The 71,821-nt window shown below is 36.6% G+C and overlaps 6 protein-coding genes and 3 pseudogenes across 6 annotated transcripts; 5 read left to right on the forward strand and 4 right to left on the reverse strand.

Moving 5' to 3' along the window:
* Positions 1 to 2,534: 2,534 nt before the first annotated feature.
* LOC132184570 (transcription factor MYB123) lies at positions 2,535 to 3,735 on the reverse strand. The gene is made up of 3 exons (XM_059598250.2): positions 3,603 to 3,735; positions 3,375 to 3,504; positions 2,535 to 3,286 (listed from the first exon to the last, which is right to left on the reverse strand). Exons 1-3 carry the CDS (start codon positions 3,733 to 3,735, stop codon positions 2,638 to 2,640), a joined length of 912 nt encoding a protein of 303 aa, XP_059454233.2. The 3' UTR covers positions 2,535 to 2,637.
* Positions 3,736 to 8,459: 4,724 nt separating this feature from the next.
* On the reverse strand, positions 8,460 to 9,663 carry LOC132184667 (transcription factor MYB123-like). Its single transcript, XM_059598386.2, has 3 exons — positions 9,531 to 9,663; positions 9,303 to 9,432; positions 8,460 to 9,211 (listed from the first exon to the last, which is right to left on the reverse strand). The coding sequence occupies exons 1-3, from the start codon at positions 9,661 to 9,663 to the stop codon at positions 8,563 to 8,565; spliced, it is 912 nt and encodes a 303-aa protein (XP_059454369.2). The 3' UTR covers positions 8,460 to 8,562.
* Positions 9,664 to 22,490: 12,827 nt separating this feature from the next.
* On the reverse strand, positions 22,491 to 23,971 carry LOC148584658 (uncharacterized). Its single transcript, XM_088518561.1, has 6 exons — positions 23,785 to 23,971; positions 23,474 to 23,682; positions 23,088 to 23,318; positions 22,910 to 23,002; positions 22,725 to 22,826; positions 22,491 to 22,628 (listed from the first exon to the last, which is right to left on the reverse strand). The coding sequence occupies exons 1-6, from the start codon at positions 23,969 to 23,971 to the stop codon at positions 22,491 to 22,493; spliced, it is 960 nt and encodes a 319-aa protein (XP_088374687.1).
* Positions 23,972 to 32,475: 8,504 nt separating this feature from the next.
* On the forward strand, positions 32,476 to 34,187 carry LOC148584659 ((S)-8-oxocitronellyl enol synthase CYC2-like). The gene is made up of 2 exons (XM_088518015.1): positions 32,476 to 32,740; positions 32,839 to 34,187. Exons 1-2 carry the CDS (start codon positions 32,702 to 32,704, stop codon positions 33,970 to 33,972), a joined length of 1,173 nt encoding a protein of 390 aa, XP_088374141.1. The 5' UTR covers positions 32,476 to 32,701; the 3' UTR covers positions 33,973 to 34,187.
* Positions 34,188 to 36,404: 2,217 nt separating this feature from the next.
* Positions 36,405 to 48,012, reverse strand: LOC132185107 (3-oxo-Delta(4,5)-steroid 5-beta-reductase-like; annotated as a pseudogene).
* On the forward strand, positions 44,046 to 45,812 carry LOC148584660 (uncharacterized). The gene is made up of 2 exons (XM_088518115.1): positions 44,046 to 44,154; positions 44,820 to 45,812. The coding sequence occupies exon 2, from the start codon at positions 44,823 to 44,825 to the stop codon at positions 45,810 to 45,812; it is 990 nt and encodes a 329-aa protein (XP_088374241.1). The 5' UTR covers positions 44,046 to 44,154; positions 44,820 to 44,822.
* An 8,559-nt stretch (positions 48,013 to 56,571) lies between the features above and the next one.
* LOC132185112 (3-oxo-Delta(4,5)-steroid 5-beta-reductase-like) lies at positions 56,572 to 57,988 on the forward strand. Its single transcript, XM_088518014.1, has 2 exons — positions 56,572 to 56,683; positions 56,770 to 57,988. The coding sequence occupies exons 1-2, from the start codon at positions 56,645 to 56,647 to the stop codon at positions 57,904 to 57,906; spliced, it is 1,176 nt and encodes a 391-aa protein (XP_088374140.1). The 5' UTR covers positions 56,572 to 56,644; the 3' UTR covers positions 57,907 to 57,988.
* Positions 57,989 to 58,453: 465 nt separating this feature from the next.
* On the forward strand, positions 58,454 to 59,805 carry LOC148584661 ((S)-8-oxocitronellyl enol synthase CYC2 pseudogene; annotated as a pseudogene).
* Positions 59,806 to 66,486: 6,681 nt separating this feature from the next.
* On the forward strand, positions 66,487 to 70,763 carry LOC132185111 ((S)-8-oxocitronellyl enol synthase CYC2 pseudogene; annotated as a pseudogene).
* Positions 70,764 to 71,821: the final 1,058 nt, after the last annotated feature.

A 71,821-nucleotide genomic window follows, 5' to 3' on the forward strand; every position in this document is an offset into this window, starting at 1 on the left:
ATTCAAAAATTGAACTAATTTTATTTGGTTTTCAACCAATTCTATGATTTGTGGAACACTTCCTGTTTCATACGAAATAGTGCTGTCTTTGACTCTCTGTTAGGTTGCTCAACCTATTGAAAAGTTGTCACCTATTTTCACTCAATTTAAATAGGTTGTGTCTTTAAGTGGTAGTTTAATCGACTGTGGATTATACTTAATGAAGCGAAGGTCACTAGTTCGAATCCCTTTTCCCCTTTCCTTGTGTGGACATGTCAAAAAAAATAAATTTAAATATGTTGCTTCACTCAAAAAAAAAAAAAAGGCTAAAGAATATTCCAATTTTCTGGAATAGCTATAACCTTAGAATTAAAGGTGTGTTAAATTATTAAATTTATTTATTTCCATCACTTTAAGCTTTTAAAATAAGTGTTAATTTAACAAAAATAAATAATGCAAGCAGCGATGAAACTAAAATTTTAAGAAAGGGTGATATATATATATTTGATAAAAATTAATTTTAGGGGTTTCATTTAATAATAATAAAAGAAAAACTTACATTTTAGAATAATTTTTTAAAAATTTTTATAATATTTTTAAAATTTTGGAGGGGCTCAAAGCCTCCAACGTTAGGAATGGTTCTGCCTCTCAATGCAAAGCTGTTTATTACTTTTGGGTTTCTAAGATAATGTTCACATCCTAAAACAATTTTTTTTAGGAGAATTTTATATATACATACGTACGACCCATTAATTAGACTTGGTGCCTTGTCAAAGCACATGTAAATTTGTTTTTGTTTTCTAATTTTTTATTTTTTAGGACTAAATAACTAATGCCTCTTGACTATAAGATAGCATCTTTGGTCAGTCCACCCACGCCCCAAGGACTAAAACAAGCTTTATTTGTATAAATATTATGGCTATGGAGTTAATTATTTTTTAGAAATATTAGGGGAACTAACTATTTTACTAATATATGTGTGTTAATATGATGTGAAACTTATTTATTAGAGATGATCAAAACAATTAATAAAAAAAAATACTACAAATACTAATAAATAAGTTCTACATCATATTAATACTCATTAATTTGGTTAGTAAAAGAATTAATACCACTAATATTTTTTAGTCGATTCCTCTTCGATGTGTTTCCGTAAAATAAGCACTGATGCAAGCAGTAGTAGGAGGAGTAAGTAAATAGTTATTTCAATCAAGTTACACATGAAGTGACCTTTGATTTGCTAATTAATCGTGAATTTGATGATTAATTTGGTAGTCTAATGTGTCCATCTAACGGTCAATATCAAGGGAAGATATTGCATTACCTACCACAATATTTTCTCAACTACAGAAAGCTTAAGATTTTTTTTGTTAGTAGAAGATGGCCATATCAGCCTGTTCTACTTCTACCTACAATTCAAAGCCAAAATAATAACAATAATAATAATTTGCTCGTATGGCTACTAGTGGACAAACTTTCAATGCTCAAATAAGTCCTCACCAGCTTAAGAAAAAACAGAAAAAAAATTTTAAATCTTCACCGCACAATTTGCACACGCAAGAGGAACTTTGAGGTCCCACGACGACATCATCGGACAAAACAAATTGCAATGAAATTCTATTGATCATAAATTTTGAGTGGTCCTAATTTTGTACCTTTTCTTGGAAAAACAAAACAGCAATAATTCATGGTGGGGCCCATAATCAGGTTGCTATCAAATTGGTAACAAAAGCTTTGAACTTGGCCAAGTTTTTTTTTCTCCGTTTTAAAGATGAAAATTGTCTCGACTTTTACATCGATCTACCATGTAAATTGTAGCAACCAATCTTTCTGAAACAATTTATCCCAAAAATAACAATCTGTTTAATGCTGTTGAATGTTGCTGAAAAAGTTACGAGTTTCTTTGAGATTATGTTTGAGGAGCGTAAAAATATTTTTAACACTCAAAAAATTTGTTTGAAAAAAAAATTACTCGTTTAATAAAAAAATTAAAAGTCTTTTTAAAGGTTTAAAAGCCTAAAAATGATCAAAATGCACTTTTAATAAAAGCTTAAAAATGAAACTTTTGCTTAAAATCTCTTTTTGACTTAAAAGCTCTATTTCTCAAACCCAATTACAAACCTGCACTAAGTCTGAAACCCTAACAAACAATATTTAAGAGAATTTATCTATGATCTTCAAGAGGTAGCTCAATCGGTTAGGACCACACTTAATGAAGTAGAGGTCACTAGTTCGAATCCCCCTCCCCCTCTTGTGCGGACATGTCAAAAAAAAAAAAAAAAAAGAATTTATCTATGCGGTTTTTACCATTTAAATATTTCTTACGTAGTCTTGAGCAGAAAGATGCTATTATAGTCGTACTTTAATAAAATAGTCATTCTGATAATCATTTCTTCCATTTTTAATTAAAAAAATTACGCGTATAGTTGTTGTGAGGACATTATGACTGCGTAAAGAGACCAAAGCAGAATTTCTTTCTGAAGTGTAATATGTTTTGTGAGGAATTAAAATAGTAATTCAGAACACAACAATCTAAAAATAGTAAAATGCAGGCTTGTTATTTATTTATATGTACAAGTTGTCGCCATCTTCTTAATTCTACAAGTTCCTAGCATTACTTTAATTATGATATTGATAATATTATTTTTTCCTTGTGTGTCACGGCCACTCCTGAGAATCAAGTAAAAATGCCAAAGATTCTAGATCCAAATTGGCACGCTCCTCGAGACAGTAATTTGTTGTCCAATCCTTGAACATTGCCTCGTCAAAATGTGGGGACTGGTCAGGACCCATACACAGACTGTTGTTGAAGTTATGCTCCCCCTCTGCATATTCATGGCTGCAGGCTTGAAACTCGTTGCAGCTCAAACTGAAGAAATCGGCGTCTCCAGCACAAGTCTCGTGAAGCTCTTCAGCTCCACGGTGAACTTCTAAATTACCCTTATCTTGATCACTTTGAATCGCTTGAGGCTCGGCTGGGTCTATGGCGGTTGATGAGTTGAAAGAATGATGTTCGTTTGGAGATGTCAGCGCCGGGATCAGCACGTTGGTGCATCTAATGGCCTTGGTTCGGAATACGTGGGGCGGAGTTGCTGCAGCCTGCGAAGGCTTCGGCGCCGGCGGCTCACCTTTCTTAGGTTCAACTGTCATCTTTTTGTTTCGTGATCTGCTCAGGGAACTTTTTTGGGCAGGTAGTGAAGGTGAGTGAATTTTTTGAGCCTTGGCTTTCTTTGCTAGGGTGGTGTTCCAGTAGTTCTTGATTTCATTGTCTGTTCGCCCAGGTATCCTTCCAGCTATTAGAGACCATCTACGTATATGTGATGGAGAAATTAGTTGCTATAAAAAATGGCAGAACCAGAGAACAGAGTGGGAGGGAAAGGATTACAGAAGAGCACCTGTTGCCAAGAAGATTATGGAGTCTGACAATGAGTTCTTCTTCATCATTTGATATGTTACCTCTCTTAATATCCGGCCTTAAATAATTCAACCATCTAAGTCTACAGCTCTTACCACATCTCTTCAGACCTGCATTAATTTTCTTGATTGGTTTCACCAGAACAGAGAGAACAGAGCAAGAGACATTCAAAACAAAGGTTTAAGAAAATGACAACAAAAAAAGGTACCAGCTCTCTTGGGGAGGTTTCTCCATTTGCCTTCTCCATGGGCTCTAATGTAAGCAGCAAGTATTTTATCTTCCAAGGCAGTCCATGCTCCGCGGTTGAGTCCTTCTTTGGAGCAGCATGGACTCCTCCCCATCTCTCTCTTTTTTTCTCATGTGAAGGACGCCCCATGGCGCCCCTTTATAGCGCACCAAGTCAAGGTGAACGCCACTGAAGTCGGACAGGTGGCTGTAATAAATCAACCTTTTCTGTTTCGCAAGTCATTGAGGTGGCAGCTAAAGTCCAACAACAATAGTTATGACGTGCGGTAGGGTTTGGTTTCTATGACTTAAAGCACACAAACCATATAGACCTGTAAACGGGCACTGTTGGCGTGTTGGAGGCATGCATGGAACCACTCTACCAGCATCTCCGACAGTGAATTTAGTAGATTCTTTAATCCAACATTAACCGGGATACGGGACACATGTTACTGTTATGGTAGTCGTTAAATGCACTAATTTTAAGTCATGACTATTTTTTCCAACACAGATTAGATTATTTTCGATTCAAATGAATTATAGAATATTCAATTAGTTATATTTTATAGGTATTTTTGTCTTTTCACTTTTTGGTGGAACAAAAATATCATTTTAATATAACTAACCAGATATTCTCCGGTTCAAATGAATTGAAGAGGATATCAAGTCTTTCAACACTCCCCATGCCCATCTCTAGGGGTAGGCAGATTAACCAGTTACCGATTACTGGTCGTGTACCGGTTTCGACCGAACCGATATACCGATATCCTTATCGCTTAAATTTTTTATACCGGTATGCTTATCGGTTCGGTTAGAAATTTCATATCGGTTAACTGTTTAACCGATATAAACCGTTAAATAGGGATGCCAAAACGATGTAGTTTTGAGATTATATATATACCTATGTAACCTTATCTTAATTTGGGTTTGGGTAGGTTTTATTTTTTATTTTTTAGTGATGGCATTGGATGAAATTTCTTTGCCTTTGGTGAAAGCATTTTTCATTAACTAGTTTTGTTAGTCTAATTAGCATTGATTATGTTAATTAGTCCATTTGCTTTGGAAAAATATATTTTATAATATAAAAAAAAGTTGTGGTGGATCAATATAAAAAAGCTTCAATTTTTATCCCAAAAAACAAATATTTGGGTCCCAACAAAAAATATTGGGCCCTAAAACAACTTATTTTTAATAAATTATTTTAGCCCAACAAAAAGTATTTGGGCCCTCAAAAGTAAAAAAAAAAAAACTCATTTTTGGCCCAACAAAATAAATCAATATAAAGCTCACGGTTAAATCGGTTAATCGGTTTAACCGAACCGTTTAACCGTGTACCGTTATAACCGATAATTTCGGTTAAAATTTTTATTGGTTCGGTATCGGTTAATAAACCGTTTAACCGAAAATTATCGGTTAATAACCGATAAGAACCAAAATTGGACCGTTTTGACCGATACTTGGGCCTACCCATCTCTACCTCTCTTCCACCATTACTTCTCTACACTACCACTGCCACAATTCTCTGCTCACACTCTAATCTTATGCCAAAAGAGTATGTCATGTTGCTACCTAAGAAAACGATAACCACACTTATACTATTCCTCATAAGACTCTTCATGGTTATAGCCAGAAATTATCTAAAGTCGCTTATATAGTCAGTTTCACCCGATACACAACCAATGTCTTTGTTTGTTAACAACATGGAACAACACGGTATTGTTCATGGATTTTAAATAATAATAATAATAAAAGAAAGAATAATGATTGGTATAAAAAAGAAAGTGAAAAAGTAGTATTAAAAAGTGAAAAAAAAAATTTTGTTTTGTAGTGATTTTTTTTTATTTAAATAATAATAAAAAATAAATGATGTGATATAAAAAGTGAATGAACTAATATAAAAAGTGAGAATGTTTTGATTTTGATTTTTTTAGAAAAATGAGATAAATAGTATTGAGGGGAGTGGTGATGTTTGGTGGTGTTTAACAAACACCACCTTGAATCTTGATACATGCCCGCCTTTATAATCTCATAATTCAATGTTGAACTTACATTTATAATTTAGAGTGTCACAATTTCCCTCGCTCGAAATAACTTTTCAAAATTACAAATTGAGTTTCATGGAATCATTTATATATATAACCCAATCTCACTTGGTATACAACAAATATAGGACTTCACAGATACATGCCATTGTAATTGACCTATCTGATTTAGAAGTTAACTTTCACATTAATCTAGGATATTATAGTCTATAGATCCTTGTTAGTATATTGCTTAATTGGCCTTTTGTCACTACAAAAAAAAAAAAACGATTTTTAGCAACCGCAATTTTTGTGACAACCCGGAAGTCGTTGCTAATAATCACTTATCAGTGACAATACTTTTTTTTTTTTTTTTTTTTTTTTATTGTTGTTGATATGTTGTCCCTAATATTAAGACAAAAATCCTTTTTGCGTGTAGAAAGTTGCGGAAAAAAAATTCGCGATGGAATTTGGTTTATTTGCAACGACAAGAGTCGTCACATATAACAAATGATGACGATGGATGTATGTCAATTGTCTCTCTGCCTCCTTAGCAGCTCTAGTTCTTTATTGGCCAATCTTCTATGTTTGACATTTTTACACAATTTTTTTTTTTGACATGTCCACATAAGGGGAGGGGGACGAAATATTCGAACTAATAACTTCCGCTTCATGAGGTGTGGTCTACAGCCGATTGAGTTACCCTTTGGAGACTTAGATTTTTTTACACCTAATGTTAAACTTCAAGCAATTGAAGGTTGTGGTTTAGAAAACCAAACTCCAAGAGAGATAGCATGCAACGGAAGCTTTTGCCAAAGGCTCTCTTATCACACAACAAAAAAGTTAAGCAACGTTACAAACTTCTTTTTTCATTCAAATCATCCAAACTCCTCAATAAATAGGATCCACATCCACCCATCGAAAGCCATTACAAACATCCAATTCAAAATCAGGTGTCAAATTTAAAAATTTTGTATTTCATAAAGCCCCCATCATTTCATAAACCATACGCCTATAAATGCAAATATACCTCTCCATTTTTTTGGTTTCATGCACAGCCTACAATATAAAGTACTCCATGCTGCATGCCACGGCGAAACAGGGCCTAAGCAGTGCGTTTATGGTAGAATAGGATCATCTCCAGTTAATAGCCAAGATCTCTTTATCTCATTAATAAAAAAAAAAAAAAATGTATATATTATATATATTTTAAAAATAATTAAAAATTAAAAATAATAATAAAAAATTAAAGGGTGGCTGGCCATCCGAGTTGGGGCTAGGGGCTACCCCCAAGAGCCAAATCTTTTTTTTATTTTTTTATTTAGCCAGTGGCGGGGCCACCCCCAAGGGTCATGGGGTGGCTTCTAGTTTGGGGTGGCCGAAGCCACTCTAGCCACCACTTAATTTTTTTTTATTTTAATTATTTTTAAAATATATATAATATTTTATTATTATTATTATTATTATTATTTTTTATTAATGAGACATAGGTCTCATTTATAGCCTCAATATCTCTATAGAGAGATCCTAACCATTAACTGGAGAGGATCCGAATACATTTATGGTAGCTTCAACCACATTTAGCATTCGCATGGCCACCCGAGGATGCCACCCTCCCTCTTTTGCCTTCGCTCTCTTGGAAGCATAGTATAAATTTTTTGATCCTTTGATATTAGAAATTAAAACATTTAAACAATAGTCACCAAAATTTACCTTTTAACCATAAAATGTCATAGATTCCTCTTATTTCCAAAGTAAAATTTTTAATCTCATGGAGTAAATATTTGGGGTGTTACAAAAGCCCTTGCTTAGGTTGCTTTGAGGCAGTTTTATTCTCCATCCAAGGTTCCTTCTATTTACCTACCTTGGGAGGATGTGATAAAGTGTTGGGAGTCAATTGGTCAAGGACTCTAGGACCCATCTCTTGGGACTTTACAAACATCATTATGTCCATTCAATGAAAAGTGAAGGAGGCCATGAGCCTTGTGTCACACGACCCAATTGCCCAAGGAGAAAGGAAAGGGAGTGGTTCCTGATCTGCTTGGGGACTCTAATTCTGATGGCCAAGCCCGATGTCCCCCAAAAATGCCATCAGGCGTTGGCTCTTTGGCTAGATGGGGAGAGCTATTCGGGAATCTGTAAGGCCAATTAGGAGGCTCTTTCCCGACAACTACTTGGCAAAGAGGAGCGATGAATTTAACATGACAAATATTGGGTATTAGAACTTAATACCCAATATTTGTACCTTTTCTTGGAAAAACAACATAGCAATAATTCTTGGTGGAGCGCATGATCAGGTGGCTATCAAATTGGTAACAGAAGCTTTGAACTTGGCCAAGTTTTTTTACTCCTTTTTAAAGATGAAAATTATCTCGACTTTTACATCGATCAACCATGTAAATTGTAGCCACCATCTTTCTGAAACAATTTATCCGAAAAATAACAATCTGTTTAATGCTGTTGGATGTTGCTGTAAAAGTTACTAGAGTCTGAAACCCAACAAATGATATTTAAGAGAAAATTATCTCTTTCTAAAATTTGAAAAAGTCTATGCGGTTTTTACTGTTTAAATTTTTCTTATATAGTCTTGAGTGGGTAAATGCTATTATAGTCGTACTTAAATAAAATAATCATTCTGATAATCATTTTTTCCTTTTTAATTGATAAAAAAAAAAAATTTATGGGTATAGTTGTTGTGAGGACATTATGACTGCGTAAAGAGACCAAAGCAGAATTTCTTTCTGAAGTGTAATATGTTTTATGAGGAATTAAAATAGTAACTCAGAACACAACAATCTAAAAATAGTAAAATGCAGGGTTGTTATTTATTTATATGTACAAGTTGTCGCCATCTTCTTAATTCTACAAGTTCCTAGCATTACTTTAATTATAATATTGATAATATTATTTTTTCCTTGTGTGTCACGGCCACTCCTGAGAATCAAGCAAAAATGCCAAAGATTCTAGATCCAAATTGGCACGTTCCTCGAGACAGTAATTTGATGTCCAATCCTTGAACATTGCCTCGTCAAAATATGGGGACTGGTCAGGACCCATACACATACTGTTGTTGAAGTTATGCTCCCCCTCTGCATATTCATGGCTGCAGGCTTGAAACTCGTTGCAGCTCAAACTGAAGAAATCGGAGTCTCCAGCACAAGTCTCGTGAAGCTCTTCAGTTCCACGGTGAACTTCTAAATTACCCTTATCTTGATCACTTTGAATCGCTTGAGGCTCTGCTGGGTCTATGGCTGTTGATGAGTTGAAAGAATGATGTTCGTTTGGCGATGTCAGCGCCGGGATCAGCACCTTGGTGCATCTAATGGCCTTGGTTCGGAATACGTGGGGCGGAGTTGCTGCAGCCTGCGAAGGCTTCGGTGCCAGCGGCTCACCTTTCTTAGGTTCAACTGTCATCTTTTTGTTTCGAGATCTGCTCAGGGAACTTTGTTGGGCAGGTGGTGAAGATGAGTGAATTTTTTGAGCCTTGGCTTTCTTTGCTAGGGTGGTGTTCCAGTAGTTCTTGATTTCATTGTCTGTTCGCCCAGGTATCCTTCCAGCTATTAGAGACCATCTACATATATGTGATGGAGAAATTAGTTGCTATAAAAAAATGGCAGAACCAGAGAACAGAGTCGGAGGAAAAGGAGGGTAGAGTAGAGCACCTGTTGCCAAGAAGATTATGGAGTCTGACAATGAGTTCTTCTTCATCATTTGATATGTTACCTCTCTTAATATCCGGCCTTAAATAATTCAACCATCTAAGTCTACAGCTCTTACCACATCTCTTCAGACCTGCATTAATTTTCTTGATTGGTTTCACCAAAACAGAGAGAACAGAGCAAGAGACATTCAAAACAAAGGTTTAAGAAAATGACAACAAAAAAAGGTACCAGCTCTCTTGGGGAGGTTTCTCCATTTGCCTTCTCCATGGGCTCTAATGTAAGCAGCAAGTATTTTATCTTCCAAGGCAGTCCATGCTCCGCGGTTGAGTCCTTCTTTGGCGCAGCATGGACTCCTCCCCATCTCTCTCTTTTTTTCTCATGTGAAGGAGGCCTCATGGTCCCTTTATAGCCCACCAAGTCAAGGTGAACGCCACTGAAGTCGGACAGGTGGCTGTAATAAACCAACCTTTTCTGTTTCGCAAGTCATTGAGGTGGCCACTAAAGTCCGAGTAGAGATATTCGGCATCCAAGGACCATCCTAGCATCTACCAAAGTTTAACGTGACCAATTTTTTTTTTTTTTTTTTTAAATAATGTCAGATATTTTACTTTTTTTTTTTCTTTTTTTTTAAATTGAACAAGAGAGATATTAAAAAAAATTTAAATTTAAGGTATTAGCACTAAATTTGAAATATCAGCACCAAATTTAAGGTATTAACATCAAATTTAGGATGATCAAATCCTTTTTAAGTGATACAATTCTTAAAGTGTTAACCTTCCACAAATAGATTTTAGTTTTTAACTTAAAAATAAATTTTGAAGTATTAAAAATTAAATATTAACTCAAAAAAATTTAACTAAAAAAATGACAAAATTTATTTTTATTATTTCTTTTTAATATATGTACAACGCTAGACAGCCTTTTGACAGCCGCATAGTAGACTCCTAAAGTCCAACAACAATAATTATGATGTGCGGTAGGGTTTGATTTCTATGACTTAAAGCACACAAACCATATAGACCTGTAAACGGGGCACTGTTGGCGTGTTGGAGTATGCATGGAACCACTCTACCAGGAGATATGCTCTTCTTCATTCTACCCAGCATCTCCGACAGTAAATTTAGTAGATTCTTTAATCCATCATAAACCGGGATAAGGGACACATGTCACTGCCACATCATATTGTAGTAGTTAATTGCACTAATTTTAAGTCATGACAACTATTTCTAACACAGTATCTATGGCGTCTCGAATTTTTAAATTATAGATATTTATTTGGTGATATATTATTTATATTAGGTAATGATATTTATTCTTGAGGAATTAATTAGATCATATGAATATTATAAAATAAATATTAATTTGAGATCTGATTTGATATAAGAGATTATATTTTGATTGGATGATTTAAAAGATATGATAATTGAAGATTGATTAATATATTTTGGAGTATGATTATTATACTTGGTGATTGATGTAATGAGATTTTATGAAGTGATAAATTCGTGGAGTTATTAATGGAAGTTGTGATTTTATTATATTTGTTTTTTTATAAATGGGAATGAAATTCAACCCACTTCCTATTTTTTCCCTCTTTTAACCTTACTTCCTATTTTTTCTCTCTTTTAGCCTTCCTCCTCTCACACACGTAGGTCTCCCTTCCCACTTTAAATATTTTTTATCTTTATTTTCCTTTATAACCACATAAAGAGATTGAGATGAAATCAGAGAAAGGAGATTGAGCGAGAAGATGAGAAAAAGAGTTTGGGTGGGAGAGAGAGAGAGACAGTGATTGAAAAATTTATGGGTAATGATCAATTATACTAGAATGAGTTTCGACAAGTAATTACCCTTGATGATTCATTCATGTAACCCACTGATCTTACTTACTGAGTAAGATATTGATATCCAATAATATGGATTCTTGTGGTTTTATTACTTGTTTGGCCTTTTGATATATATGATTCAACAATGATTTATATAATCGGGACAAATTGACTCATCACTTCACAGTTTTTATAGTACTTGCAGGAATGAAAAGTTAAGGTAATTATACAGTTGTGATTAGAGATTCATACTTGAGATATACAGAGATTCCAAATTGGAGGAATTTGCCTAGAGTTTAGACAATCGGATAGATTTGTATAAAGGCCTTATTCGGCATATTTATGGGTATTTTGTATAGAGAAAAATATTTTAACGGTATTATTTTCTATTGATAATTACAGTTTTTTCACTGTCTGATATTATTTCAGCGTAACACTCGATTTATTTACAAGATAAAAGAACAAAAATATCGGGATGTTACATCATCTCCGGTTCAAATGAATTAGAGAGTATTTAATTAGTTATATTTGATAGGTATTTTTGTCTTTTCACTTTTTGGTGGAACAAAAATATCATTTTAATATAATTAATCAGATATTTTCTGGTTCAAATGAATTGGAGAGGATCCTAATTCTTCCAACACTTCCATGCAGCCATGTCTACCTCTCTTCCACCATTACTTCTCTACACTACCACTACCACAATTCTCTGCTCACACTCTAATCTTATGCCAAAAGAGTATGTCATGTCACTACCTAAGAAAATGCTAACCAAATTTATACTATACCTAAAAAGACTCTTCATTCATGGTTATAGCAAGAAATTATCTAAAGTCGCGTATATAGGCAGTTTCACCCGATACACAACCAATGGCCTTGTTTGTTAAACAACATGGAACAACACAACATTGTTCATGGATTTTAAATAATAATAATAATAAAAAAGAATAATGATTGGTATAGAAAGAAAGTGAAAAAGTAGTATTTTAAAGTGAAAAAATTTTGTTTTGTAATGATTTTTTTTATTTGAATAATAGTAAAAAGTAAATGATGTGATATAAAAAGTAAATAGAATGATATAAAAAGTGAGAATGTTTTGATTTTGATTTTTTTTATAAAAAAAATGAGATGAATAGTGTTTAGGAAAGTGGTGATGTAAACACGGCCTTGAATCTTGATACATGCCTGCCTTTATAATCTCATAATTTAATGTGGAACTTATATTAATAATTTAGAGTGTCACAATTTCTCTCACTCGAAATAACTTTTCAAAATTACAAATTGAGCTTCATGGAATCATTTATATAACCCAATCTCACTTTGTATATAACAAATATAGGACTTCACACATACATGCCATTGTAATTGACCTATATGATTTAGAAGTTAACTTTCACATTAATCTAGGGTATTATAGTCTACACATCCTTGTTAGTATATTCTTTAATTGACCTTTTGTCACTACTGGAAAAACAATTTTTAGCAACCGCAATTTTTGTGACGACCCAAAAGTCGTTGCTAATAATCACTTATCAGTGACAATAGTTTTTTTTATGGTCATTGCTGATGTCACATAAAAATTTCATATTGTCGTTGATATGTTGTCCCTAATATTAAGATGAAAATCCTTTTTGCGTGTGGAAAGCTGCGGAAAAAAAATTCACGATGGGATTTGGCTTATTTGCAACGGCAAGAGTCGTCACATATATATAACAAATGATGACGATGGATGTATGTCACTTGTCTCTCTGCCTCCTCAGCAGCTCTAGTTCTTTATTGGCCAATCTTCTATGTTTGACTTTTTTACACTTGTTTTTTTTTTTTTTTTTTGGACATGTTCACACAAGGAGAGGGGGATGAAAAATTCGAACTAATAACTTCCGTTTCATAAGGCATGATCCACAACCGATTAAACTACTCCTTGGAAAACTTGACTTTTTTACACCTACTGTTAAACTTCAAGCAATTGAAGATTGTGGTTTAGAAAACCAAACTCCAAGAGAGATAGCATGCAACAGAAGCTTTTGTCAAAGGCTCTCTTAGCACACAACAAAAAAGTTAAGCAACGTTACAAACTTCTTTTTCATTCAAATCATCCAAACTGCTCAATAAATAGCATCCACACTACAAAAAAATAGATGTTTTTTGACGTGGCAAACAGTAACTTATGTTTGCCACGTCAAAAACTTTTGATGTGTCTAAGCAGACACGTCAAAAAAAATATTGTTGACGTGTCTTATTTTAACACGTCAAAAACTTTTGACGTGTTAGTTTAACACGTCAAAAACTTTTGACGTGTCAATTCCACACGTCAAAAACTTTTTTTAATAAAAAAAAAATGTAACATTAATTTTGATATAAACAAATATGCATTAAAAAACAATTAATGTTAATTGGCATAAAAAATTTATTTTTATTGTCATTAGTATAAATTATAATTCTTATTGTGATATATATATATCACATGCATGCCAATTAATATATAAATATATGCATGCATAAGATAATATATATATTTATTATAAGTTTTTGACGTGCCAAAAACTTTTGACGTGTCATGCATGGCACGTCAAAATGTTTTGACGTGTCAAGCATGACACGTCAAAAAAATATTAATTTTAATTATATATATATGTCAAAACTAATTTTAATTTTGATATAAATAAAATATGTATTAAAAAACAATTAATGTTAATTGGCATAAAAAATTAATTTTGATTGGATAGAAAAATTATAGTTTATCATATTAGTATAAATTACTTGGTATATATATATCATGCATGCATAAATTGATCAGTCTAGTAATATTAATATGATAGCTAGTCATATTAATTTTGTAAAAATATATAAACCATACTTGATACATTTATTTTATAAGATCCGCAAACCTCATATGAACTCGACAAACACAACATATGTGGTCGGTTAGTTGATACATCTAATTATCTATACATCTAGAATATTAATTTATTTATTCTCTAATTAATTTTAATTGGATAGAGTAAATATAATTTTAATAAAATTTTAATAAATAAAATTTATAATAATTTAAATAAGATTATATAATATATATATATATATATATATATATATATATATTATAAGTTTTTGACGTGCCACACATGGCACGTCAAAAACTTTTGACGTGTCATGCATGGCACGTCAAAATGTTTTGACGTGTCAAGCATGACACGTCAAAAAAATATTAATTTTAATTATATATATATATATGTCAAAACTAATTTTAATTTTGATATAAAAAAATATGTATTAAAAAACAATTAATGTTAATTGGCATAAAAAATTAATTTTGATTGGATAGGAAATTATAGTTTATCATATTAGTATAAATTACTTGGTATATATATATATATATATATATATATATATATATATATATATCATGCATGCATAAATTGATCAGTCTAGTAATGTTAATATGATAGCTAGTCATATTAATTTTGTAAAAATATATAAAACATACTTGATACATTTATTTTATAAGATCCGCAAACCTCATATGAACTCGACAAATACAACATATGTGGTCGGTTAGTTGATACATCTAATTATCTATACATCTAGAATATTAATTTATTTATTCTCTAATTAATTTTAATTGGATAGAGTAAATATATGATAGAGTAAATATAATTTTAATAAAATTTAAATAAATAAAATTTATAATAATTTAAATAAGATTATATATATATATATATATATATATATATATATATATATATATATTATAAGTTTTTGACGTGCCATAATATATTATAAATTCATTATATTATATAATTAAAAATATAATATAATGAATCATATTATTTTTGTTTTATTATAATTATATACGAAATTATATATATATATATATATTAAATCAGAAATATACATATATAAATAAAATATATTTTTTATTAGTCTTTTGCATGTCACGTCAAAAGGCTAATAAAAGTTATTATTTTAAATTCTTTTAATTATATATATCACACATATAAACGATATAGAGATTGAGTTTTTGACGTGCTGGGTTTTGGCACGTTAGAAATTTCTGACGTGCCAAAACCCAGCACGTCAAAAATTATTACTGTTTCAATTTTTTTTTTTTTTTTTTTTTTTTTTTTTTTTTTTTTTTTAAATCTGGTTTATTTTTGACGTGTAACTTTTAGCACGTCAAAAATTTTTGACGTGCTAAATGTTAACACGTCACTAAAAAAAAAAGCGGGATTTTTAACTTTTTTCCCTCTTTTTCCTATCTTCTTTCCCTCTTTTTTTCCCTTTATAATTCTTTTATATCTTTGTTCATTTTTCTCTCATTTCCAGACTCAACTCTCTCTCTCTCTCTCTCTCTCTCTCCTCTCTCAATCTCCCTAGCTTCTCTCTGCAGCCGGCCAGCTCCCTCTAGAGGGAAGAAGAAAAAGAAGAAAAATAAAAGGAGAAGAGAAGTAGATCTGCAAAAAAAAAAAAAAAAAAAAAAAAGGAAAAGAGAAGAAGAAGAATAGAAGATAAGAAGATTTTTTGGGTTTGGGTTTTTGATTTTTCAGGTTAATTTTTTTATTTGGTTTTTGATTTTTGAAGATTTTTTGGTTTTGAGTTTTTGAAAATGAAGGAAAGAAGAGAGAGTAAGAAAATGGAGAAAAGAAGAGAGGGAGAGAGCTAGGGGGGGGGGGGGGGCAGTAACGAAAATGGAAAATGGAGAAAAGAAGAAAGAAGAGAGAGAGTAAGAAAATGGAGAAAAGAAGAGAGGGAGAGAGCTGGGGGAGGGGGGGACAGTAACGAAAATGGAAAATGAAGAAAAGAAGAAAGAAGAGAGAGAGAGTAAGAAAATGGAGAAAAGAAGAGAGGGAGAGAGCTGGGGGGGGGGGGGGGGGGTAACGAAAATAAGAAAATGGAGAAAAGAAGAGAGGGAGAGAGCTGGGGGGGGGGGGGGGGGGGGTAACGAAAATGGGTGGGGGGGGGGGGGAGAGGGGGGGGGAGAGAGCTGACCATATAATTTTAATTGAAAAATAATTTAAATTAATAAATTTTTTAATTAAAAAAAAAAATTTAATTCAAATATTTTTTTAATGGCCAAAATTTTTGACGTGGTAGTGTTGCCACGTCAAAAAAATTTTGACGTGCTAAAATTCAGCACGTCAAAAAATTTTTGACGTGCTAAAATTCAGCACGTCAAAAATATTTTTGACGTGGCAAAATTGACACGTCAAAAATGTTTTTGACGTGGCAACACTACCACGTCAAAAATATTTTTTTTGACGTGTTACTCCCGACACGTCAAAAGTTTTTGACGTGTCACTGTAGACACGCCAAAAACCCCAGTTTTTTGACACCTACCCTTTTAACGGTCAATAAACGTCAAAAACGACGCGTCAAAAGAGGTTTTTGACGTGTCAATACCATTGACACGTCAAAAACCCCTAGTCAAAAACTAGCCCCATTTTTGTAGTGCCATATCCACACATAGAAAGCCATTACAAACATCCAATTCAAAATCAGGTGTCAAATTTAAATTTTTTGGATTTCATAAAGCCCCCATCATTTCATAAACCATACGCCTATAAATGCAAATATACCTCTCCATTTTTTTTGGTTTCATTCACAGCCTTCAATATCAAGTCCACCATGCGGCATGCCACCGCGAAACAAGGCCTAAGCAGTGTGTTTATGGTAAAATATGATCATCTCCAATTAATGGCTAGGATCTCTTTATCCTATTAATAAAATAATAATAATAAATGGGACATCTATCCCATTAATATAAAAAAAATTATATATTTTAAAAATAATTAAAAAAACAAAATAATAAAAAATAAGGGGTGGTTGGCCACCCCATTGGGGGTGGCTGGCCACCCGAGTTGGTGCTGGGGGTGGCTTCGGCCACCCCTCATGGCCCTTGGCCACGCCCATGGGGGTGGCTTCGGCCACCTCAGACCGGCGGTCTGGGGTGGCCGCAACAACCCTAGCCACCCCTTAACTTTTTATTATTTTTTTGTAATTTTTTATTATTTTTTTATTATATATATATATATATATATATATATATATATATATATATAATATTGTATTAATTTTTTTTTTTTTTTTTATTAATGGGACAGATGTCCCATTTATAGTCTCAAGATCTCTATAGAGAGATTTTGCCCATTAATTGAATATTCTCCAGTTCAAAATGGATTAAAGAGGATTCGGATATGTTTATGGTAGCTTCAACCAGGCCATCCCACACATTCAGCATTCGCACGGCCACCCGAGGATGCCACCCTCTCTCTTTTGCCTTCGCTCACTTAGAAGCATAGTATAAATTTTTTGATCCTTTGATATTAGAAATTAAAATATTTAAACAATAGTCACCAAAATTTACCTTTTAACCATAAAATGTCATAGATTCCTCTTATTTCCAAAGTAAAATTTTTAATCACATGGAGAAAATATTTGGGGTGTTACAAAAGCCCTTGCTTAGGTTGCTTTGAGGCAGTTTTATTCTCCATCCAAGGTTCCTTCTATTTACTTACCTTGGGAGGATGTGATAAAGTGTTGGGAGTCAATTGGTTAAGGACTCTAGGACCTATCTCATGGGACTTTACAAACATCATTATGTCCATTCAATGGAAAGTGAAGGAGGCCATGAGCCTTGTGTCACACGACCCAATTGCCCAAGGAGAAAGGAAAGGGAGTGGTTCCTGATCTGCTTGAGGACTCTAATTCTGATGGCCAAGCCCGATGTCCCCCAAAAATGCCATCAGGCGTTGGCTCTTTGGCTAGATGGGGAGAACTGCTCGGGAATCTGTAAGGCCAATTAGGAGGCTCTTTCCCGACAACTACTTGGCAAAGAGGAGCGATGAATTTAACATGATAAATAGGTATTAGAACTTATAATTTAGGAAAGAGATATGAGAATAAGGAAGATAGAATTAGAGAATTAAGGTGGTTCAGTTTATAGCCTATGTCCATACATCCCGCTACATTTTTTCTTTAATTTCTTTGATTGTATACAATACTCTATTTATATAGAAAGAGTATGAACGTTACAATTATTTTCTACTTTTACATTAATAATTATAAATTTAATTTATCATTTGTAACTCTTATTTCTTGAATTCTTGCAATTCTTAATTCTTGAGTTTTTTGTCTTTTGAGTTATTATAACTCTTGTCTCAATATTAGGGGACTTCCTTCAAAAGAACAATTGAACATGTTCCTCCTTGAGAGATAATGTTCTTTTGAAAGAGGATGAGTTGCCTCCATTTGCCTCTCACCTAACAAGACTAACTTTCTATTTGTGTAAACATTTCAGTATCTCTTTAGCATCCTTAGTCTGGTGACCATATACGCTCCAATTTATTTCATTTTTTTGCAACGCCTGCATTACTTGGAGAGCATCACTTTCTAATTTCACCATTTGCAACCCCAATTCTAGGGGTGTCAATGTGGGCGGTTAGAAACAGCCCGCTAATCACTAACCGCTAACCGCCTTTTTCTATAATATATTTTTATAATTATAATTATAATAATATTTATACATATAACATAATCACTTAATCATTAAATCATAATTTTTTTTTAGATAATTAAATCACAATTTGAGTATTAATATATTATTACTATAATTTATATGATTATATCACATGATCAATTGGTCATTAAATCATTTGATTATATAATAACAAATTATACATATATAATATGACATAACTCATAAGTATATCAATTCATACTAATACAACAATTAAGTATATAGAGACTTAGTTCCAATGTATGTTATAAACTTATAAGTGTATATATGTTATAAATTATAATTATACAGATATGCATATGAATAATATAAATGTATAAGATCAATACTTAATCATATGATTCAATGACAATTCAAATATTTTATTCAAGTTAATCATATTATTAATGTACAATAATAATGTGATTCATATAATATCAAATTAAGTAATTGGCATTAGATTCAATAATGTGTTACTTATAATCACAATTCACTACAAAAAAATAATTTTTTTATGACAAGAGATTTCTGACGTTTTCTAGTGTCTGACACGTCAGAAAATTTTTCTGACGGGTCGTTTCTGACGCGTGTCGATTGTCAGAAACATATATGTCGGAAAAAAAAATTTCCTGACGTGTGAGTGGGTAAAACGTCAGAATTTTCTGACGTTTTACCCATTCACACGTCAGAATACTTTTTCTGACGTGGCAGGAATGCCACGTCATAATTTTTCTGACGTGGCAGAAATACAACGTCAGAAAATTCTGATGGGTGAAGTTCCACAACGTCAAAAAATTTCATGACGTTGCAGTTTGCATACGTCAGAAAAGTTTTGACGTTGCATCACAGCAACATTAGAAAACGTCTGACGTGGCAGAAGTGCCACGTCAGAAATTTTCTAACGTGGTAGAATATGCCACATCAGAAAACTTCTGACGTTGGAGTTCGACCACGTCATAAATTTTCTGACGTGGCATTTATGCCTCGTCAGGAAATTAGGTATATATATATATATATATATTTTTTTCCAAATTTGCCTGATTTCCAAATTTCCAGATTTCCTGGTTTCTTTCTTGTTTCCTGAATTGAATTGGCAACATGAAACAATTTCTTTCCTGAATTCAATTTATACAAATTGAATTGAATAAATTGCCAATTCAATTTATTCCTGAATTGAATTGGCAATTCACTGTTTGGTTTACAATTTGTACACCATTTAATTTGTACAAAAAAAACCATTTTTTTCATGTCATCTTTCCTAAGGATGTACTAGGGACAAAAACAAATGGCACGATAAAACCATGCTAACATAAGTTTAACAATACGAAAGGATGTATGTCCAAAAATTTAGTTACATATAATAGAATTCGACATTCAGATCTATCAACAAAAGAAATAAATAGAGACAAGCATGGAATAACTGGTAGGTCATTGAGTTAATTCAACAATTATATTATGATATATGTCAAACCAAAATCGAAAACAAAATCAAACCAAACTAATATGTCTTATGTCCAACCATACTTGGCAATATGCAAAGGCCATAATATACTGGCAACAACATCCATGAGCTCCTCATACCGCTATTTCCAAAGGTTTCCCAGATAGCTTGATGTATACTGGCAACAACATCCACAAGCTTCTTCACAATCTGCTGTAAGAAATAAATTCAAAAAAAGATGTTACTCTACAAAGAGAAAGAAATACTCTACTCTATCCTGTGGAAGACAATACTGAATAAACTATAAACTTTCCTCCATGGCCTACCAAACATATTTTTAATAAATCAGATTCAAGAATGTATTACTTCTTAAACTTGACATGCTAAATAGCCATATATATTTTTCTTATATTCCAATCCACCTATATAATTTTTGACCATTTATAAAGCAAGGGTACGAATACCACAACCTAAAACTTCTTCAAAAAAGTATGAATTGAACAAGCAAGGTAGAGGTATTTAATAAATATCGTAATGTCAAAATGTTGGTAAAATTGTTTGAAATTTTTATCGTTCAGGCATCCTTGTTGTGTTTGACATGGATGTTGGTAAAACATCCTTGTTGGTAAAACATACCCTTCCTATGTTGTACAATTCTCTTAATTTCTACAACTATTTTCCTCAACCATTGTGCAAATAATAAGGGTCATATCCTATTGTCCAAGGTGCATCATATGTATGTCCAGAAATATTTGACAAGTATCAGATACAATTAATACACTTTCACCAAGTACTCATATGTGATACAGATATGACTTATGTGTAGAAATATCCATTATACATAACAAATTTTTAGCATGAAATAACTTCCAACTAATAAAACTGGAAGTGTACATGATGTGTCACCACAGAAAACAAACAAGAGCAACCTTTAAATAAAAGAAAGCAAACTACAAGTGCATCTTCCAGGGAGTTTCTACCTCGTTCGTTGTGTCTGACAACAGTGAGGAACTCATAATTTAGACAACACATACAAATCATTAAAGTAAACAATAACGTTCGATAAGAATCATAAAATACAGGCAATACATACGTAAGCGGTTGAGAAACCCGAAAACCCTTAGTCTAACCAAAACTAGCAGTTTACCATGAACTAAATTGAAGCATAAAGTACCTTCAAGAACATAAAAGTAAATTGATAATTGATATTTTCAACCGGTACCCAAATATCATAATTTGTCCTCTTCATATAGTTACATAGTTACAAGAGACCCAACCTATATATTAAACCTCAAACGAAGTATTGACTAAACATCAATTTAATGCAACTTACTATTTATCATATAGACATAATTATATGGATCACAAACATGCAGTCAATACGTCAATCATATACAACCAAACAATAACTATTGTTTGAAATATAGTTTTGTTTGACACAACTAAACAATAACAAAATATATAATATGTTTACCAACTACGAACTCACATACAAGGCTCAATCTAGGTCGATAGCCTCCTCATTCGACAACTTATCCACAATACCTGGAGATGATAAAACAATCAATCAAGAAGCAATAAGTGTCTTTCTTATCATGATCCTAGGCGAAACACAAAAAAATGGACCATAACAACTTTAACATATATGCTAACCAAAATGACATTATTATAATAGAACAAAAAATGCACTAACTACACTTATAAATCATCATCAATGCAATATCTATATATATATCTTCCGACTGGAAAATAAGATCCTTCTAAAATTAGACACAAACACAATGCTAACGTTTAGTAGTAGAAATAATAACAAACATTATCGAGGTCGCTATCAACACTAACAACATAAAAAACAATACTAATTCCAATCTAATGTATCACCAAATCAATGAAGAACAAAACATTTTGCAACGTCATAAAATCCATACATACATATATATACTCAAGAAAACCCAAAGCAAAAAAAAACAAATTGCATTACCTGGTTCACTCCCCACCAATGATTTCACTACCAAACGGGCTGGGGATTCTTTTTCTGTTACATCTTTAACTCGAGTCGTATCAGATGAGGACCTCGACTGCAACATGTGCTCAAGTTGACGAAAACGTGCCTCGTACAAAGTGGTCATACTAGCACGGGTCTCAGCTAGCCGCACAGAAACCTGCTGATCAACCTCCACTCGCTGTACATCTAACAGCGCAACTATCTCCGCCCTGTGCCTCTCCCGTTCAGCTTGCTGCGCCGCTGCCTGCTCTCGTTGTGTCTCTAGCAGCGCATCCATCTCCTACTTATGCTTCTCCCGCTCAGCTTGTAGAGCAGTTTCTATCATTTCTGGGACACCAGAGCTCCCGGAAGGTTGTGAGCGTGGCGCGACTGGTCTATAGTAGGAGTGTATGCTACCGCGCACATGTAGTAGACCTGCTCCAACCTAGCGAACCCGACCTGCGTACTCCGGCTTATTGCCCATCCCCTGTGCGTACGCATCGTCGGGCACCCACCGTACGGTGCCCTCGGTGACAGATTGTGTAGCAGCCGGGTCAGTGGGAAGCAACTCCTTCATCCTCTCCTGTATGGCACACATTAACAGAAGCAATTAGAAATATTAAATTAAATTACAAAAAAATATACATTAACCAAAACATGTCGGTTATTAGTAGCGTACACATCTTTCCTTGACCAAGTCATTTGGATATCTGCCAGTCTTCTTCACGTGTGTGTTGATGTAAGACTGCGCTCGTGTTGGCGGAATCCCGGTATTTATGAACTGCATACACAAATAAAACGTAAAAAATTAAAACATAAACACAATCAACATAAATTATATATATAACTGATCAAAAAACATACTTCTTCATGTGTAGCCCTGGCATAGCTCTTTGATTCGGTGTAGTAAGGCTCCTTGTTCTTCGACCGGATTCCCTTCATATATGCAGCATATTCCTACACAATTAACATTGTTAATATTTTAGGCTAACATATTCATTTTAATAAAACTAAACAAAACTCACTAAAATGTGTGACTTACTTGATTCTCTTTCGTACACAATTTCTCCAATAATATATTCACGTCCTCTATATTGTACGTGGATAATTGTCCTCCTTCCCTAGCCTTCACTGTCGCCGGAGTATCGTCCAACGTGATATGAAGACTCTGCTTCAAGTCATACCTCCAAGTCGTATGCTTGTTTCGCTTATCAAGGAAAGCATCCTGTTTTATGGCCGCGATATCGCAGTCAGGTGGGATATAGAAGTGCTTCTGCATATATTCACACATATATATGCATTAACAATATTGTCCATTTATTTGAGATAAATATATGAATATATAAATCATTATCATAAATACAATAATATTTAATTATAACATACCATCAATGCATGCCAAATATCTTACTTCTTACGCTCCGATACCTTCTTCCACTTGTCGCTAATCCGTACATAAGTACTGCTCCTAACGAACACTCCGGTCATCCGTCTAAATTTGGAAGCACTTTGTCCCACAGGCTGCCACGCAGGGTTATACTCGCACACGATCCTTTGGCTATCGGGGATCTCCCACAGCTTGTGGCATGACTTGACACTCAATATATGGTAGTGGGTGATGCCATTTTGATCTAGACCTAATAGATTACGAATTTGAACAAGTTAGTTACTTATTTAAACTAACCACATATTAAAATTAAATAAAATACATGTTCCGATATTTTAACACATATACTTACTTATCGTCCGAATCTCATCCACCGCCAACGGGCGTGTAGCGGCATCATCAGAATGCGTGTCATGCGCGACACCATCCTCATCACCCTCAGTGCTATCCGGGGGCTGTGTTTCATCACTATCATCCACCTGTGCTCCGCTACTGGGGTATGGGTGCCGCTGGAAATGGCCATGGGAAACGACCCCCATATCGCTCAACGTCGTGAAGTCAAGCGTGAACGTGTGGATGTGCTCGGCTCTGCCACGTCAGAATGCTGAGGATCTACATGAATGTCATCACCACATCCCACGTCCCACCCTGCATCGGTATGCCCTTCCACATGATGTGGAAGTATCGGTCTATACCCTTCTGGCTCCATATTAGACCGGGGGGACGAATGTAAATCATTGGCGGCGGATGTCAACTGTACGGTCGGTTGCCTCTGTGCTTTTCTCTTTCCCTTATAACTCATGTCTCCCTGCAAAATACGTTGCGAAACAAATTAGTCTTTAAAATAATTAAATAGGTACAAGTATATGTAAAGTAATCACACATTTAAAATTTTAAACATATACTAGTTACTCAATTAATTATATATCGTTTCCACAAACTACATATAAATTTTATGGTTAACCTAAAAAGTAATTATAAATTAATGTAAACATTTCTTTTAAAAGAAATAAAAGCTAATAAAATTTCAAAGATAAACATATTTCCAATTTCATTAAATGACATAAGCTTCGATTGGTTCTAAATCGGGTCGGACGTAATCGACATCATCAGGTGCGTTAACATGATCGTGATTGGAACTCAAGAGGAGGGGTTCAATCTCGTGGTAGCTGCTACTAGAATCGTCAGACCCTTGACCTGACCAACATCATACACGTTTCTAGGTTTAGTCCTTACAGCGCAAGTCCAATCTGGGTTCCTTTCATCTTCGACGTAAAATACTTGGTCAACTTGTGAAGTTAGCACAAACGGCTCATCCGTAATACTCTCTCCGGTGTGGATAAGGTTTTTGAAATTCACAAGCGTTATGCCATACTCGTCAACCTTGTACCCCCTGTCCCTCGTGTTGCCCGCCCAATCACACTTAACAAAACATACTTTGTCCTATCGTAGTACTCAACCTCAATTATTTGGGTTAACTTCCCGTAATACGTTTCACCATCAGTACTCGGCACACACATGCCGCTATTTTGAGTCATTTTTCCGATATCAACTGACAGAGTGCAGAACAACTTCCCATTAACCACATATCTGTTATACTTGACTGCAGTTTCCTTTGGTCCTCTACAGTGCATTACCAGTTTCTCACCCAGCTCCTGTCTGCGTAAGTCGTCCAATCCATTGACTTGCGTATAATGGAGGGCAATATATGAATTGAAATTGGTCTATATAGGATTTCTAAGGGAAACACGTATACACCTCATTTAACCAGTAAGAACACAGTATTCTTATGTATTCACGATACCAATCGACAAATAGTTCGAAATGGTGGCTTTCCAACTGATTGTCCGTTGTTCGCCCTCTAAGCGTTTCCATGTATATCATACAATTTGAAATTAAATTCAATATAGTGCACTCGAAATTAAGATTGTACAAGGAATGGTATGGCAAGTACTAGAGAGATGACTTATGTCCGTAGCGGTAATAACTCGTCTGAGTTAAACAATATATATCGATGAATCTGTGCCAGTGTAATACGGTTGAGGATGACTCGTGTTCCCGCCCCCTTACAATCATCAGGGTTTCGTTGGGCCTTATTATGAAACGTCGGTGCGTCATCCAAATACATCGAGCAAAATGTCACCAACTCAGTTGCTATGTAGCCCTCCGCAATACATCCCTCGGGAGCCGCTTTATTGCACACATTAGATTTGAACCCCCCTAGGCTCCTGTATATGGAAATCAATCAATCAATTGCAGTGATTCACTGTCTTTTATTAGTGGGGAAAAATAATAATAATAACTTAACGATCAAACTTTACCTCTCAGCCGCATACATTCACCTATACTGAACTGGTCCACCTAGTTGGTATTCACGGACAAGATGCACGACAGCATGAACCATGCTCGTGAAAAAAACTTGTTCCATCTTGCACAAAGTCAAACAGACTTCATTCTGGAGTCGGTACAAATTATCTAGTGTCAGCGTAGTTGAACATATGCCCCGGAAGAATGTTCCCATCTTAACCAAAGATCTGACCACATTACCTGGTAGTGACCCACGTAAAGCAATAGGTAGAAGTTGTTGCATCAAAATGTGATTGTCATGACTCTTCAAACTCGTCATCGTACGGTCTTTCAGTCTTAAGCACTTTCAAGAAACTGATTTTATTTTCATTAGACATCGTGTGGCAAGCGGGGGGCATATAGTTTTTTCCATTCTTCGTAAATGGGTGAAGTAGACGTCTCAATCCCATCTCTTGCAAGTCTTTACGAGCATCATAGTTGTCCTTTGTTTTCCCTTTTATGTTGAGTATTGTGCCAAGAATATTGTCCATCACATTTTTCTCTATGTGCATCACATCAAGGTTATGCCGTAATAAATTATCCTTCCAATACGGCAACCTAAAGAAAGTACTCTTCTTCTTCCATAATACATGATTGCTCGCTTCTGGTCTGGTGTTGGGAGTACTCTTCTTCCGCTTCTCTCCCTGCTTCTTACTACTATCTGGCTTTGACTTGTCGGCATCCTCATCCCCAAATGGCATCCCCTCTAACTGTCTTAGGATTTCATCCCCACTAAGCACATCGGGAGGACATTGTAGTTCCTGGTTACCGTCAAAATTACTTTTGTTCTTCCTCCACGGATGATCCAAGGGCAAGTATTGCCTATGACCCATAAAACACCATTTGTGGCTGTGTTTTAACCATCGAGACCTGGTTAACTGCATACAACAAGGACATGCATTTACTCCCCTTATAGACCATCCTGACAGATCTGCGTATGCCGGGAAATCATTAATTGTCCACATCAATTGTGCTCGCAACATAAAGTACGTTTTAGTGGAAACATCAAATGTGCGTACCCCTACATTCCATAATTCCTTCAACTCCTCAATTCAGGGCTGTAGGTGAACGTCTATATCCATTCTAGGTGAGCTCGGGCTTGGGATAATCAGGAATAATATGAAAGATGTTTGTTTCATGCACATCCAAGGAGGCAAGTTGTATGACACAAGCATTACGGGCCAAATGTTGTGTGATGTACTAAGGTTCCCAAAATGATTAAATCCAGCTGAGGTTAGTGCAAGCCTTACATTCCTGCTGTCCGCTGCAAATTCCGGATACAACTGATCAAATGACTTCCATGCTTCACGGTCGGCCGGATGCCTCAATTTGCCGTCTTTTGTGCGGTTGTCTGCATGCCACTTCATATGGGGCGATGTATACTGCGACATAAACAATCTCTGTAGTCTTGGTATGAGTGGAAACCACCGCAACACTTTTACCGGGCGTTTCTTACTTGACGATATGGGTTGACGGTCCTCGTCCAAATGAATTTCATCATTCCACTTAGATTTGCCACAAACTGTACATCAATCTAACTCTTTGTTGCCCTTCCATAATAGCATGCAATCATTATGACAAGCCGGAATCTTTTCATAGCAGAGTCCCATGTCACTTAGATATTTTTTTGCCTCATACGTATTAACCGGCAAACCTTCACTATCCGCAGGCAACAATTGATTGATGAACTCAAGGAGAGATGAGAATATCTTGTTACTAATTCCACCAACACACTTCAAGTTGTACAGATGAACAGTTGCGCTCAGCTTACTGTGTTTGGTCCTACCATATAGCGGTGTTTTTGCCTCTTTAAGTAGCTCGTGATACTTTTGGGCATTTACTTCATCCACATCCTCGACTATTATTTCTTCATCACCCTGTACAACGACCTGAGGTTCACAGTTGCCTTCTCTGACATCATACATGCCGAACACATCACGCAACATAGCGTGCATATTTCCACCCTGATCACTGCTTCCACCTGCTTCATATGTGGCCGGACGATTCAACAGAGACGATTCAACATGGTCCCGGACAGACTTCTTACCATAAAACATCCAATTTTTATATGTAGGAAGTATGCCTTTTCCCCCCTGTCAAGTGGGCGAGAACTACGCCAGGGGGATAGCGCCAGTTAAGGTGACACACCTTACATGGGCAGTAAATCTTACCATCAGGTGTTGTGCAGTTCCCAACTGCAAAGTCAACGAACAATCTACAACCGTCTCTGTATTCCTTCGTACCCTTAGGCTTTGTCATCCAACTCTTGTCCATTGTTGTCTACGGACATTAGAGAGAAATATACTCGACTTAAAAGTATTCAATAAACCCATACATATTAACTGGAATTTACATGCAAACTTAATTAGATGCTTTTATTGTTGGTAAATTTTTTTTGTCATGAAAATTTCTGAAACTTAAACGAATTAACAACTATTCCAAATGGGGACCATCAAATTTACATTATTTGATGTTGTTTAACTATTAGCATTCTTCATACACATTCAGGTTCTATAACTTTTTCCCAAAAGTTCATATATATGCATTTGGTAGATGTTGGGGACCCTAGTCAAATAAAATAAATCTAGATAGGTTATGAAGTCAATATATATATATATATATATATATATATATATATATATATATATATATATATATATATATATATATATATATAGTAGTATAGCATGGCTCGTATTAATAGGGCAAAACCTAAACAATATACAAATGTTATGCCATTCATTTAATTAGGAGCTTAATTAAGCAATGTTGGAATAATAGGAAAATGCTAATTGAATAACCTTCCATATGGTAATAATCTATAACAGTGGTCGTCATTCTGCCGTTTCCTTTGTGTTTCAATAAGACTTGAAGTCTCCTAAGGTTAAGTACAAAGGTAGATTATATATGTATGTCTAGTTCCATAAGAATATAATTGTATGTCTAGTTTCATAAGAATATAATTGTTTGTGTGGAGCGTATTTACTTGTGGTTTTTATTATTAAACAAATTATAACTCAAAATGTTTTTTCGATTGTGAAATGTTTGATCAGTATTTGGCCATGTAAAATCTCTACCTTCTATTCTGCTTTTTTCTGTGAATTTACTAAATGATAAAAGTTAAAAAATAATAATAATATTCTATTCTTTGATTAATATATATAATTTCAAATCACTTCCCCCCCCCCCCCCCCCGCCCCATATTGTGTCTACTTGATAAAAGTTATTATTATTTTTTTCTCCTTACATAATTGGAGCCTATATTTTGAAACCCTCAAAATATAAAGATCTTAAATATATAAATCCGGGGTGGGTTCAATCTTATAGGAAAAAATGAATTCAATAATTTTATTTATATTCGAACGCTCCCCCTCACGTGTTTGTTCAATCTCTCACTTAATAAGCTAGTGAGACCCAATACATAAAATATTTAACTAAAATTAGAGTAAATTGTGAAGTTATGATTTGAACTACTCATGACCTCTATTATGATACTATGTCAAATTGTCACTTATCCCCCAAAACTTAAACTTATAGCGAACACTTTTACATTCAGCTTATACCATGCACACATATATATATGATGGACTTTGTTGTACATGCTTGCTATGATTGTGCAAGGCAGTGTGCCATTTCTAGAAGTTGATAATTTCACAAATTAATACTACCTCTATGTATTGTCTTTTAGGATGTCCAAAAAAGAAAAATAAAAAAAAACATCTTATATCTAAATCCTGGACAGACTCATTATATATATATATATATATGGGCAATATATATACGGCCATATATATATATATATATATATATATATATATATATAGCATGGAGTACTAATTAACGACAGAGTAAGCTATATATATTCAAAAACCAAATTCATATATATGGAGTGAAGCTAGCATTATATTCCTCATGTAAATATATATATCAAATTCAAAATATTAGACGAAATTAGCACAAACATCACCCAACCTAGCATGCAAACACCAAATCCAAACCAAACAAATAAATAAGTACAAGGATGCATGTACATATATATATACACCTGTGAGGAGCTCTTGTAGGAGCTAAAAATGGAGGGAGAGAGGACGACGGGCGGCGGGTTTAGCTGCGGGCACGCGGAGGAACAGTACAATCGTGCAAAGAAACTGATCCCTTGAGAGAGAGTATATATACGGTACTCGGTGGAGAAGAGAAAAAAAAAATGCTCAGCTTAATAAAGAAAGACTTTGGGCAGAAGAAAAAAAAAAATCCTCAGCTTCAGCAATGGCGCACGGAAGAAAGAAAGAAAAACAGAGAGGAAAATGATGCTTGGGAGAACAGAGAGACACGATTGGAAGTGCCTCCAGCTGGCCAGCTGGGGGAAAAGAAAAAAAAAAAAAAAAAAAATTCAAAACGCTCGCGCCAGGCCTCTTAATTAAGAGGCATGGCTAAGAGGCATGGCGCGCTGGCTGGAGATGGATGGGACGCGCGCGCGGATCGGAGCATGCACATAGACCGTTTCCTGACGTGCCGTGTTTGGCACGTCAGTAAATCCTAACGTGCCAAACATGGCCCGTCAGGAATTATATATATATATATATATATATATATATATATATATATATATATATATATATATATATATATAACTAGGTATAATTATACCTATAATTATCTGAAAAAAAAAGAAGAAATATCTGATATATACATATAATTATATTTAATTATAATTTTAAATATCTGATAATTATAATGTTATATATAATTATAATTATAATTTTATATATAATTATATATATTTATACATATATATATTCTGACGTGGCGATGTGCCACGTCAGAGAAACCGGACGTGGGATGTGCCACGTCATAAAAATTATGACGTGGCACATCCCACGTCCGGTTTCTCTGACGTGGCACATCGCCACTTCAGAAAAATTCTGACATGGGGATGTGCCACGTCAGAATTTTTCTGACGTGGCGCATACCCACGTCAGCAAGTGTCTGACGTGGTAAGTCCCGCCACGTCAGCAATTGTATCAATGTTTATTTTTAAAAAAACTGAAATATTTTCCCGACTTTCTTACATTTTACACGTCAAATTTTTCTGACGTGTTACTATTCACGCGTCAAGAAAAATTTTCCTGACGTTTTATATTTTAAACGTCAGGAAATTGCTGACGTGGCAAAAAATTTATATTGTAGCACACGTAAGAAAATGCCATTTTTTTTTTTGTAGTGATTGAAGTATTAATGTATTATCATTCTAATTTATATGATTATTTAATAACAAATTATACATATATAATATGACATAAGTCATAAGTATGCCAATTTATACTAACACAACAATTAAGTACTTAGAGACTTAGTTCCAATGTATGTTATAAACTTATAAGTCTATATAAGTTATAAATTATAATTATGCATATATGCATATGAATAATATAAATGTATAATATCAATACTTAATCATATGATTCAATGACAATTCAAATACTTTATTCAAGTGAATCATATTATTAATGTACAATGATAATGTGATTCGTATAATATCAAATTAAGTAATTGACATTGGATTAAACAATGTATTACTTATAAACACAATTGAAGTATTAATGTATTATCATTATAATTATAGTAATATTATTACTATAATTAATATGATTATATAATAACAAATAATACATATAATCATATATAATATGACATATAATCATATATATCATATGTTTTATTTGAACTTCTTTTATATGTTGTGTTGAACTTTTTTTATATATGTTTTTTATATGTTGTGACAGTTGTGTTGAACCTTTTTTTTATATGTTGTGCTGATTTTTTTTTTTTTTTTTTTTTTTTTTTTTTTTTTTAAGTTAACCGATTATGATTTAATATTTAATGAATTTTTTTTTTTTTAAAGTACAAGTAAATGTAAATTTGTGGTCAAATATTTTTTATTTTTTAATACGGACTCGTTTTATAAAAATTGGGCATAAGAAGACATTGAAAATACAAAAAACAAATGAGGGTAAAAAATACTACAGTAATAAAAAAGCTCAAAAAAACCAATTTTTGAAAAAGCGGTTAGTGGACAGTTACCTATTTCACTAACTGCTAATCGTCTAGCGGATAGCGGTTGTAATTAGTAAAATCTACTAACCGCCAATAACCGTTATCCGTAACCGTATTGACACCCCTATCAAATTCTCTACTAAGGACAATAGCCCTCTAAGCTGCTCTAGCTTCCCCAACAACCGAATTGATGATTTAATCTTTTGAAGCTTACAACATTGTCAACACCTCCCCATATTATCTATAACAATCACACCTACATCTATCTTCGGTTGCGTTTATCCACTTTTGCATTCCAGTTGACCTTAGGGGGCTTGCCACCTAAGAATCCCTTTAATTAGCCTCTAGTACTTCCTTGCCAAAAGTAGGCCACCGGGTGATTCTAAAGCTTTACTTACAAGTATGGCGGTAGGGTTTCTGTATGGACCCATGTACCGTAGCTACAAGCCACAGCCCACAGGTTCCTTGCCAAATAATTGCTTATTAAGATATTAAAATGCCAAGGATACACGTTTACGGAAATGCCACAAAAGAAAAAAGGAAAAAAAAACTTTTTCTGTCCAACGAAAAGACAATACTAACCCAAGAGCTTCCAGATACTTCCATAGCACCCCAAGCGGCCACACTGCTGTCGGGTTAGATGTCATGGCTTGTGTCATCTATCTCCACAGCCTGTTTGTCCTCACTCCCCTCCATTTATTTAGTTGAAGCAGAAAGCCAAGTGCAACGGGAGATCGAACCCAAATACGCTTAGCCTTGGACCCTGACAGTTAGCTGCCATTCACCTACACTTCCGCCCCCAATTCCATTTGTCTATTACTCCCTCCTCTAACGCCTCACATCTCCTCCGTCGATCTTATCTCAGAAAAATGAGCTGGTGGTGGGCTGGAGCTATTGGCGCTGCCAAGGCAAGAACCATGAAGAGAATAACAAATTGAATCATTTTCTATGCTTATCTAACTCTTTTGTTATTGTTATTGTTAATTTGTTGTAATGAATTTTGCAGAAGAAATTCGAGGAAGATGAACAGCCGCGAAGCTTCCAGAGCGTGGGGCTGGTGATCGGCGTGACTGGAATAGTGGGCAACAGCCTAGCGGAAATCCTTCCGCTCTCAGACACCCCAGGCGGGCCATGGAAGGTCTACGGCGTCGCACGCCGGCCACGACCCAGTTGGAACGCGGACCACCCAGTCGAGTACATCCAGTGCGACATCTCCGACGCGGAGGACACCCAGGCCAAGCTCTCTCCCCTGACTGATGTTACCCACATCTTCTATGTCACCTGGGCCAACCGACCCACGGAGGCGGAGAACTGCGAGGCCAACGGCGCGATGTTCCGCAACGTCCTCCGCGCCGTAATCCCGAGCGCGCCAAATCTCAACCACGTGTGCCTCCAGACAGGGACCAAGCACTACATCGGACCCTTCGAGTCTTACGGCAAGATCCAGCCCCACGATCTACCTTTCACGGAGGATTTGCCCCGATTGGATGTACCCAATTTCTATTACACCCTTGAAGATGTGCTGTTCGAGGAGGCTGAGAAAAAAGAGGGCTTGAATTGGTCGATTCACAGGCCCCAGGTGATATTCGGGTTCTCGCCGTATAGCTTGATGAACATAATCGGCACGCTTTGCGTATACGCCGCTATATGCAAGCACCAGGGGCTTCCCTTGAAATTTCCTGGAAGCAAAGCGGCCTGGGAGTGTTACTCGGTGGCTTCCGATGCTGATCTTATTGCGGAGCAGCTTATATGGGCAGCGGTGGATCCGTATGCGAGGAACGAAGCATTTAACTGCAGCAACGGGGACGTGTTCAAGTGGAAGCACTTTTGGAAAGTGTTGGCTGAGCAATTTGGGATTGAGAATTTTGGGTTCGACGAGGGCGAGAATCTGAGACTGAGTGAGATGATGAAGGACAAGGGTCCAGTGTGGGAGGAGATTGTGAAGGAGAATCAGCTGCCACCCACCAAGCTCGAGGATGTTGGGCTCTGGTGGTTTGCAGACATGATGCTTGGAGGTGGGGAGGCCCTGTTGGATAGCATGAATAAGAGTAAGGAGCATGGGTTCTTGGGGTTCAGAAACTCAAAGAATTCCTTCATTTCTTGGATCGATAAGGTGAAAGCTTTCAAGATTGTGCCTTAGAGAAATGTTTATGGTTATTTGGTGTTTATTCCCAATTGAGTGTATGCTGGTGTTCTCAAATAAGCATGAACAGAAAGAGGTATGGTTTCCTTGAGCAAAATTCATTTACTCCTACCTTGTTGCGGTGTATTTTCATGCAATGGCATGACAAAAGAATGATTGTTTTGTTCTATATATGTTGTCAAATTAATGGCAAAAAAACATTTGTTTAAATATTTCTGTGGCAAATTACAAATTCTCTTTCCTGACTTTTGAAAATTGTCAGCAAACAGCCCGGGGATTTGGAATACAATCCATATAGTTTATGGATATTTCTATGTGCATGGCGAAATTTGTATCTCAATTAGCCTTTAGAAATGGGTGGAAACAGAGGTGATCGGTTTCCAAATCCAAAAACAGAATTGTTTTTGAAGCCACAGCCATTCTTCAGATGGCAGAAACTCTCCATCTCCAAGAAAGAAGGGGGGGATGGGATTTTGAGATCATTCTTGCTTCAATCTTCCTATCCTAGCAAAGAAATTGTTACAAAATCTTAATGATTTATTTGGCTAGAATTACAAACACAAGTTGTCTTGAGGCAGTGAAAGGTGCTAGTTGAAGCAGCTTATTTGGTAACTTCACATTGGTGGAGGCATCAATGTATGGGAGGATAGATGGATATCAGGCCTTCCTTAACAAAAGATCTGAAAACCCCCTCAACCTTCTCATCAAGTAGTCTTTAAGGTAGCATAAGTTATTAATCCATTAACAAACTGTGGGAATCTCAGAGCAATTAGACAATGTATTGCTCTTGAGAAGCCTTCCAATCAGTGAGCTCAACTTGCCAGATAAACTCATATATGGTGGAAAGAGAAAGTAATAGAACTTTGGATTTTGGGAGTTTATCCCTAGGATAAAGTACTTTCTGTGAAGAGCTTGCACCAGAAAACCTATAAAAGAGGAGAGTTATCCAAAGTGCTCCTTGCTCTCTCTATTAAGTCATTTTCTGATCCCATTAGGCTTCTCTTTACTTCTCTGTGAATGCACTGAACAGGATTGGTTTGCAAATGTGTAATATTCCCTACCTTGGGCCTAGGTTAAGCCTTAGGCAAAGCCCAAAGTTATGGGATTAGAGTGTGCAGGCCCATTAGTTGGGGCTTATTGTTAGCTTATTTAAATGGATCAAAAATGAAAAACCCACCAAACGTAAAAGAAATATCTGTATTTGTATTTTGAAATTATCTTGAATGATACACATGGCGGTTTAATGTTTTAAATGATAATGTGATATATATTAAGGGCATTGGTTCGAATCTTCAAAAGATCAAAACATTTTAATTTTGTGATTATTTTACTTATTGTCTTTTAAAAGAAAAAAGTTCACAAAATAAACCCTAGCCACGGGGGAATACTCTTGTCATATGATCTTGTTTCATTAGTTTTTAAATTCAAATCAAGAGCTACTATGGAAAAATAATTAACATGTAAATCACATTTTATATATAGACTTGACATATGGCCCAATTAATAAGATGTTACTTTATACACCTGATCAAAGGAAATGGATTTCATTTAAAATGGAGAGTATCCATTTGGTACATTTAGGAGGAGAAACTTGTTCAAAAATTTTGCCTCTCAAAAGATAAAGACAATATTGCCCTCCGGATAAAAGTGTTATTTGTGACTAGCGCAACCACTTGCGGGATGGAGTGACCACGATATAGGTATCACTAATTGAGTGGATCACTCAGGGTAAAACTCGGTTAATTGACTAGGTGGTAGCTCATTATATGCAATGCCCGGGGCATCGGGGTTGTACCAGAGGTCCTACATGATACCTAAACCTCATCGTAAGAGGGTTAAGGGTAGGAATAGACCATATGAAAAAGAGTTACAACTTGAATCATTGTTATATGTATTGCAACACCACGCTCTAAGTAATATGATATTGTCCACTTTGGACCTCAACCCGCATAGTTTTGTTATTGGGTTTACCCCAAAAGACTTCATACCATTTAGAGAGGGACAAAGTTTTTCTCCAAACTTGGTAGGAGGAATTTCCTTCAACTTAGTCTATAAAAGTAATATGTGTTCCTTGAACTTTTACAACATAATGTGGCATAACATGATTGAAAATAAGATAAATTCAACTTTTAAGAAACCCAATTATATTGTGCCACATCATGTTGTAAAAGTTTTTTTGTAAAATTTGTTTGTAAGTCCAACATTTTTCAAAATTCATTAGCTAACTAGAATGCTCACGTTTTTAGTGTTTTAAAGCGGTTTGCCTATTTTAACAAGGCTATTATTTGTGAATACTCTATTAATAATAGCTATTAAAAACAAAAAGAGAGCAAAAAAGCATGCTTCCCTAGCATCATAGCATGGTTATTCCAGATATTAATATTACAACAGCAAAAGCAGATTTCATCCAACATTGACATTGATTTACTTCAAGGCACAATCTTGTAATCTTTCATCTTATCTATTCACGCAACGAACGAATTCACGGAGTTTCTGAACCCCAAGAACCCACGCTCCTTGCTCTTAGTCATACTGTCCAGGAAATCACCCCCAACCAAGAACAAGTCCGCAAACCACTACCCAACATCCTCCAACTTTGTGGGTTGAAGTTGATTCTCCCTCACTATCTCTTCCCACACATCACCCTTATCCTTCATTGTCAGAATTGGTGACTTGTTTTCACAAAGTCTTACCGTGGGCCCCACAGCAGTATGACATCCCATACTTTTGACTTATGTTTTTTCTCTCACACGTTCATTTGGGCTTCTCCATTCATTGAGCTTCTTCTAGAAGCTTTGTGAAAAGGCATTGTTGTTTTATTATTAAAGCCATTCGGTCATCAAGCATAGACAGGCAGCAACTTTAGCAAGAAAAAGAGAGAAAGAAGAAAAGAAAGAGTTGCCGAGAGAGAGAGACTTGTGTTGCAAAGAGAATAAGAGATACACCGCCATTTTTTTTTTTTCATTTTGATCTCACTTTTGGAGTGCTGAAATACTTAGAGAATTTTAGAGAATATTTTCTCTTTTGTATCTAATTCTCTTTTGAGAAAGATTGGGATGTGTTGGAGCTTTTGGGTTTGAGTGGTTTTATTTGTACTACTTGTTAGTTTAGGTTTGGCTCATTCGTTTACATGTATAGAGTTGAAAATGAGAATATTTAGGAAGCAGGTTCTAGAGTAATTCCGCCAATGTTTTCAAGCAGGGTCCGGACCTCCAGAAGCAGGGTCCGGACCCCATTTACCGAAAGTGGATTTCTCAAGCAGGGTCCGGACCTCCAGAAGCAGGGTCCGGACCCCATTTCCCGAAAGTGGATTTCTCAAGCAGGGTCCGGACCTCCAGAAGCAGGGTCCGGACCCCATTTTCCGAAAATGGATTTCTCAAGCAGGGTCCGGACCTCAGATCTGCAGGGTCCGGACCTGGCGGACTTATTAGGGTTATTTTCTATTTAAACACGATTTTGCTACATTTACAAGTACGTATTTTATTGAGCAAATATCAGGGTGATTAGAGAGAGAGAATTTGTTCTAGATTATTGTTGAAGAGAAAATACGTGAAGCCAATCGGAGTTCCGGTGAAAGGAAATCTTTTAGAAGAATCGTGCCAGATGTTCTGGAAAGGGTTACTGAGGTAGAAGTCAAGTGGGTCACTTGTCGTGTGCAAGGAAGAGTCAAAGGTTTTGTTATTCTTCTTGTATTCCTTATTCTTCTATTTTAGTGAATTGATTTCCTGGGTTTGGCTGCCCCGGAGAGGTTTTACATTTAGAGAGTTCTCTAAATGGTTTCCTCTTCGTAACCAAATTTCTGTGTTCTTGATTGCATATTTCATATCAGTATTTGGTTGATTTTTAAACTGCTAAGTTAGATCTGTTTTCTGGATATTTTCTGTAAAACTCCTAGACGTGTGAGTAGGTGATAATTGGAGTCGTTTTAGAATTTTCAATTGGTATCAGAGCGGGTTCACTCTGTGAAGGATTTATTTCCTGAGTGTGATCCGAGACTCCATATCAAATGTCTCTTACGGTTGCTCCTAATTCTCTTCCCGTATTTGACGGAACAAATTATACGCTTTGGAAAATTCGTATGAGAGCTTATTTTAAATCCATTAATGTTTGGCATATTGTTGAATCTGGATGGACACGTCCAGACAAAACAATTGCTGAATGGACAACGGAAGAAAAAAATTGTGCTACTGCGAATGACAAAGCTATAAATGCTATTTACATCTCTGTTTCAAATGAAGAATTTTCTAGGATTTCTAGATGTGAAATAGCTAAGGAAGCTTGGGAAACGTTAGAAATCACACATGAAGGAACTAAAGTTGTTAGAACTTCAAAAATTCAAATGTTGGTTTCTCAGTTTGAGGAGATTAGAATGCAGGAAGATGAAACTTTTGATGAATTCTATTCAAAGCTTAGTGCCATTAGAAACTCTACCATTAATTTGGGAAAGAAAATGGATGATGCTAAAGTGGTGAAAAAAATCTTAAGATCTTTGCCTGAGAGGTTTATTCCCCAAATTGCTGCTATACAACAGAGCAAGGACTTAGATACTATGAGAGTAGAAGAACTTGTAGGTTCCCTTCAGACTTTTGAACTAATTCTACCCAAACTCAAGAAAACTAAAAACATTGCTCTTAAAGCAAAAAATGTTAAAGTCAATTCTTGTGGGTCGTCTGATGAGGATTCTGGGGATGATGAAGAATTTGCCCTGTTTGCTAAAAAATTTAGAAAATTTTTTAGACCCGTGAATGGAAGGTTTAAAAATCGTGACTCAAAAACTCTTGTGAAACCGAAAGGTGAGTTTAGAAATAATCCACGTGAGAACTTAGAGAATGATCAGAAAGATAAGTTCACTAGTGGACGAAAATGTCATGAATGTGGGGGTAGGGGTCATATTCGAATTGAATGTGCTAATCTGAAAAAATCCAAAGGTAAAGCTTTCAATGTCACTCAGAGTGATGAATCAGATGATGAAAAATCCGAAGAAGATGTTGAAGGAGGAGTGAATTATTTAGCTTTTACTGCTTCTTATGATAATTATTATGAGACTGTTAACTCACCTCACATGATAAATGAATCTGAAATTGAATCTGATGATGAGGTGGATTTACAAACTGCTTATAATAACTTGTTTGTAGAATGTGATAAATTGAACAAGCTGAATAGGAAAAATCTGAAAAATCTGAAAGAAGCTGAACTTGAGAAAGAAAGATTAATGAAATCTATGGATGAATGTTTAGCTATTCGAAACACTTTGACTTCTGAAAATCTCATGCTGATTGCTAAAGTGAAATCTCTGGAAAAGAACTTGAATGATTCGAATGATCATTTAAAGAAGTTTTCGAGTGCTAAATTGAATCAAATGTTAGGAAATCAGAAACATTCACATGATAGGACTGGATTGGGTTTTAATAAACATGTTAATGCATCTTCTTCAAATGTTGCAACCACTTCAAAAATCATGTTTGTGAAACCTAAAATGAAAAATGTGGAAATTGAGAATTCTTGCTTACCTCAAGAAAGTTCAGAAGATGTGACCAAGAAGAATAAATTGAAATTCAAAGTTCCGGTAAGGACTAACTTCATTCCTACTTGTTTTCACTGTGGTGTCAAAGGTCATACTCGACCAAACTGTTTTCAAATTAGGGCTCAACAACCATGGTCTCAGAAGAATTTCCCTAGAATAGATGAACCTGGAATTGGAAATCAACTAAAAGTTTTAACTGCTCAAGTGAAACTTATTAGTGAAAAGTTAGCTGTTTTGTCAAATTCTGTTGATATAAAAGATGTGTCTAATTTAATTGACAAAAATGTGCAAGTTCCTCATCAAAAGGAACAAGTCTGGGTTAAAAAGAAGGATCATCTATGTCTTGTTGCTCATACTGCCTTAAGTGTGCTTAACTCGTGTTTGTGGTTTCTGGATAGTGGTTGTTCAAAACATATGACAGGTGATAAGTCGCTATTCAAAGAGCTTAAAGAAGGCAAAGGAGGTGGAAGCATCACTTATGGAGATGGCAGCAAATCGAAGGTGATTGGTCAAGGAATTGTGGAAATTACCGGTGCCCCTACTCCACAAGAAGTACTGTATGTTGAAGGTCTCCGGGCAAATTTATTGAGCATCAGTCAGTTTTGTGATTATGATTTAGTGGTCCAGTTTTCTAAGAAAGAATGCAGCATATTTGACTCTTAAGGAAAATGGTTGATGGGAGGAAATCGCACTGCTGACAATTGCTATTGTCTCTCCTCAAATTCTCAAATAAGTTGCAATAAGGCAACCCTGGACACTGGAGAATTGTGACATCAACGGTTGGGGCATCTAAATTTTCATGATCTGGTCAGAATTTCTAAGACAGAAGCCATAGCTGATCTACCAAAGATTCATCAGGTTGATAAAGGAAAATGTGGCCCATGCCAATTGGGGAAACAAACTAGAACTCCTCACAAAAAGATCTCAGGTATTGTTACCTCTCGAAACTTAGAGCTTCTTCACATGGATCTCATGGGCCCTGCACTGACAGCTAGTTTGGGAGGCAAGAAATACATTATGGTGATCGTTGATGACTTCTCTCGATACACATGGGTAGTTCTGTTAAGAGAAAAATCTGAAGCCTTTGCACAAGCTCAGATCTTGTTTTAGAAAATCCAAAATGAACAAGACTGTCTCATCAAGCGGATCCGAAGCGATCATGGCAGAGAATTCGAGAATTCAAGTTTTGAAGATTATTGTGCTCAGCAAGGTATCAAACAAGAATTCTCATCTCCCATAACTCCTCAACAAAATGGAGTAGTTGAACGGAAAAATCGAGTCATACAAGAAATGGCAAGAGTTATGATACATGCTAAGGATTTGGCACAACATTTTTGGGGAGAAGCAATCCATACAGCATGCCATATTGTTAATCGAGTTTTTCTCAGACCTACTACTACCAAGACACCATATGAGCTATGGCGAGGAAAGAAACCCACTGTCAAATATTTTAGGGTGTTTGGAAGTACCTGTTACATTCTTCGTGATAGAGAAAACTTGGGGAAGTTTGATGCGAAGAGTGACGAAGGAATTTTTCTTGGATACTCTAATACAAGTCGAGCCAGTCGTGTGTATAACAAAAGAACCAAGACAGTAATGGAATCAGTAAATGTTGTCATCGATGATGAAACTACCAATGAGCTTTTTGCAGAAGAAGAGCCTCAGGTTGAGGGGGAGCAAGTTGATATGTCTGATAAAACTCATGAACCTCTTAGTCCGAACAGCTCAGCAGTCCGTACTTCAATACCTTCAGATACTGAAGACATGACTCCTTTACCAGTTCCACACTTGAACACTCATGCACCATCCTCCAGAGTCAAACTTAATCATCCTAGAGAAAATTTGCTGGGAAATGTTAATGAAGGATTACGTCTGCGAAACAGGGTGGTCAATCAAGTCACTTATTCTTGTTATCTCTCTCAGTTTGAACCAAAGAAGGTTAATGAGGCATTAGAAGATGAGAGTTGGGTGTCAGCTATGCATGAAGAACTCAATCAGTTTGTTAGGAATGATGTCTGGAAATTGGTTCCAAAACCAAAAGATCAGAATATCATTGGCACTAAATGGATCTTTAAGAATAAATCTGACGAGCATGGTACAGTGGTAAGAAACAAAGCTAGATTGGTTGCTCAAGGATACACTCAGGTTGAAGGAGTGGATTTTGATGAGACATTCGCACCAGTAGCCAGATTGGAATCTATCAGAATTTTGTTGAGCATCTCATGTCATCTCCAGATCAAATTGTATCAGATGGACGTCAAGAGTGCTTTTCTTAATGGCATTCTTCAAGAAGAAGTATATGTAGCTCAGCCAAAAGGGTTTCAGGATCCAACTTATCCGGATCATGTTTACAAGTTGAAAAAGGCGCTTTATGGATTAAAACAAGCTCCGAGAGCTTGGTATGAACGTCTGACAACATACCTTCTTGCACATGGGTTCATCCGAGGACAGGCTGACCGTACATTGTTCATTCGTAGGAAAGCCAGTCAACTTCTCATTGTCCAAATTTATGTAGATGACATTATCTTTGGATCTACGGTTGACTCACAGGCTCATCAATTTTCTACAGAAATGAAGCAAGAATTTGAAATGAGTATGATTGGTGAACTGACCTATTTTCTAGGTTTTCAAGTTCAACAATCCAACAAAGGCATCTTTGTATCTCAACCAAAGTATGCAAAAGATCTTGTGAAGAGATTTGGGTTGGATGGAAAAAGTCATGCTCGCACACCCATGAGTACGAGTATTAAACTGAGTGCAGATGTAGCTGGAAAATCCGTTGATCAAACTTTATACAGAAGCATGATAGGCTGTCTTCTTTATCTTACAGCTAGTCGACCAGACATATCTTTCAGTGTGGGTGTATGTGCTCGATTCCAAGCTAATCCAAAGGAATCCCATCTGACAGCTGTTAAACGGATCCTCAGGTATGTAAATGGCACAATCAATTTTGGAATTTATTTCTCTACTAATACAAACCTTGAACTTGCAGGATATTCTGATGCTGACTGGGCTGGAAATGCTGATGATCGAAAGAGTACATCAGGCGGATGTTTTTATGTGGGAACGAATCTGGTCGCTTGGATGAGTAAGAAACAAAACTCTATCTCTCTGTCTACTGCTGAGGCCGAATATATAGCTGCTGGGAGCTGCTGTACACAGCTCATCTGGATGAAGCAACTTCTTGCAGACTATGGATTTGATCAAGGAAAAATGATTGTCTACTGTGACAATACGAGTGCCATCAACATCTCAAAGAATCCGGTTCAACATTCACGCACGAAACACATTGACATTCGTCATCATTTCATTCGTGATTTGGTCAAGACTCAGGTGGTATCTCTTGAATTTATGCCTACTGAACACCAATTAGCTGACCTGTTTACAAAACCCCTAGATGGATCTAGGTTTGAGTATCTCAGGAATGCTATTGGTGTATGCGATCTCTCATGATTGTATACATAGAACATGCCTAGAAATTGCACATATTGATATTTGTCTATAGCTGTTCTAGGGCAATTTTTTTTGTTTTTTTGTTTATTTTATTTTTTTTCTTTTCTTTCGCCTTTACTTGGTTTATTTTTAGCCAGTTTTCTTTAATTGTTGGATACTTAGTTTCTCATGTCTTGTCCTCAAATGAATCTTGTACATATGAGTGGGGTAAATATTTCTGCAATTTACATCTATTGCTCCAAATGTTTCTGATATACCTTGTTTCTCTGAGGACTGTTAAAAGAGTAAGAGTCAGTTATTCTCATGTTCATAATTGTGCACTTTTTGCCCCCATTAGGTTTTGATTTTTTTTGTGTTTGTGAATTTGGAGCGAACATTTTGCTTGAAAGATAGGTAGTGTCAGTTCTATCCACTTGACCAACCCGTTAGTTGAACCTAACTCCTAAAAATTCCAACATTTTTCCACAAAAAAAAAAAAAAAAAAGGGAAAAGGGGCATAAAATAAGCTCAAATGACTTCGCTTTGCTTCTGTCTGTCCCTAAAGAAAGAATCAGTGATCAAATTCATTGCGGAAATAGATGATTACTAAAGGACATGGTGAAAGTAAATGGTTAGTCTCAGGGGGAGTGTATCGGATGAGGGAATCTAGGTCCTAACATTATAAGGTTTTACTGTGGCTTGAATCAGACTGTTTGTCTTCCTTTACAAAATGTCTGCCTAGATTTACCTTCATTGATAAAATCTGATTTAATGGGAGTTTTCACACACTACACCATCACATGAGATTTCTGATAATTGCTTACTTGACCGAATTCACAGAATAAGGTTGTGTCGTGCGTTTGGTTCATTTATGGTGTAAATGCAATTTTTTTTACCACTCCAAAATGTTCAGATTTTATTAGAACACACATGGGTTATTAGGTAACTAAACAAGTTCTGTTTAGTTTCTTTTTTTTTTTAAAAAAAAAAAAAAAAAAAAAAAAATTAATTAATTAATTAATTAATTAATTAATGTTTTATTTTATTTTTTTTATTTTCGCTTTTCTTCATTATTGTGGTTCGGTCGATACACTGCATTGGGTGTATCGACAGAACCAACTTTTTCTCTCTCAATTTTTTTCTTTCTTCTTTCTTTGTGCTCTTTCTTTTCTTCCTCTGTGTGTCCAACTCTTCCAACTACATTCAAAGTTCAACAATCCACGGTATGTTTATTTCACTTTGTAGTTTTTTGTTTTTTTTGTTTGTTCTCAAATCAAAATTTCGGATGGACATATTTGGGTTTGAAGTTGATACTCCGAATTGCTGTTTGTTCTCAAATCAAAATTTCGGATGGACATATTTGGGTTTGAAGTTGATACTCCGAATTGCTGTTGTGGTTGATTGAATTTGACTTTCCTTCTATCTCACATAATTGTTTCCAAAATACACTTTCTATTATGTATTTAGGACTCGGTTTTTCTTTTTGGTATATGTTTATCCATGTTCATATCTACATGCCTATAATGTGTTTGCTAAAATGCCTCAAAGAATAAAATTTGCATATGTGCTCCATTTTTTTATCACATTGATCTACTTCACTGTTATTGGACTTTCAATATTGTTTGGCATGGCACTAGGAACGTTTTGTGTAAAATTCATTTTTTTTCATGCTATATTCAATACTTCAATGCCTATAAAACTGTTCACTAGAATGACTCAATGAAGTAGTGCTGCATTGATCTGCATTTTTTCTTTTTCCATGCACTCAGTAATTTGTGTTGTGTTAAATTTGCGTCATCTATATATTGTGCATTTGTCTCATTTGTGGGCTCCATCTTCTAGTATTGTGTGATATCAATTTGCCATATTTTTTTTGGGGTCAATGTAGAAAATGGTGTATCCAATTTCAGAATCTACACAAAGGAGAAAGCGCACTCGAGAAGAAAAATCAGTTTTACAAGAAAAGATTTTGACCCGCAAAATTATGATCGAGCGTGGAGTGGAACAAAATGATCTTACAGTGGAACCGTTCCGATTCATTCATGACATCTTCCAGGAAAATCATTGGACCTCATTGTTTGTTCCTGTGAGTGCCTACACTCGTTTAGTTCGGGAATTCTACTACAACATTGATGATATTGACTTGGTTGGTCCACCGTCATTCAAGACCAAGGTCTCCGGGAAAACTCTCAATATCACTACTGAGCTGATCAGTGAAGTTACTGGGATCCCACTGACAAATGAGAAGCCGCTTCCCTTTCTGGACGATGATGCACAACCAACAAAAGCTGAAATCATGGCGGTTCTTAATCCAATTCAGCAGCTTGTATGGGATGAAGACCTGAAAAAACTTCCGATTGGCAATATACGGGCTCCAGAGAGGTTGTTAACTCGGATTGTACTGCAGAATATTTGGCCAATTTCTCGCCATAGTCATTTGACTATCGAACGAGCAATGATGATTTATGGCATCATTACTCGTGCTGAGTTTTGTTTATGCACTCATTTCGTACTGACAATGATCGAGCTTCATGAAGATCATTCTATTGCATTACCTTATGGCGGTCTCATTACGAAAATTCTGCACGCCACTTTGCCAAAAATTGCTGCAAATGAACGTATGGAAGCTCCTGAAGGTTACTTTGGAAAAGCAACTGTGATGAAGTCCAATGCCCAACTTCGACTTCACGCTCCAGCTGCACAGGAGCCTCCACTTGCTCAAGAGACTACCGCTGCGTCCTCCTCAGGATCATCCGACATGCCAAGTCAATTAACTAAAATAATTGACATACTTCAAACTCAAGGCCGAAGCATTGAAGCCATCAACACTCGCCTAACGAATTTGGAGAAAGATGTGAAGTCCATCAAGGAAAGCCTTTAGCAAGAATAATTTTTCCCTCCTGTTTTGTTTGGATTTGTTTCTGGCAAGACAATTTTTTGTTGGTGTTGTCTGTTTAAAACTTGGTTGTTGGGTTTCTTATTTACAACTTTTTTTTGCTTCCTTTGTCCTTCCGAGACAAAAAGGGGGAGTTATTTTGATGTGTCATTTTCATGTACTACATTACTTTTGTTCCCGAATGGCCAAAGGGGGAGTTTGTTAGTTTAGGTTTGGCTCATTCGGTTTACATGTATAGAGTTGAAAATGAGAATATTTAGGAAGCAGGTTCTAGAGTAATTCCGCCAATGTTTTCAAGCAGGGTCCGGACCTCCAGAAGCAGGGTCCGGACCCCATTTCCCGAAAGTGGATTTCTCAAGCAGGGTCCGGACCTCCAGAAGCAGGGTCCGGACCCCATTTTCCGAAAATGGATTTCTCAAGCAGGGTCCGGACCTCAGATCTGCAGGGTCCGGACCTGGCGGACTTATTAGGGTTATTTTCTATTTAAACACGATTTTGCTACATTTACAAGTACGTATTTTATTGAGCAAATATCAGGGTGATTAGAGAGAGAGAATTTGTTCTAGATTATTGTTGAAGCGAAAATACGTGAAGCCAATCGGAGTTCCGGTGAAAGGAAATCTTTTAGAAGAATCGTGCCAGATGTTCTGGAAAGGGCTACTGAGGTAGAAGTCAAGTGGGTCACTTGTCGTGTGCAAGGAAGAGTCAAAGGTTTTGTTATTCTTCTTGTATTCCTTATTCTTCTATTTTAGTGAATTGATTTCCTGGGTTTGGCTGCCCCGGAGAGGTTTTACATTTAGAGAGTTCTCTAAATGGTTTCCTCTTCGTAACCAAATTTCTGTGTTCTTGATTGCATATTTCATATCAGTATTTGGTTGATTTTTAAACTGCTAAGTTAGATCTGTTTTCTGGATATTTTCTGTAAAACTCCTAGACGTGTGAGTAGGTGATAATTGGAGTCGTTTTAGAATTTTCACTACTCATTGTATTATACTATTTTGTTAGTGAATTTCTCCTGGATCGTTTCCGCTAGTAGATGTAGGCTTGTTAAGCCGAACCACTTAAATTTTGGTGTTTTCTGTGGTTGTGTTATTTTTCTATTCTGCACTTTTTTACTTCTTTGGTGATCTTGGATTTGCATTTGTCACGACATTCATCATCTCCGCCAAGCTAATTTTCTCACCCTCCTCCAATCCGTACTCCTCAATCTCAAATCTCTCTGCCAAAACCTTCCAAAGATGCTCCCATTTGAACACGTCCCCGTTGTTGCAATTGAATGCTTCGTTCTTACCATTAGGGTCCACCACCGCCCATATTTGCTGCTCTGCAAGAAGATCGATGTCCGAAGCCACCGAGTAGTACTCCCAAGCCGCTTTGCTTCCAAGAAATTTCAATGGAACCCCCTCATGCTTGCATATAGCCACGTATACGCAAAGCGTGCCTACTATGTTCATCAAGCTATAGGTGGAGAATCCGAATATTACGCCGGGTCGGTGGATGGACCAAGTGAGGCCTTTCTTATCTTTAGCTTCTTCATATAAAATATCTTCCTGCGTATAATAGAAATTCGACACATTCAAACGTGGCATATCCTCCGTAAAAGGTGGACCGGAGGTTTTGATCCTGCCCATTTTCTCGAAGGATCCGATGTAGTGTTTGAGGCCAGTCTAGAAGCAGATGTGGCGGAGATTCGGAGGGTTTGGGATAAGAGCGCGAAGCACGTTGCTGAACATGGCACCATTGGCCTCGCAGTTCTCTACCTTAGTGGGTCTGTTGGTCCACGTGACATAAAAGATGTCGGTGACATTGGTTAATTGGAAAAGCTTGTGTTGGGTGTCATGGGAATCAAAGACGTCGCACTGGATGTATTCGACTGGATGGTTAGTGTTCCATGCAGGGGGTGGGCGACGAGCCACACCATAAACCTTCCAGGGGCCGCCGGGGGTGTCTCGGAGTGGAAGGATTTCGAATAGACTGTTGCCGACAATGCCTGTCACCCCGATCACCAGGCCCACGCTCTGGTGGCTTTGAGGTGGTGCTTCTTTGTCATCGTATTTCTTCTGCATAATTTACAATAGCTTAGATTAAAATTAGCAAGTACGCGCGCTTACTATAGAAAGAGTAAGAGAGTTGGCTGAGTTGGTGCCTTTGCAGCGGCAGTAGCTCTACCCCACCACCAGCTCATTCTGAGACCATTAACAGTCTGACTTGATCCAAAGGCGAAAGGTTCGCCTTATATGCACCACCAGATTTCTGCGCGCTTCAACTTATATAGAACAAAAAAAAAATCTAGAGAATAATTTCAGAAAAGTCCTACATAGATGACACAAGCCATGGCGAATTTTGTTGGCCGATTACTGTTAGAGAGTTATCAACTGATAACTCTCTCAATGTTATCAAGAATTCAAACAATCATTCAAGTGAAGATAAGGATAGAATTAGTTGAGATAAACCATTTTTAATTTGAATTTGTAATTTGAATTTGTATTTGTAATCTCTATGTTATCTTTTGTAACAGTTCTATTTATATATACAAAGCCTTAACCACAATTAATGGTAAGGCAGTACAACCCAAACACTAGAGTTACCAAATTATCACATGGTATCAGAGCTTTCCTAGACTAACGTCGTTTTTAAGTTTTTTTTTTTCTGTTTCTATGGCTGCCTCATCCTCTTCCGCAAATCCCATCACCTACACAGTTCCCTCTTCTTTTCCTCACAAACTCATTGATACCAACTATCTAGTCTGGAAACTTGCAATCTTGCCCATCATCAAAAGCCAAGATCTTCAAGGCCATATTGATGGTTCCATTAAAAGTCCTCTTCCAACCCTCAAGTCCAAAACAGATGACGTTGACATTGTGTCCACAAATCCAGATTGGCTTAAATGGCACATGCGTGATCAGTTGGTGCTTAGCATTTTGATCTCATCTCTCACCGTCGACGTTGTAGTTCATGTCGTTAAATGTGTCACTGCACGGGACTTATGGCTCACATTGGAAACTATGTTTGTTTCCAAAGCCCGTGCTCGCTCAATGCAACTTCGCCTTCAACTTACCACTCTCAAGAAGGGAAGCATGTCAATTTCGGAATATTTTCATAAATTCACCAAGTTGGTTAATACCTTGGCTGCCATTGATAAGCCATTGGATAAAGATGATATTCAGTCCTTTCTCCTTGGAGGACTCAACAGTGAATATGACTCATTTGTCACCTCAGTTACAACCCGAGTGGATCCAATCTCCATTGATGACCTTTATAGTCATCTCCTTGCTCATGAAGCTCGTCTTGAGCATAATCATGCCTCTAATGATCTCTATGTTTCAGGTGTTCACTTTGCATCCAGAAGCTCTTCTATCCATGGGGGACGTGGTGGACGTCACTCCTACTCTAGCCGTGGTTCTTACTCCACCGGCAATGGAAACCAGATCACCAACAATGGTGGCTCTTTCTCGCACAGCCCCAACTATCGTGGTCGTGGACGTGGCCGTGGCGCCTCTTCTTTCAATCGAGCCCCTCGCCCAATCTGTCAGATTTGCAACCGTATTGGGCACCTTGCAACCACCTGTTATTAACGTTTTGAGCACTCCCGCCCACAAGAGTCTTCCCCTACGATGCAAGCCTATCATGCGGCTTCTCAGACTCAATCTGATTCCACTTGGTATCCGGATTCTGGAGCCACCCATCACCTAACGTCTGAGCTTGCCAATCTCAACGTCCATGCCAACAACTACACAGGCACGGATGAAATTAAAATTGGTAATGGGTCTGGGCTTTTCGTTAAGCACATTGGCACCTCACAACTTCATACTCCTTCCCTTGCCTTTAAATTGTTTAATGTCCTTCATGTGCCTAATATATGCAAAAATCTGATTTCTGTTCAGAAATTTACACAAGACACTAACACATTTTTTGAATTCCATCCCTCTTACTTTCTTTTAAAGGACCGTGCTACGGGGAAGCTTCTACATCGAGGCCCGAGTAATCATGGTTTATATTCTTTTTTTTCTGCTTCCAATAATTCTCCCGCTCCCTCTGCACTTATGGGTGAACGTGCGTCCGTGTCTGCATGGCATTCTCGGCTTGGTCATCCGCTTTGAAGGTCGTTCGTCAAGTCCTTAGTTCATTTCAGCTCCCTATCACCACAAATAAAAGTTATTCTCCATGCTCAGCATGCTTAGGATCCAAGAGTACCCAATTGCCTTTTACAACTTCTACAACACGTGTAACAGCTCCTCTTCATTTGATATTTTCTGATGTTTGGGGACCTGCTCCGGTGTATTCTAGAAATGGTTTTAGGTATTATGTATCTTTTCTTGATGCCTTTAGTCGCTATACATGGGTTTATCCCATCTCTTGTAAAAGTGATGTATTTCCAGTTTTTAAAAAATTTCAGATCTACGTTGAGCGTTATTTTGAGTCCAAAATTAAAATTGTGCAATCTGATTGGGGTGGGGAGTATCGCTCTCTAAATAAATATTTAACTGGACAAGGCATCAATCACCGTCTTTCATGCCCCCATACTCATCAACAAAACGGTGCTATTGAACGTAAGCATCGCCATATTGTCGAAACAGGACTTGCACTTCTTTCTCATGCTCATCTTCTCAATTTATTTTGGGATGATGCTTTTATCACTGCTGCTTATTTAATCAATCGCTTGCCTACAAAAGTACTTAAAAGCAAAACTCCATTTGAAGTCCTTTTTCAGTCTCTCCCTGACTATTCCTCTTTACGTGTATTTGGGTGTGCTTGTTGGCCAAATATTCGTCCATACAATTCAAATAAACTCATGCCACGTTCTAAGGAATGTATATTTCTTGGTTACAGTCCTTCTCATAAAGGATACAAATGCCTTCATGTCTCTTCCTCTCGCATATATATTTCAAGAGACGTTATTTTCAATGAACGTCACTTTCCTTATGCTGTAGTGTCTCAGTCTTCCTCTCACCCTACACATCCTACATCTGATACAATCACGTGTCCTCCTGTCATGATTGCCAAGTCTCTTTCTGAAGCTTCAACGTTAGCACCATCCACATCACAAGTAAGTACTCCTTTATCTTCTACTACTTTATCTTCTCCTACTTTATCTTCAACTACTTTGACTTTTCCTACTTTATCACCAAACCATACATTTGAAAATCCTGCACCCCCCACCTTCTCTCCTACTTTATCTCCAACACCCACGCCTAACCCAACCCTCTCTCCTACTTTATCTCCAACACCCACACTTAACCCCACCTTTTCTCCTACTTTATCTCAAATACCTACAAACCATACATCTGCCAACTTAGAAGCCCCATCCTCATTTGAATCCGTAGAAGACCAAGAAACCCAACCTGCAGCAACCCATGTGGACCCCCCAGTAACATCTTATCACCCCATGATAACTAGATCCAAAAATAATATATCCACCCCCAAAATTTCAAATGATGGTACAGTCAAATACCCAATATCCCACGCCCTTCTTGCCACTGTGCTTACGGAAATTTCAGAACCCACATGCTACACCATGGCTGTCAAGGATGAAAACTGGAGAAAAGCTATGAATCTTGAGTTTGATGCTTTGCTCAAAAACCAGACATGGCGTTTGGTACCTTCTACTTTAGCTCAGAATGTTATAGGTTGTAAATGGGTCTTTCGATTAAAAAGGAAAGCAGATGGTTCTATTGAAAGATACAAAGCTCGGTTAGTTGCAAAGGGGTTTCACCAACAGCCCGGCATTGATTTTGGAGAGACTTATAGCCCTGTTATCAAGCCTACTACGGTACGCTTAGTTCTATCTATTGTTATATCTGCTAATTGGCCTGTACATCAGATTGATATCCATAATGCATTCCTCCGTGGCCACTTATCTGAGGAGGTTTTCATGTCACAACCTCCTGGTTTTGCACATCCTCAACATCCAAATCATGTCTGCAAGCTCCAAAAGGCCTTATACGGATTAAAACAAGCCCCAAGAGCTTGGTTTTCAAGGCTAAGCACGAAACTTATCACTCTTGGTTTTCATGGCTCCTTATCAGATACGTCATCATTTATTCTCAAAACTGCTGCATTTACTATGTATATTTTGATATATGTTGATGACATTCTCATAACATGTTCAAGACCATCAGAGATACCCAAATTGATTAATGAGTTAAATGCCGAGTTTGCTGTGAAAGATCTCGGCCCTCTTAATGTTTTTCTCGGGATTCAAGTACTAAAATGCTCCACAGGTGTGTTTCTCTCTCAGCAACATTACATGATTGATATTCTTAAACGTGCTAATATGCTTGATGCCAAGCCAGTAGGCACTCCTATGGCCTCCTCAACTCAGTTATCAGAATATGAGGGTGAATTATTTTCAGATCCAACATTATTTCGTAGCACTTTGGGTGCCTTGCAGTATTTATGTATTACAAGACCTGATATCTCATTCTCAGTAAATAAGTTATCTCAATTTATGCATCAGCCACGTCTCTCACATTGGCAGGAAGTCAAACGCTTACTTCGGTATCTCAAACAGACACTTCACTATGGGTTACATATTCATAAATCTTCAAACCTTCATCTTCAAGCATTTTCTGATGCTGACTGGGCAGGTGACAGGGATGATCGTCGCTCCACTAGTGGTTATTGTATTTTTTTGGGTAATAATTTAATTTCTTGGAGTTGTCGCAAACAAACCTACTGTAGCTCGTTCTAGTACAGAAGCCGAATACAAAGCACTTGCAAATGCAGCAGTTGAAATTATCTGGATTAAATCAGTGCTTACTGAACTTGGATTGCAACCCTCCAAACCTCCCATTCTTTGGTGTGACAACATTGGGGCCACTTATTTGTCTTCTAAGCCTGTTTATCATGCTAGGACAAAACACGTTGAAATTGATTTCTATTTTGTTCGTGACATGGTACGCCACAAGACACTTGACATTCGCTTTATTTCAAGTAAAGATCAAGTTGCAGATATATTCACCAAACCCCTCTCATCTTCACGGTTTGCCTTTCTACGTGACAAGCTCACCATCGATCCTCTACCGTTGAGCTTGCGGGGGCGTGTTAGAGAGTTATCAACTGATAACTCTCTCCATGTTATCAAGAATTCAAACAATCATTCAAGTGAAGATAAGGATAGAATTAGTTGAAATAAACCATTTGTAATTTGAATTTGTAATTTGAATTTGTATTTGTAATCTCTATGTTATCTTTTGTAACAGTTCTATTTATATATACAAAGCTTTAACCACAATTAATGGTAAGGCAGTACAACCCAAACACTAGAGTTACCAAATTATCACAATTACAATGTGGCATTAAATGAATGAGCACAAAAGCAGTGGTCCATAAGGACATGGGGCGTGTCTGTATACGTACATTTTGTTGTCGATCGGCGTGTCTGTATACCTTTTGACCAAGCCGGCCGGAGTCTTTGTAGGTTAGACGGTTGTCTTAAGCTTCTCAATTAATAAGAATTTATTTTATGAGAAAATATTTAAAGCTTTCATTATAGTCAACATTTTTTTTAATTAAGGCTTCAAATTATAGTAAATAAGTAATTAATAAATGTATTAATATTTAAAATCATTCTCAAATAAAATTCTCATGTGGAGTGTGCGGTTGAATTCTTATCTTCTTCTTCAATTTCATTATTTTTCAACAGTTCACTATCCAAGTCCTTAAAATCATTTCATATCTATTCATGATTTAAAAAAAAAAAAAAAAAAAAAAAAAAAAAAAAAAAAAAAATTCTAGCAACAGTCTAAAATAGAGTAGGTATGTCATATCTCAATGGGAGATGCTAGGTGTTCTTCTAGTGTTTTCCTGGTGTCATCCCAACTGTGATGTGACTTTTAAAATCACCAATAGATTAAAAGTCAATAATGATAATCTTAAATTCAATGATAATTTTAAAAGCCACATTACAATTAGAAAGACACTAGGAGAGCACTAGAAAAACAATTAACATTTCCCTATCTCAATACTATAAAGATCCATGAAAGGAGTCTAATACATAACAAAGAAAAAAACAGTAGTTGAGAGCAATCCATCTCCAAATAATGTACTTACAAAAAAAAAAAAGAAAAAAAAAATCTCCAAATAATGCTCCTTCAAATAAGGGAGATCGAAGATAAATTCCTCCTTAAATGGTGGCATCGGACTCGAGTCCCTCTTGACAATCTTCTCTAGCTCCTTCGTAAAACAATGTTGTTTTACAGGCGAAAATAAAACATAAGTCCTCGTTTTAGTCAATAGGTCACGCTTGAAATACATAATTTTCTTACAAAACATTTGAGTATATCAGGTTTCATACAGGAGTTCTCAAAAGATAGTAAGACAAAAATCATGATATGAAGAATATATATTTGACACCCCCACATTAGGGTGTGATAAAGGAGACATGCTTATATAAAATATACTCTCTCTAAATAGTATGAAGTCTTTTGGAGTTGCAGACTATTGTTGTGAAATTTTGTGCCCCTTGATGAGCTGGAAGCCATGAATTGAAGCTTAAATCTTGAAATTTTTTCAACGAGTGTGAGATTGAAATCAGGGTTTGGTATATTACACAAAACCAAAAGAAAGAGAAGATATAGATGGAGAAGTACGAGCTTGTCAGGGGCGGACCTACATGTGTAAGTGGGGGGACGAATGCCCCCCAAAACTTTCGAAAATTTTGCTACAGTATGTATTTTATTTTATATATATATTTCAAAATCTAGAAATTTGTCCCCTCAAATTATTGAAAAATGTCCCCTCAAATTATTTTTTTATTATTTTATCTTCAGCCCATTCTCTCTCACCAAATATTCTCCGGCTATTGTCCCCACTAAAAATTTTTGCGGATAAGTATTGAATTAATGATTGCGGATTCCATGACTAAAGGTTTATTGCTAAATAAAGTATAAAGTCATGTGGAATATATGAGATTCATTAATTCATTTGTGCTTAGTTTCTCTTTAATTGGTTTATAGACATAAAGGTTATGTTATAAAGATTTTTGTGCGCATATTTATCATTCTTATCCGTGGGGATAAAATTAAAGTTGGACCCGAATGACTTATAGGAAGTTCATTCATAAAGTACATTATCCATAAGGTATTCATTTAGGGAGGTATTGCACATTGTGATACATGGAAGAGACGGCTTATCATATAAAAGCTTTACCGCCATGATTCGTGTGTAGTATTCCTTGAGTGAGTGGGAGGATTTCATGAATGGTTGTAATAAATAAAGTATTGGCCATATCATAGAACTGAACACCATAAGGAATTTATGTGTCATAAGGGCCAAGTGGGAGAATGTAAGAAATTCCATTTAAAGTATATCCCTTATGTCACATATATTATTGTAATTATAAAAAATATATAATTACGATGTTCAGTAATTTATTTCAATTAAAGCTTATTGTATGAAATCAAATATTCTGAATTAAATTGCTGATTTTAATTCTTGTGGAACAAGTATTTGATTTCAGTCAAATATTCTGAATTAAATTGCTGATTTAATTCTTGTGCAACAAGTATTTGATATTTCATTACTGATTTTATTTTGTGGAATCAATTAGCTATATTGATTATTTTTATTCCTTGATGAGAGGAATAATTAAGGTAACAACTTTAATTGAGGGTCCCTGACCTACGTATAAATAAGGCCTGTGTATTCCATCAATTGACACTCACTGGTAGGCATAGGTCAGAAGAACCTCTTAATAATTGTTTAGTTTTTTTTTTTTTGTTGCTGTGGAGCTGTTCTTCAATTAGCTTGAATAAAGCATAGCTAGAGGTATTTATATAATTATTCATTCCACTGCTAATTTTATTGTCAATTAGAATTTAATTATATATTGAATTCTTACAATCCGCTCCTTTGTCTTTCCCTCTCATTTTAGTTTCTCTCTGTCCAAACACCTCCCCCACAGCTCTCAACCCTTCCCTCATTTTGCAGGCCAAGCGAAACACAATGCCCAGGACCCCATTGTACAACTACAAAACGACGTTCACATATTCGGTGGCTTTGATCATTCGGCTCTCCATAGGGACACCACCGCAGACCCAAGAGAATCCCTTAGCTCCCTAAGTCTAACCGGAAATTTGTCCCCCCACACTCAAAATCTTGGTTTCACCCTTGGAGCTTGTGAAGGACATAGGGTGTGGGAACTTCAGGGTGGCCAAGCTTATGCGCAACAAAGAGGCCAAAGTGCTCGTCACCATGAAATACATCGAGCGGGGACACAGGTATCCGTCTTTGGTTTTGGAGAGAGAGAGGGGAAAGAAAAGGTAAGGATAAAAAACAATAAAAATAAAATTAAAAAATAATATTTAAATAAAATAAATTGTAAAATAAAAAATTTTATTATAAAAAAGTAGTAACTAAATTAAAAAAAATTAATTTTGAGTGGATAAAATAGTTATGGACCACTGCTTTTGTGCTCAATCATTTAATGCCACATTGTAAAAATCAGGGTAAAACAAAACAGCTGCACACCGCGTGCAAATTTTTTTTTTTTTTTTTTTTAAAAAAAAATTTTGCACTGGCTTGTGTGGGCGTGCCACGCACGCCGCGTGCTCCCAATCAGTGATTACAATCCCAATCAGTGCTCTTGTAATCAGCTCAATCACATGTTACGAATCTATTCCATTGACTACAAGGCAGCCAGGTGGTCCCCAAAATTCGTCATGGCATGTGTCATCCATGTAGGACTTTTCTGAAATTATTTTCCAGATTTTTTTTTGTTCTATATAAGTTGAAGCGCGCAGAAAGCCGGTTGTGCATACACGGCGAACCTTTCGCCTTTGGATCAAGTCAGACTGTTGAGTGTTAATAGTCTCAGAATGAGCTGGTGGTGGGCTAGAGCTACTGACGCTGCAAAGGCACCAACTCAGCCAACTCTCTTACTCTTTCTATAGTAGCGCGCGTACTTGCTAATTTTTAATCTAAGTTATTGTGAATTTTGCAGAAGAAATACGATGACAAAGAAGCACCACCTTTAAGCCACCAGAGCGTGGGCCTGGTGATCGGCGTGACAGGCATCGTCGGCAACAGCCTAGCTAAAATCCTCCCACTCCCAGACACCCCCGGCGGCCCCTGGAAGGTTTATGGTGTGGCTCGTCGCTCACGCCCCGCATGGAACGCTAACCATTCAGTCGAATACATCCAATGCGACGTGTCTGATTCCCATGACACCCAGCACAAGCTTTCCCAATTAACCGATGTCACCGACATCTTTTATGTCACGTGGACCTACCGACCCACTGAGGCCGAGAACTGCGAGGCCAACGGTGCCATGTTCCGCAACGTGCTTCGCGCTCTTATCCCAAACGCTCCGAATCTCCGCCACATCTGCCTCCAGACCGGCCTCAAACATTACATCGGACCCTTAGAGGAAATGGGCAGGAACAAAGCCCCCAGTCCACCTTTTACGGAGGATATGCCACGTTTGAATGTGTCGAATTTCTATTATACGCAGGAAGATATTTTATATGAAGAAGCTAAAGATAAGAAAGGCCTCACTTGGTCCATCCACCGACCCGGCCCAATATTCGGATTCTCCCCCTATGGCTTGGTGAACATAGTAGGGACGCTTTGCGTATACGCCGCTATATGCAAGCACGAGGGGCTTCCATTGAAATTTCCTGGAAGCAAAGTGGCTTGGGAGTACTACTTGGTGGCTTCGGATGCCGATCTTATTGCGGAGCAGCAAATATGGGCGGTGGTGGACCCTAATGGTAAGAACGAAGCGTTTAATTGCAACAACGGGGACGTGTTCAAATGGGAGCCTCTTTGGAAGGCATTGGCTGAGAGATTTGGGATTGAGAAGTACGGATTCGAAGAGGGTGAGAAAATTAGCTTGGAGGAGATGATGAAGAACAAGGATCATGTATGGGAAGAGATAGTGAGGGAGAATCAACTTCAACCAACAAAGTTGGAGGATATTGGGGTGTCGTGTCGGTATGTGGACTTGTTCTTGGTTGGGGGTGATTTCTTGGACAGTATGAATAAGAGCAAGGAGCGTGGGTTCTTGGGGTTCAGAAACTCCGTGAATTCGTTCGTTGCGTGGATAGATAAGATGAAAGATTACAAGATTGTGCCATGAAATAAATGAATGCCAATGTTTGATAGAATCTGCTTTTGCTGTTGTAATATTAATTACATAGAATAACCATGTTTTTTTTTTTTTTTTATATATTTTTTTTTGACATGTCCACACAAGGGAAAGGGGAAGGAGATTCGAACTAGTGACCTTCGCTTTATAAGATATGGTTCACAGTCGATTGAACTACTCCTTGGAGACAGAATAACCATACTATGATGCTAGGGAAGCATGCTTTTTTGCTCTCCTTTTGTTTTTAATGGCTATTATTAATAGAGTATTCATCACAAATAATAGCCTTGTCAAAATAGGCAAACTGCTAAAAACATTAAAAACGTGAGCATTTATAATGGAAAAATCAAATTTTTATGTAAAATGACTTATCAAAACTCAGTTTATCTAGTTTAGTTAATGAATTTTGAAAAATGCTAGGCTTAAAAACAAATTTTACAAAAAAAACTTTTACAACATAATGTGACACAATATGATTGAGTTTCTCAAAAGTTAAACTTATCTAATTTCTAATCATGTTATGCCACATCTTGTTGTTAAAATTTTTAAAAAAATTTATTTGTAAACCTAGCGTAAAATTTTAAAGGCCCTATATCCTTTTAGCTATATTTTTATCTGATATAGTCATATGACTCATATCCTTCCCCTCTTAGACACCCCAGGTGGGCCCTGGAAGTTATACGGCGTCGCACGCCGGCCACGACCCAGTTGGAACGCGGACCACCCAGTCGAGTGCATCCAGTGCGATATCTCTGACGCGGAGGACACCCAGGCCAAGCTCTCTCCCCTGAACGATGTTACCAACATCTTCTATGTCACCTGGGCCAACCGACCCACGGAGGCGGAGAACTGTGAGGCCAACGGCGCGATGTTCCATAACGTCCTCCGCGCCGTAATCCCAAACGCGCTGAATCTCAACCACGTGTGCCTCCAGAGAGGGACCAAGCACTACATCGGAACCTTCGAGTCTTGCGGCAAGATCCAACCCCACGATCTACCTTTGACGGAGGATTTGCCCCGATTGGATGTACCCAATTTCTATTACACCCTTGAAGATGTGCTGTTCGAGGAGGCTGAGAAACAAGAGGGATTGAATTGGTCGATTCACAGGCCCCAGGTTATATTCGGGTTCTCGCCGTATAGCTTGCTGAATATAATCGGCACGCTTTGCGTATAGGCCGCTATATGCAAGCACCAGGGGCTTCCCTTGAAATTTCCTGGAAGCAAAGCGGCCTGGGAGTGTTACTCGGTGGCTTCCGATGCTGATCTTATTGCGCAGCGGCTTATATGGGTAGCGGTGAATCCGTATGCGAGGAACGAAGCATTTAACTGCAGCAACGGGGACGTGTTCAAGTGGAAGCACTTTTGGAAAGTGTTGGCAGAGCAATTTGGGATTGAGAATTTTGGGTTCGACGAGGGCGAGAATCTGAGACTGAGTGAGATGATGAAGGACAAGGGTCCAGTGTGGGAGGAGATTGTGAAGGAGAATCAGCTGCCACCTACCAAGCTCGAGGATGTTGGGCTCTGGTGGTTTGCAGACATGATGCTTGAAGGTGGGGAGGCCCTGTTGGATAGCATGAATAAGGGTAAGGAGCATGGGTTCTTGGGGTTCAGAAACTCAAAGAATTCCTTCATTTCTTGGATCGATAAGGTGAAAGCTTTCAAGATTGTGCCTTAGAAATGTTTATGGTTCTCCGGTGTTATTCCCAATTGAGTGTATGCTGGTGTTCTTAAATAAGCATGAAGGGAAAGAGGTATGGTTTCCTTGAGCAAAATTAATTTACTCCTACCTTGTTGCTGTGTATTTTCATGCAATGGCATGACAAAAGAATGATTGTTTTGCACTATATATGTTGTCAAATTAATGGCAAAAGAACATTTGTTTAAATATTTTTGTGGCAAATTACAAATTCTCTTTCCTGACTTTTGAAAATTGTCAGCAAACCAATACATATAGTTTATGGATATTTTTATGTGCATGGCGAAATTTGTATCTCAATTTAACCTCTAGAAATGGGTGGAAACAGAGGTGATCGATTTCCAAATCCAAAAACAGAATTCTTTTTGAAGCCACAGCCATTCTTCAGATGGCAGAAACTCTCCATCTCCAAGAAAGAAGGGGGGGATGGGATTTTGAGATCATTCTTGCTTCAATCTTCCTATCCTAGCAAAGAAATTGTTACAAAATCTTAATGATTTATTTGGCTAGAATTACAAACACAAGTTGTCTTGAGGCAGTGAAAGGTGCTAGTTGAAGCAGCTTACCTAAAGGAAGAGATTTGTTTTTAATGTTGGGCTTATTTGGTAACTTCACATTGGTGGAGGCATCAATGTATGGGAGGATAGATGGATATCAGGCATTGCTTAACAAAAGATCTCAAAACCCCCTCAACCTTCCCATCAGGCATCAAGTAGTCTTTAAGGTAGCATAAGTTATTGATCCATTAACAAACTGTGGGAATCGCAGAGCAATTAGACAATGTATTGCTCTTGAGAAGCCTTCCAATCAGTGAGCTCAACTTGCCAGATAAACTCATATATGTTGGAAAGAGATAGTAATAGAACTTTGGATTTTGGGAGTTTATCCCTAGGATAAAGTACTTTCTGTGAAGAGCTTGCACCAGAAAACCTATAAAAGAGGAAAGTTATCCGAAGTGCTCCTTGCTCTCTCTATTAAGTCATTTTCTGATCCCATTAGGCTTCTCTTTACTTCTTTGTGAATGCACTGAACAGGATTGGTTTGCAAATGTGTAATATTCTCTACCTTGGGCCTAGGTTAAGCCTTAGGCAAAGCCCAAAGTTTTGGGATTAGAGTATGCAGGCCCATTAGTTGGGGCTTATTGTTAGCTTATTTAAATGGATCAAAAATGAAAAACCCACCAAACATAAAATAAATATCTGTATTTTGAAATTATCTTGAATGATACACATCGCCGGTTTAATGTTTTAAATGATAATGTGATATATATTAAGGGCATTGGTTCAAATCTTCAAAAGATCAAAACATTTTAATTTTGTGATTATTTTACTTATTATATATATATATATATATATATATATATATATATAAAAGCTGAGTTTTGACGTAGAGAGTGTTTAGAATTGCAACACGTGTCTATATTTTTTAATATCTAAGAGTGCTTAAAATTGCGACACATGTCCATATTTTTAATATTTGACCCGTTTTTTTATTTTTACCTCTGGTCATTAATTAGCGTAATTAATTGTGTTGATTATATTTTAAGAGTTTTTCATACATAAATTATTCAATAAATTAAGTATTATTAATGTCCGAATCAAATACGGAAACAAATAATATAAATGAAATTATAACCTTTTTTTTTTTCACACCAACAATATTTTCTTTAAATTTTTAATTTTTTTACTCATGATTTTTAATAATTGAACCGTGCAAATATTGAAAGAGTTTTTCCTTTTTCTATTTTTTTTTAATGAATTAAGTGTACGATTTTTTCTTAATTAATTCCTTTTGACATTTTTTTTTATTAATTCACGTGTCCCTTTTTTTTTTAAAAAAAAAAAATTTAAATTTTTTTTCTCATAATTTTTAATAATTGAACCGTGCAAATATTGAAAGGGGTTTTTCCTTTTTCTATTTTTTCTTTTAATGAATTAAGTGTACAATTTTTCCTTAATTAATTAATTTTGACCTTTATTAGCTCACGTTTATCTCTCTCACCCTAAATCACAATTTTTTTTTTAATAAATTAAGTGTCTTAATGCATTAATATCTCTCCCTTTATTAAAACACAATTTTTCCTTAATTAATTCATTTTGACTTTTCGTTCTTTATTAACTCACATTTATCTCTCTCACCCTAAATCACGTCGGTCTCTCTCACTCTAAATTCATGTCTCTCTTTATATAGCAACAACGTTTCAAAACTCTTTCCTATAGAAGTTGATAGTTGCACAAAGTTTATTTGATCAGTTTCATGGAAATATATGTGACTCTAAACTATGATTTAAGGTATGCGATATTCGAGATGAATGTATCTTTGTGCTTTTATGTATAAATTTTTTGCAATTGTGAATTGATGATCTTTAGTTTGTTTGTTGAAAATTTTTTTTGTACCAAACACCGTTTTAAATTAGAGATTAGGTAAAGATGAATATGTTTCCGTTTTGTTTTGTGAAATTTTTTGTTCAGTTTTTTTTTTTTTTTTTTTTTTTTTTTCATTTTCATTTTCATTTTCTTTGTTGAATGTTTAGAATTATGAGTTTTATTTATATTAAAATATAATTGGTATTACGCCAAAAATATTAAGATTTTATGCTAATTTTATATTAATACTTTGATAATCAAAATTCATGTTTTCTTGCCTTTTTATTTTATTTTTTGTTCTTCTTCTTTATGCTTTTCATTTTAAACTACACATATGGGGACGAATTTAGGTTGTTTTAATTTATTTTTTATATTAAGGGAAGATTGAAATGATTTATTTGATTGCATTAAATATTGAGTGAAAGATTTTGTTATTTTTGTATCCATAAAAAAAAAAAAAAAAGATTTGTTATTTTGCTTTGTATTATTTTTTAAATGTCCAGAATTCTATGAGTTTTATTTGTATTGAAATATAATAGGTATTACAAAAAAACTTATTGGGTTTAGGGTTACTCTCAGTTTTGCTACCATTCTCAATATATTGTTATTGGGTTTAAGGTTACTCTTTCCTTATTTTATGTTCTAATTTTTTTTTTTTTTTTTTTTTTTTTGAATAAAATCTGATCTCATTCAAAAATTCTGAAAAAGGTACAAAACATCTAGAGTCAAAACTCTAAATATCAAGAGCACGAGGCTCTAAAACTCCAAGAGACGATTGCTCTAAGAGAACAATATGTTGAACAATATCGAGGACTTCTTCCATCCATATTCTAGAAACCCCTGTAGTCCTTGCTGCCCGCGCCAATCCATGAGCTGCTTCATTTGCTTCTCTTTTAACATGCTCCGCCCTCCAGCTCCTAAATCCCACCATTATAACATGGATATCTTCAATCACTTGACCGAATTTGCACCAACGATCTCTCCCAACAATAGCTTGGATCACTGTTTTTGAATCCCCTTCCAATATAATGTTTTGGAAGCCTAGATCTCTACCAAATTCCAATGCACACCTGGCTCCCATCGCTTCTGCTACGGTAGGGTCTGGACTGCCCTCTAGACACAGGCAAGATGCTGCACATACATTCCCCGTGTAATCCCTGATTATGATACCAACTCCCACCCCACTCACATCCGATTTCACAGCCACATCCCAATTACATTTATACGTGTCCATAGAAGGAGCTTTCCACCTCACATTTGCTTCAGACACGGGAGCTGGACTCACATCAGTTTCCTCTTGTTGCACCGAAATCTGTTCCCACATCTTCCACAGTTGCAATGCTCCCTTAGCCAGCGCACTCGGATGTTGAAATTGCTCACCGTGAACAACTGCATTTCTTCTCTTCCAAATCTCACGGGTTGTCATCGCAAAAATGCCCAGCACCTCCGAGTTGCACCTGCGAAAGAAAAATTCAAAAATTCCCAAGAAATTCTCCTCCAAGCAGACACTTTTCTGTAAAATTCGATCACTGACACTCCACACGTCTTGAGCCGCTGGGCAGTGCCACAAGATATGTGCAGTATTTTCAATGGCTCTACTACAGAAAATGCAATCAGCATCCTTCAATACCCCCTTCTTTTTTAGATTTTCTTTTGTAGGGAGAATATTATTACACGCCCTCCACATGAAAACCTTTGTGGCATTGGGAACTCTTAGCTCCCATATTTGTTTCCAGACATCTTGAAGGCCCGACCTTGTAGAACATTCACCTCTATTTCCGGCGTTTCTCTCCAACTCCAGGTAATAAGCACTTCTGACCGAGAATTCACCAGTGCTTGTGAAATTCCAGATTAGTTTGTCTTGCCTACTATATCTGCTTACCGGGAGTCCACCAATCAGGTTTGCTTCAGCATCCCAAAAGATTTCTCGGATAAGGGGCATATTCCACCGTGGAGATGTTGTTTCAATTAACTCACAGACCTTTGCTCTTGGAGATAGCTTTTGACAAGGTGACTGAACAGTGAAAGAAGATGGATTTGGAATCCATTTATCTCCCCATATTGAAATATTTTTTCCATCTCCGACTCGCCAAATTAGACCTGCAAACAGTAATTCTCTACCTGCCAGAATACTTTTCCAAGCTAGTGAAGGTCGACTCCCCACTTTTGCCTCCCGCAAATTGACTGATGGAAAGTATTTGGCCTTTATAATTTTTGAAGGCAAACTGTCGGGCTGTTGTAGTAACCTCCAGCTTTGTTTTGCTAGGAGAGCTTTGTTGAAAGCATGAAGATCCCGAAAACCCAATCCCCCTTGATTTTTTGCACGTCCCATTTTTTCCCAACTCATCCAGTGTATTTTCTTCTCATTCTCTTTTTGCCCCCACCAGAATTTTTGCATGAGGCCATTTATTTCATTACAAAGTGTTTTGGGGAGTAAAAAAATACTCATGCTATACGTGGGGATGGCTTGAATCACTGCTTTTAGGAGTATCTCTTTTCCAGCTAGTGAGAGTAATTTTGCCTTCCAATCTGTCACCTTTGCCCTTACTCTTTCTGTTAAATTCTGGAATTCTCTAACTCGAGACTTACCGACTAGAGCTGGGAGCCCCAGGTATTTGTCATACCTTTGTGTAGCCGGAACTCCGGATAAGCGAAGAATGAGATCTTTCACCTCTCGCCTGGTATTACGGCTGAAAAAAATGGATGTTTTATCCCTATTCAGCCGTTGGCCAGATGCTTGTTCATACCTCTCCAAAATCATTGACAACCGCTGCCAATCTTGTGCCGTGGCCTTACAAAACAAAAGGCTATCATCCGCAAAAAATAAATGGTTGAGCCGCGGGCCCCTTGGGGAGGTTGGGACTCCTCGGAGACTTCCAGAAAGTTCAGCCTTTAAGAGTTGGGAGCTCAAAGCCTCAGCACATAAAATAAACAAATACGGTGAGAGTGGGTCCCCTTGACGGATCCCCCTAGTTGGTTGAATGCTCCCTTCCGGAATTCCATTAATAATAACGGAATATCTCACTGTGGATATACACTTCATTATTAGTCCAATCCATCTAGCTCCAAACCCCATTTTTTCCATAACCGCCTCCACAAACCGCCACTCCAACCGGTCATAAGCCTTGCTCATATCCAATTTTAAGGCCATGTATCCCACTTTGCCCCACATCCGTGAATGCATGGAGTGCAAAGTTTCATAAGCTGCCAGCACGTTATCCGAGATTAATCTTCCCGGGATAAACGCACTTTGGTTTTGGGAAATAATTTCAGGCAAGAATACCTTCAATCTGTTTGCCAAAATCTTTGAAACAATTTTATACAAAACGTTACAAAGACTAATAGGCCGAAAATCTGAGACCTTTGAAGGATTAGGTTTTCTTGGTATCAATGCAATATGGGTAAAATTCACTTCAGCATTAAGGTTACTAAAAGTAAAATTTTTTTTGACAACATTGCATACCTCCTCTCCAATGGTGCTCCAATTGTCATGATAGAAACACGCCGGCAGACCATCCGGGCCTGGCGCTTTTTGGGCTCCCATTTGGGAAATAGCACAAGTGATTTCATCCACCGATAGTTCTCGGATCAGCTGCTCGTTCATGCTAGGTGTAACTTTTTTCTCCATCCCATTTAAACACTCCCCAATTCCACATGGATTTGATGTTGAAAAAATATTATGGAAATAATCAATAAACGCCTTTGAAATTTCATCAGAATTTGTACATACAACTCCATCTTCATTTTCCACACGTACAATACGATTTGCTTGGCGTCTTTGTTTTACACTAGCATGAAAAAATTTTGTATTTTTATCACCCTTTTTGAGCCAATGTTCTTTAGCCCTTTGCCTCCATTGCATGTCATCCCTTTCTATAAGATCATTGACCTCCTGCTGCAGCCGAGTTATCTCTTCCCCATCAGGTTGGGTTTCTGACATTTGCAAAATCTTCAGCTGTTCAGTTTTTGCTTGGATTAGGTGATCAGCTTGTCCTCTTTCTTTGACTTGCCATTGTTTAATCACCTTTTTGCTCCTATCCAGCTTTTTTGACAAAGATTGCCACGGATTGGATCCTATCATTTTCTCCCTCCATACCTTTTGGATAACTTTTTGGTGGTTAGGTGATTTTCCCCATCCTTCTACATACAAAAAATTCTTCATATGTTTACTTGGGCCACGCCTAAAATTCTGCAACTGAACCAGTAATGGTGCATGGTCAGAACTTCTATTCGCCAACACCTCCACCCCATACTCCTTATATAAATCCATCCAAGCATGATTCGCAACAGCTCGATCCAATCGCTCCATGATGAAATTACCATCCTCTCTTTTGTTGCTCCATGTAAATTGAGGTCCCGAGAAACCCAAATCGTAGAGATGACAATTCTCCAAAGTTTGTTGAAAGGCATGTAAACTTCTCCGAGGCCGTTTATTAGCTCCATACTTTTCCTCATCAAACAAAATTTCATTAAAATCTCCTACACACATCCATGCATTAAGGGACAATGTATGTAAGTGTGTTAGGAGATCCCATGACTCTTTCCTTTTCGCCACTTCGGGATGTCCATAGAACCCCGTAAGAGTCCATGAATGCAATCCACCCTCATCCTTTATTATGGCATTTATATGCCTTCGGCTGTAATTTTGTATTTCTACATCTACAGCATTATTCCAAAAGAGCGCTAGACCGCCACTCCTTCCCACACTGTCTACAACAAAAACACTTCCAAACCCCAACTGAATCTTCACATGTTCCACCTTCAGGGCTTTTAGTTTGGTTTCCATAAGAAAAAACAAACTGGGCTTCTTTTCCTTTACCAAACGGCAAAGGTCCCGAACTGTACGGAGGTTCTAATTTATATATTATTTTTCATCAAATTTCTTATTGTTCTTTTGTAAATTTAATTGACTTTGTTGTTCATTATGTTTTTTTTGTGTTCCAATATTCCTTCTACGATTTTTTGTCTCTTTCTTTGATGAAAGAAATAAAACTACTCATATGAGAATAAATATTTTAATATGTTTTATGGGTCTTATGATTTAAGGGTCTTATGTTTTAACTCATTCCAGCTGGTTTTAAATTACACATATGAAAAATTTTTAATATGTTTTAATTTATATGAATTAAAACTAAAATTATATATGGTTCTTATGATAGTATATTTTTATGTGATTTATATATTCATGCAAACTTATGTATAATTGTGTCACTATGTTCAACAATATACTGTTGAATAACCTTTTGTATCTTTTTTTAAAAAAAATTTATTTATTATTGAAATAGGCATGATAGATTTTTTTACACAATTTTTTTGACCTATAATAAAAAATACAATGGAGATGTGTTTTAAGTTTTAAAATCAAATTATAAGAAACTAAAATACAATAGTTGTCTTTTAAAAGAAAAAAGTTCACAAAATAAACCCTAAATACAAAACCTTAGCCACCGGGGTATACTCTTGTCATATGATCTTGTTTCATTAGTTTTTAAATTCAAATCAAGAGCTACTATGGAAAAATAATTAACATGTAAATCACATTTTATATAGACTTGACATATGGCTCAATTAATAAGATGTTACTTTATACACCTGATCAAAGGAAATTGATTTCATTTAAAATGGAAAGTATCTATTTAGTGCATTTAGGAGGAGAAACTTGTTCAAAAAATTTGCCTCAAAAGATAAAGGCAATATTGCCCTCCGGATAAAAGTATTATTTGTAACTAGCACCACCATTTGCAGGATAGAGTGACCACGATATAGGTATCAGTAATTGAGTGGATCAATCAGGGTAAAACTCAGTTAATCGATTAGGTGGTAGCTCATTATATGCAATGCTCGGGGCACCTGGGTTGTATCAGAGGTCCTACATGATACCTAAACCTTATCGTAAGAGGGTTAAGGGTAGGAATAGACCATATGAAAAAGAGTTGCAACTTTAATCATTGTTATATTTATTGTAACACCATGCTCCAAGGGATATGATATTATCCGCTTTGGACCTCTACCTGCACTGTTTTGTTATTGGATTTATCCCAAAAAATCGAGAGAGAAACCCTAAGTCTTGTAAAATCCTAAGCCCCCCTCCAAAGCGCCACCGCCTCAGGGGGAGGAGGGATGCTCGTTGCCTGCATCCCTCCTCTCTTCCTTGCTTCTCGATTTTTGTTTTAGGCTTGTTTCTGTCTTTGGTGTTTTCTGTTCTGTTGTGCTTGTGTTCTCTCTCAGTGGGTACTGCTTTTGGGGGTTTTCACTCAAACTCTCCTCCTCCCTGTTTGTTTGTGTGTGCCGCCGATCTCCTCCGCGCTCGCTTCGCTGCTCACCGCTCGCTGTCGGGTCTTTTCACGCACCCCTCCAGCGCCAAGCTTTTTGTGCCACCTTCCGCGGCGGTTTTCGGCCAGCTCGCGATCGGCCTCCTCCAGCTGCCGTAACCCGCTTTGAGTGTTTTTCGCATTTATTTTCCTGTATTGTTGTTTTTCTGTTTTGTATTTCCTTTGAGTGCCCCTGTATTTGGTTTTATTTGCTGTAATTTCTTTTCCTGCATTAGTTTTATTGTTCCCTTTATTTCTCTATATGATTTTATTTATGCTTGTAATAAGGCTTTCTCCTCCTGCTTTGTTGCGCCCGGTTGCTGCGCGCCCGATTGCTGCGCGCCCAATTGCTGCCCGATATTACTGGTCCAAACCCTTGGGTTGTGGATGTGAAATTTATCCTGGCTTTCGAGTCGAGGAGGATGACTATTGGCTTGTGGGTTTTGCTCTCAAGGCCGAGGAATAAGTATCGGCTTGGGGGTTTTGCTCTCAAGGCCTCGGAATAAATATCGGCTTTGGGGTTTTGTTCTCAAGGCCGAGGAATAAGCGCTACCTATGCATTAGATGGTGTCTGTTTGATGTAGATCTAAGTTTTCAACCTAATATTTAGTCATAGGTTAGTAGATGCTGTGTTTTGGTTGATTTGGTCTGTTATTGTTGACTGTATCTTTAGTTTCGGCTATGATTTACTTCAGAGCTTTTTGCTCTATTTGTAAGAGCTTTAGGCTCGCAACTTTTATCAATGAATGAGTATGACATGTGACAAAAAAAAAAAAGATTTATCTCAAAAGACTTCATACCATTTAGAGAGTATATTCTATATATATATAAGCATGTCCCCTTCTCGCACTCTAGCAATGTGGGGCGTCAAATATATATTCTTCACATCGTGATTTTTGTCTTACTATCTTTTGAGAACTCCTGTATGAAACCTGATATACTCAAATGTTTTGTAAGAAAATTATGTGTTTCAAGGGTGACCTATTGACTAAAACGAGGACTTACGTTTTATTTTCGCCTGTAAAACAACATTGTTTTACAAAGGAGCTAGCTAGAGAAGATTGTCAAGAGGGACTCGAGTCCGATGCCACCATTTAAGGAGGATTTTATCTTCGATCTTCCTTAATTGAAGGAGCATTATTTGTAGATTTTTTTTGTAAGTACATTATTTGGAGATGGGTTGCTCTCAACTACTGTTTTTTTCTTTGTTATATATTAGGCTCTTTCATAGATCTTTATGGTATTGAGATATGACAGATCAGCGTGACAAGCATTGTCGGCAACAGCCTAGCTGAAATCCTCCCACTCCGAGACACCTCCGGCTGCCCCTGGAAGGTTTATGGTGTGGCTCGTCGCCCACGCCCCGCATGGAACGCTAACCATCCAGTCGAATACATCCAGTGCGACGTCTCTGATTCCCATGATACCCAACACAAGCTTTACCAATTAACCGATGTCACCGACATCTTTTGTCACGTGGACCAACCGACCCATTGAGGCCGAGAACTGTTAGGCCAACGGTACCATGTTCCGCAACGTGCTTCGCTCTCTTATCCCAAACGCTCAGAATCTGCACCACATTTGCCTCCAAACCGGCCTCAAACACTACATTGGACCCTTCGAGAAAATCAGTAGGATCAAAACCCCCACTCCACCTTTTAGAGAGGATATGCCACGTTTGAACACGCCGAATTTCTATTATGCGCAGGAAGATATTTTATATGAAGATGCTAAAGATAAGAAAGGCCTCACTTGGTCCATCCACCGACCCGGTGTAATATTTGGATTCTCCCCCTATAGCTTGATGAATATAGTAGGCCCGCTTTGTGTATACGCCGCTATATGCAAGCACGAGGGGCTTGCATTGAAATTTCCTGGAAGCAAAGTGGCTTGGGAGTACTACTCGGTGGCTTCGGACGCTGATCTTTTTGCGGAGCAGCAAATATGGGCAGTGGTGAACCCTAATGGTAAGAACGAAACGTTCAATTGCAACAATGGGGACATGTTCAAATGGGAGCATCTTTGGAAGGCTTGGCGGAGAGATTTGGGATTGAGAAGTACGGATTGGAGGAGGAGAATTTTGCCTCATTCCGGACTAAATTTCCCATGTGACTCGTGTAGTTCGCATCCGCAAACGATAGATTAATGTTTGGATCAGAAGAAGCAAGTTGTGGATATGATACATGATCAAGTTTGGATGAATTATTCCAGCTGTTGACTTTGAGCTGTTTCATGGTTCCATCAATACCAGTCTGAGAAGTTCCCATGGAATTTTTGTGGTTGAAGTTTGGGTGAGTCATGAAACAATGTTTTAAATTCTCTCCAAATGTAGTGGCTGCTAGTGGTTGCAGCATGCTGCTCATCCAGAGAGTTCATGTGCCACTGGTTGATGAACCTAGGATCCTCCATACCCTGCAAGTTTGATGTTTTCCTCTTTCTAATTGTCTTATTGTAAGAAACTCTCAAATTACTCAGTAAACATTTCATAAACCAGAAATTTCCAACTTGTTACAAGTAGTCAAAACTATATATATAGGGTAACAAAACCAAACTCAAAGATTATCTGCTAAGATTTTATACATTTTTAGATAATCAGTATACTATCACCTAACCACAACATATGCAGGAGCACATTACCACTTACCAGCATTAATTAGTATTAATGACATCTATTCGATTTACTCACTATAGGTTCATGTTGCAAAATTTTTTCTTAACGTTCTGGAGATGTGTACTTGTAAAAAAAAAAAAAAAAAAAGAAAAATTTAATTCTGTCTAAACTAAATGGGATTAACATTATTCATCATTTTTTGTGTGGTGTAAGTATCATCATGGTGTTCCATCATTGCCACTTTACATACTAATTTTTACCTTCTCCTTGACATTATTATTGAATTTAGAGTAATTGAGTATCGTGTTCATGACTTTTATATATAGGGATGCCAATATGTATATATTTGTATATTTGTAAGAGTAATTGAGAGTAATGTTCACTTTTTATTATGATCATTTATATATCTTTTGAATATGGCCTCATATTTTAAAATTGTGTGTGTGTGTGTGTGTTTTTTTTTTTTTTAAAATAGTAATAAAAAAACATTTTTAGAGTCCAATTGACCCTAATAATGTTTTATTTTTTTAGAATGTCAGACCCATTAGCATCCACTAAAAGTGCAACCATCAGCGTTCACTTTTGTTTGGACGCTGATGGTTGCTTTATTTTTTATTTTTTGGGATCATTAGCGTCCACTTTGATAGTGGAGCACTAGCATCCACTCTGGCTTCAGTCCGGTTCAACATTAGCAACCAAAATACAAGACGTTTAGCGTCGACATAGTGGGCGCTAAAAGGTCATCATTAGTGTCTACTTCAAGTCGACGCTAATGATCGACAAGTTGGTCATTAGCGTCCAATAGTTGACGCTGTTGATCAACATCGTCCACTTTAGGACTTTTAGCGTCCAAATGATGTCGCCCCTAAAGACCAGATTTCTTGTAGTGATACCCACATTTGTTTTAGGAAAAAAAAAA

Source organism: Corylus avellana, chromosome 7 (genome assembly GCF_965113065.1).
Source record: "Corylus avellana chromosome 7, dhCorAvel1.hap1.2, whole genome shotgun sequence".
NCBI classification, from domain to species: Eukaryota; Viridiplantae; Streptophyta; class Magnoliopsida; order Fagales; family Betulaceae; genus Corylus; species Corylus avellana.

Excerpts from the sequence above, each read along its gene's own strand:
- LOC132184570 (XM_059598250.2), bottom strand. The coding sequence starts at position 3,735 with ATGGGGAGGAGTCCATGCTGCTCCAAAGAAGGACTCAACCGCGGAGCA. Across the intron at positions 3,505-3,602 it reads AAACCTCCCCAAGAGAGCTG|GTCTGAAGAGATGTGGTAAG; the intron begins GTACCTTTTTTT and ends AAATTAATGCAG. Across the intron at positions 3,287-3,374 it reads CATAATCTTCTTGGCAACAG|ATGGTCTCTAATAGCTGGAA; the intron begins GTGCTCTTCTGT and ends ACATATACGTAG.
- LOC132184667 (XM_059598386.2), bottom strand. The coding sequence starts at position 9,663 with ATGGGGAGGAGTCCATGCTGCGCCAAAGAAGGACTCAACCGCGGAGCA. Across the intron at positions 9,433-9,530 it reads AAACCTCCCCAAGAGAGCTG|GTCTGAAGAGATGTGGTAAG; the intron begins GTACCTTTTTTT and ends AAATTAATGCAG. Across the intron at positions 9,212-9,302 it reads CATAATCTTCTTGGCAACAG|ATGGTCTCTAATAGCTGGAA; the intron begins GTGCTCTACTCT and ends ACATATATGTAG.
- LOC148584658 (XM_088518561.1), bottom strand. The coding sequence starts at position 23,971 with ATGGGGGTCGTTTCCCATGGCCATTTCCAGCGGCACCCATACCCCAGT. Across the intron at positions 23,003-23,087 it reads TGTGTACGAAAGAGAATCAA|GAATATGCTGCATATATGAA; the intron begins GTAAGTCACACA and ends TTAATTGTGTAG. Across the intron at positions 22,629-22,724 it reads ACTTGGTCAAGGAAAGATGT|GAGAGGATGAAGGAGTTGCT; the intron begins GTACGCTACTAA and ends TGTGCCATACAG.
- LOC148584659 (XM_088518015.1), top strand. The coding sequence starts at position 32,702 with ATGAGCTGGTGGTGGGCTGGAGCTATTGGCGCTGCCAAG. Across the intron at positions 32,741-32,838 it reads GAGCTATTGGCGCTGCCAAG|AAGAAATTCGAGGAAGATGA; the intron begins GCAAGAACCATG and ends TGAATTTTGCAG.
- LOC148584660 (XM_088518115.1), top strand. The coding sequence starts at position 44,823 with ATGGTGTATCCAATTTCAGAATCTACACAAAGGAGAAAGCGCACTCGA.
- LOC132185112 (XM_088518014.1), top strand. The coding sequence starts at position 56,645 with ATGAGCTGGTGGTGGGCTAGAGCTACTGACGCTGCAAAG. Across the intron at positions 56,684-56,769 it reads GAGCTACTGACGCTGCAAAG|AAGAAATACGATGACAAAGA; the intron begins GCACCAACTCAG and ends TGAATTTTGCAG.